The 72,089-nt window shown below is 37.1% G+C and overlaps 5 protein-coding genes across 7 annotated transcripts in view; all 5 read right to left on the reverse strand.

Annotated features, from left to right (window-relative positions):
• Positions 1-441: 441 nt before the first annotated feature.
• Positions 442-1,289, reverse strand: LOC121773935. Its single transcript, XM_042170849.1, has 2 exons — positions 1,015-1,289; positions 442-944 (listed from the first exon to the last, which is right to left on the reverse strand). Exons 1-2 carry the CDS (start codon positions 1,228-1,230, stop codon positions 534-536), a joined length of 627 nt encoding a protein of 208 aa, XP_042026783.1. The 5' UTR covers positions 1,231-1,289; the 3' UTR covers positions 442-533.
• A 16,618-nt stretch (positions 1,290-17,907) lies between these two features.
• LOC121774478 (ethylene-responsive transcription factor ERF071-like) lies at positions 17,908-18,726 on the reverse strand. Its single transcript, XM_042171344.1, has one exon. It carries the CDS (start codon positions 18,724-18,726, stop codon positions 17,908-17,910), a length of 819 nt encoding a protein of 272 aa, XP_042027278.1.
• A 5,527-nt stretch (positions 18,727-24,253) lies between these two features.
• Positions 24,254-27,152, reverse strand: LOC121775395 (ubiquitin-conjugating enzyme E2 28-like). Its single transcript, XM_042172478.1, has 5 exons — positions 27,017-27,152; positions 26,809-26,894; positions 25,699-25,826; positions 24,883-24,987; positions 24,254-24,663 (listed from the first exon to the last, which is right to left on the reverse strand). The coding sequence occupies exons 2-5, from the start codon at positions 26,876-26,878 to the stop codon at positions 24,520-24,522; spliced, it is 447 nt and encodes a 148-aa protein (XP_042028412.1). The 5' UTR covers positions 26,879-26,894; positions 27,017-27,152; the 3' UTR covers positions 24,254-24,519.
• Positions 27,153-50,973: 23,821 nt separating this feature from the next.
• LOC121773677 (putative glucose-6-phosphate 1-epimerase) lies at positions 50,974-54,408 on the reverse strand. Its single transcript, XM_042170582.1, has 8 exons — positions 53,370-54,408; positions 53,218-53,292; positions 52,444-52,500; positions 52,182-52,345; positions 51,946-52,080; positions 51,742-51,844; positions 51,549-51,648; positions 50,974-51,464 (listed from the first exon to the last, which is right to left on the reverse strand). The coding sequence occupies exons 1-8, from the start codon at positions 53,478-53,480 to the stop codon at positions 51,256-51,258; spliced, it is 954 nt and encodes a 317-aa protein (XP_042026516.1). The 5' UTR covers positions 53,481-54,408; the 3' UTR covers positions 50,974-51,255.
• A 14,676-nt stretch (positions 54,409-69,084) lies between these two features.
• The window catches only part of LOC121773607 (common plant regulatory factor 1-like), a 4,384-nt gene continuing 1,379 nt past the window's right edge, over positions 69,085-72,089 (reverse strand). Inside the window, exons 2-12 of one of the 3 annotated variants that reach the window (XM_042170500.1) lie at positions 71,968-72,071; positions 71,719-71,763; positions 71,521-71,616; positions 71,341-71,421; positions 70,980-71,143; positions 70,778-70,826; positions 70,622-70,670; positions 70,253-70,467; positions 70,088-70,165; positions 69,860-69,985; positions 69,085-69,777 (exon numbers count right to left, since the gene is read on the reverse strand). In XM_042170500.1, coding sequence (XP_042026434.1) covers positions 69,535-69,777; positions 69,860-69,985; positions 70,088-70,165; positions 70,253-70,467; positions 70,622-70,670; positions 70,778-70,826; positions 70,980-71,143; positions 71,341-71,421; positions 71,521-71,616; positions 71,719-71,763; positions 71,968-72,036 — 1,215 coding nt within the window. In that variant the 5' untranslated portion in view covers positions 72,037-72,071 and the 3' untranslated portion in view covers positions 69,085-69,534. Of the gene's footprint in view, positions 69,778-69,859; positions 69,986-70,087; positions 70,166-70,252; positions 70,468-70,621; positions 70,671-70,777; positions 70,827-70,979; positions 71,144-71,340; positions 71,422-71,520; positions 71,617-71,718; positions 71,764-71,967 lie in introns of all 3 variants that reach the window. The other 2 variants (XM_042170501.1, XM_042170499.1) reach the window with 2 other exon arrangements.

The following is a 72,089-nucleotide window of genomic DNA, read 5'->3' on the forward strand; positions in this document are numbered from 1 at the left end:
CTAAGAAAAATAATTAAAGAATGACTAATATAAATTATAGATACATATGTTTGTTAATGTTGAACTCAATATCTTTTGGAAAATGGTAGTAATGTTGCCGTAATACTGCTTTTGTTATCTGTTTACTTTTTTAACGAAAACATAAATCAAATAAAATATTATGATTGAAATTTGACTTTATATAGTATAGCAATTTCTTCTGGGAAGAATATTAAATACCCAAAAGCAGTTGGGCCGAAATATGGATCTAATAACACTAATATAAACAACCCAATGCAGGAAAAAACATAATTTCCATGATAAATTTACATATATAAAACATTTAGACGGTCAAGCCCCAACCCAAATTTATATTCCACTATGGAGAAATCAATTGTAACTAAGTAGTAACCATTTATTGTAAAATTTAAATTATCAACTCGAGGCAAAAAATTGGAAAACTATAGAGTAAAGTTTAATTTCTATTTCCCAATAGAATTAAGAACAAGGATCTTATGTTACATTTTTTAAACAAAATTATCACACATAAAAGCTCAACCTCTCCCACACAAAACATCTAAATGAACCTCAGTGTCACCATTGAATTGTGTCTGCATTCTTGAATCATCCATACCTCCATTCTTGTGCTTCCTAGCAAACTCCAAACTCATGTAAATCGTAGCAAAAACAACCGAAAACTCCAATCCGAATCTCGCTGTTCCAACCAGGAATCTATAGATTCCATTCACACTCTTCTTCTGCTGAATCTTGCCATCATCCATTTCCCACAAAAATCCATCACTCTCTTTCCCATCTCCCACAAATTCAATCAACTCCGCAATCACACCCTCATTTTCCCTCTCCTCTTTCGAGCATCGCCTCGCTCTCTCCCTCACCACCTCTCTGCTCTCCTTGATCCGGCCTAATGCTTCATCCCTTTGCTTCTTGTGATTTGATCTCACTTTCTGCATACAAATTTAAACGTTCAAAAACTCGCGGTGTTTGTTTACATAAAGAGGTAGTATAGTTGGTTACCTCTAGAGAAAGAATGAGGGTGTGGAGCTCTTTGAGGGAATCGCTTATGGCGATCAGCCTCGCTCTCTCATCCGGGCTGCTATCCGCTACAATGCAGTAGCGGCCATGGTTCGAGCAGTGGCTGCACAAGTTGAAGCTATGTTCATTGATTATGTTGTTGATTTTATGATGCAAGCCTAATGTTTTGTCAGCGAGAATATGTAACTTCAATTCCATTGTAAGAAAATAAAAAGGGAAAGAAAGGAAAAAGAAACAAGTTTGATGATGGTTTTGTTTCTTTAATTTGTCGTTTATATTTTCGACCAATTACTTCTTTTTCAAGGATTTGATCTGAGCCCAGTGATGTTGTTTTCTTTTTTGAATTATTAATTTGTCATTATTTTTCTGGATGGAGCCAAGCTTTTGCTTTGGTGGTGAGTGAATTGCACCTTTTTCTTTGTCTTTATAATTTGCTAATTTTCTTGTGGTATTTGGTTGGATTCAAAGATAAGTTTTGTTTGGCGGTTTGAGAATGATACAAAATAATCTTAGCTATTTGTTGCCCCACCAACAAGAACATACTATTTATACATTTTTTCTTCAATAATATAATGATTTCTAGATTTCTAATGTCTCTTTAGCTTGGAAAATGAAAGGAAAACTTAGACGATGAATATAGGATTCTTACCTGTATATATAGAGTCGAAATCATGAATGGATTTTAGTGTTGTAGGTGCATATGATGTAGATTAACGATTACTATAGGATTTTTAATCTACTAATAAGGTGTTTTTGTTATGTCTTTGGCTAGCTATAACTATGCAATTTTAAGAATATGTGTAGTACTTTTGAAATGCAAAATGAAAAATATATAGTCCATCAGAATATATTGAAATATGGAGTAAGAATGTTCCATAATTTGATATCTCAAACATGTTAGGAGCAATATGTTTTAATCTTGAAATTACTTATTTTCATCTTTTAATCTTCTTTAATAAGTTTCAACCTTCAACTCTTTTAACTAGTCTATTTTAAAAGAAAAGGTATCCAATGTATTCTATCAACCTTTAATTTTGTAAATGGATCCATACATTCAGCCCAAATTATAAAAAGGCCCAAGTTCTTGGTTATTCGGTTATAGAGATAGCAATGAAAATGATTTTTTTTTCGAAATTTCGCTTCTCTTTTCTAATTTAAACCACTTTTTTTTTTATCTTTTCCAATAGCCCCCTTATTTGGTTTTGCACTTTTTTCAGATTGTATTAGCTTTTAATTCACCTAGGACTGGGAATCATGTACTTTAAAATGTTCAATCATTTTCGAAATTTTAATCAACGAAGATAAATCTAGGATTTTTCCCCTGTTCTTATACTGTAATACACATTATTTTCAATTACAGCCTAAATTTCTTCTTTTGGAAAATTCAATCTTGGAAAATGTTTTCACTAAATATTTTTCCGCGTGGTCCTTATCGAATATAGGGGTGTGTGTTTGGCACAAGACCAAAAATAAACTAGTAGTAGTAATTTTTATACTAGTAAGCATGAAATTTTTCCAACAACCACTTTATGAAAGTTATAAATATATACTTATCCTGTTTTAGTGATTTCACTGTTTCAGCTTAGCCCATATGTTTGTTTAGGCCATCCACAATGGAGCGGACGATAACGCGCCCAATGACACTGCGGACGGCGGACGATGCGTCGTCCGCGCCCGACGCTTAGTATGCTGACGAAGCGCGGACGATAGGGAATCGTCCGCCCACTGTGAGCGACGCGGACGATGCAACGCGTTTTAGTTTTTTTTTTTAATTCAAAAATTTTGTTATATATATACCCCAGCTTCACTTTTCATTTGTAACTTTTCGATTAACTTTTAAACTCTCAAATTACGCTATAAAATGGATTCCGGTGGATACTCAAGTCCTAGTAGCCCGAAGCGGACGATGGCGCGGACGATGTTGGATACGCACAACACCGTTATGAAGTGTACGGATCCGGCCCAAGCCGAGCGCCTCCAGAGGTTGAGCGATGAGTTGAGCCGGAAGTTGGGGCTTTTGTAGGATAGTCATTTTTTTTATTTCTAACTTGTGTAACTTTTTTTTAAAATCAATGAATTTTTTGTTGTTCTTTTAGTTAATCGTTGTGTTTTTTAATAAGCTTGCATTTATATATTTGAAAATATTTAAATTAAATAACAAAACAATAGTAAAATGCTTAGGGCGCGCCTTAAGACGCCCCACTGCAGGTGGAAGGGCAGGAGGATAAAATGCTGACGTTGCGATGTATAAGGCAGGCTTTAGGGCGCGCCTTAGGGCGCCCCACTGTGGATGGCCTTAGATAGCATGATCGATGAACTAGAATAGCACAGTGCAGTAAGAATTAAATGAAATTTCATTGAAAATCCAATTATCTCTAAGTTCATCAATTTCTGACTTGATACTACTATTCATACCACGTTACGTTTGAAATGACGTGAATGAATCCGCCGCAAATAAATAGTGAATACGGACAATTGTCACCTTTTACGTATTACTAGTGTCAATCCCGTGCGATCCACGGATCGATTTAATTTCACTATAATAAATTCATATTTTGAATTAATTAAAATCAGATATAACTATATTATCAAAGGATTAAAAAATCACAAACATGTAAAACAATTTAAATATACTATTTAATACATGTGGGATGCACACATGTTAAATTTACTTAATATTAATCAAAATTTATAAAAATAAAGTAATATCCCATACAAAATAAAAATAAATAATGCGTAGAGCAAATAAATATTATTAATAGATTATTGACAAAAAACAATTCCCCAATCACAAAATAATCGAGAGAATGAATTGAGGATGAAAGCAAACATTATTAATACACAAATAATAGAAAACTAATTTTGTATTAAAAAATAGTGTTAAAACTTAAATAAATAAAAAAAACAACCTTAGCCCACTGCACTTAAATAAATAAATACTACTACTACTTTACCCTAAAGTAATTGTTTTATGCGTCTAATTTTCTTCTTCTCCATTACTTCACTGTTGGTCTTCTTCCTCATGAAGTAGGGAGTACTCCTACTAAGTTTTTTTTCACTTCCTTCTACTATTCACTATACCATTTTTAAAAAATGAATCTATCATACAAAGGGGAAACTCAGTAGAACCATTCACCTTGCTTTCCTTGAATGTGACTTTCGTTTTCTTTTTTTGGTTGGAGGTGAAGTTGTGAATTTTAATCCTGAAATAGAAAAGTGTCTAAAATTTAAAGAACATTGAAATCATAGTAGTGGTGCAATTATTAAGGAAACTGAAGGAAGGAACCATAGACTTTATTAACAGTAATGTATTATAAAATAATCAACAAAAAAAATACATTGCATAGTAATATAAAAATAAATAATGCATAGAATCATGGAAAAATAGAGGTGATATTGTGAATTTAGGATGCAACAAATCATATGAATAGATCACTGGAGAAAAACAATTCTCCAATTAAAAAAATAATTTAGAGAATGAATTGAGGGTTCAAAGCAAACATTATTAATACACAAATGAAAAAAAATCATCATGTTAAAAACTAAATTCATGTTAAAACAACATTGATGCAGAATTCGAACAATACCTAAATCCGGATTAGATTTCTGCATAAAGTTTAGCGAAGAATATATTGGAAAAAAGGTAAGAACATGTGGATTGTAAACTACCAGAAGTCATATATTTATAGTAAATGTAAACTACCATATGTCATATATATATATATATATATATAAATACAGAAACGCAGAACAATATCATACGTATGGCACTTTTAGGTCATAGTTAGTTAATTTTTAGGTCATGCTAACAAAGCATGACCTAAAATGATCTTAGCATGACATTAAACCTAAATATTATAATATGACCTAAAATTGCTTAATTATGACCTTCCGTGTTTTTGGTTAATTATTGATCATTAGATCATCTAATCCTAGGGCCAAGATTTGAGCTGCATTTCTGAATTTAAATGCATTTTTATTTTGATCATCTCCCTAGGTATATATATATATATATATATATATATATATATATATATATATATATATATATATATATATATATATATATAGGGTTTTGATCTATGCAAAACTAGATTTAAATACAGAAACGCAGAACAATATCATAATTAGGTCACTTTTAGGTCATAATTAGGTAATTTTTAGGTCATGCTAACAAAGCATGACCTAAAACGATCTTAGCATGACATTAAACCCAAATATTATAATATGACCTAAAATTGCTTAATTATGACCTTCCGTGTTTTTGATTAATTATTGACCATTAGATCATCTAATCCTAGGGCCAAGATTTGGTCTGCATTTCTGGATTTAAACACATACTTATTTTGATCATCTCCCTCTCTATATATATATATATATATATATATATATATATATATATATATATGAAAATATATAGAGTTAAATATATATACTAATTAACTATGACTGATGACCATTAACTCGATCCACCTTGTAATGTAACGTTAAAAAACGTACAGAAAATTAAATCGCCAATAATTTGATAATCAAAATAGAGTGGAAAATTAATTTGATGTCATATATTTACAGCCCAAGAGAGTGGATAATTATGAAAATTAATTCATAATTTATATTTGAAGATAGAAATTGCCGGATGACTTTAAAATTGTGCTTACCGAAATTTAATGAGTTCAAGTCAAAGATTTAATAGTTTTTCTTAATTGCATTTACCTCCCTTGCACAAAATTTTTATTCAAAAGGTCCCAAAACTCGCCTTTTATATATGTATAGATAGATTTACTGCTTCAATTTTTTATTTTGTTTTTACAAGACATGCATAAAGTTATAATTTTTTTGATTCGTCATTTAAATTTTATAAAATATGAAACGATTGAGAATTTAATCAAATTTTATAGTTGTAGCAATTAACTCAAACGTTTTTATTGCAAATAACTAAGTTGACACAAATATTTATCTGGTTCAATTTGCACAAATTAAATCAATGCGACGCCGTTAGCTGAAATAAATAGAAATCAAGACGTTCCTCTTAAGTCTTAACTTACTACTTAATTAAGCTTTTGATTTCCAACTCCGCCACTTTTAACTTTATTTGCTACTGCTTAATTTCCTTAAAAAATTTCATTTCTTATTTTAATTACAGCACATGAGCAATTAATTTTGGGCAGTTGAAAGGAATACAATGAAATCAAAAGTACAACTGACAGAAACGGAGTAACCGACAAATATACATAAATAAATAATTTTGGGTAAATTTTTATGCTTGGGGCAAAAAGGCCTTTTGATTCTACTATCATTTATTTCAATTTTAACGATTTCTTATTTGATTTTATATCTTATCAGATGTCAATGTAACGTTTATATATAAGCATCCATTGATATAGACTTTAATAAGATAATGCCCTGGTTATTTTATGAATGACTGTATTCGTTGAAACTTGACACGCTGAGTTCAAAAATACGGAGTACTTATCTACTATCATACTTTTGTTTTATTATTCTATTTAGCAAATGTACATTGCATGTAAATCACAATGTTTTTAGTCACATATAACACACATGATTAAAATAGAAACGTAAGTTAAGTTAACATTTCTACCAATTTCAGTTAGAAAGAAGTTTCTATTAGAGATAAAGTATAAATATACTACAATATTAAATTAACAAATAAAATATTAATATAAAAACATTCATACTTTCAAGTTAAATTTGGTTGCCTAAGGGCGTTTAGAGCATCCGCATCGGTGCTTATGGGGAAGGACGGCGTTCGTGCCTTTGGCACGACATGCCCCTGTCCGCCGCTGTGCTCTTGCCGACGGCACGGCTCTGCTAGATGCATCGAGCACGTTCGTACCGCGGAGCAGGGCGACGTGGCGCGTTTCTATTAGACGTTGGCATTTTCTTTCATTTTTAAAAAAAATCAAAAATAATACCAAAAATTAAAAAATAAATATTTTCGGATTCCCAAAAATATAGCCGTTTTATTACCGTTTTTTGAAATTTATTTGAATTTACTTAAAAAAAATTTAATCCGAAAATCATCTATAAATACACACATTCATCATCCATTTTTTCATACAACTCATCTACATCTTCCTCTCTCACTCAAACCCTCTCTAAATTCAAAAATGGATATCAACGATATCATTTCGGCCACAAGTAGTGGGTTTTTTTATTTTATGAATTTAATTATGTAATTTTTAATTTTTAGGATTTTAATTATGTAATTTTTAATTTTTTAGTAATTAGTAATAGTGTTTTGGGTATTTTTAATGCAATTTAATATTGTGGAAATATTTTTATTTAAATTGAATAATAGAATGGTGGGACCCTTGATCATGTCCTTATGGAAGAGCATTGAAGTTTGTGTTGTGCTCTTGACAAAGAGCATGGAGTAAAAAATGAATAAAAGTAGGTCCGGACCCACTTCCATACTCTTTGGTAAGAGCATGAACGGGGATGCTCTTATGGACATACAATTTGGTGGAGGCTTGTTCGGTAATACTTTAAGAAGTAGTAGTAGTAGTAGTAGTCTTACTAGTTTAGTAGTTTCAGCTCTATACGCAATCGGATCGTTACTAGGAAACCCCATCCAACTAGATCAGGCTACGGCAAACAAATCCCGGCTATCTTTTGCTCGAATTTGTGTGGAAATCGATATTACCAAGCCTCCCCCGGAGGAGGTAGTGTTGGATATGATGGGGAAGGAAACGGTGTTGAAGGTTAAGTGGGATAAAATCCCCCTCTACTGCCGAGAATGCAACCATGTGGGGCATGCGAGTAGAAACTGCCACGCCATGGGAAGGGGAGAAAGAGCAGCCAAACCGAGATACTACAACCACCAACGTCAGATGAGTTACCAACCAAAACAACAGCCCGATGCAGCCGACAGAGGAGTGAAAGATCCTTATTTTGAATCAAGAAATTATCAAATGCAGGGGAAAAAGGGAAAGCTACCAATAATAAGGCAACTAATACATAGAGACAAAGAAACCAATCAAGACATGAGCCCAAAGAACCCCGAATCACATGAACGGCCCTAATCCCCCACATTTGCGGACTACATTCCGGAAGAGGGATTCGTGAAACAAGGCCGGAAAGGGAAGAAGGGGAAACATGGGAACATACGGGACACTAACCTCATGAGAGCTAGCTCGGCAGACAAAGTACTTCTGGAATCTTTAGGGGCAAACAAGCAGGTTCTACACCAGGACTTCTCTGCACTAACCGCTGAGCATGGCGAGAAAAGGAGGCAGAAACAGGAAGCTCAACCTCGCCGTATGGATGGAACTCTCAAAAATTTTGAAAAGCCAAAACTATTTTAAGCTACTTGATCAAGAAAAGTTTGTAGAGGAATGGGAAGAAAAAGTAGATGATATGGAAGAAGACCCCGGGCCACAAGAGTATGGAGACGGGAACACGAAGATGCTAGGCACGAACTCGCCTGTAGGAAAGGAGGCAGGGGAAGGGACCAGTCAACAGAAACAGAGGAGTACTACCCTTTCATTGTCTTAATTCCTTATGTCTTGCAACATAATGATCTGGAACGCGAGGGGAATGGCAAATGCAAATACCCAAAGCGTGTTAAACCAGCTAATCACAACATATAAACTGTCTCTAGTTGCAATCATATAACCTCTAACTCTTCCTCAGCCAGAAATTTGCAGGCTAGTAAGATTGGAGTTCAAAAATAGCAACGCCAATAACAAAATTTGGATTTTCGCGGAACGCAGTTGGAAGGTAGAAATTTGTTTCAACTCAGAACATGTACTTCATCTCAGAGTTGAGTCTCTCTCCCTCAAAAGCCACTTCTTCGTTTCTGCAATATATGGAAAATGCATGAGTGGGGTAGGTTCCCGCTATGGGAATCACTTTGAAGCATCGCAGAAAATATGGAAGGAGCCCCGTGGATGATTGGCGGGGATTTTAATATTTTTCTCAATGCACGTGAGAGAAAGGGAGGATCGGAAGATGAAGTCCGAAAGAAGAAGGCTGAGATGCTTGACTTCGCCGAGGCTATTAATGATTGTCAACTCATTGATCCTGGGTTTGATGGCCTCATTTTCACCTGGGCAAGGAGAGAGCTTTTTGAAAGATTGGATAGAATGCTAATCAATGAAGGATGGTCAACCCACTTTGCATTAACAAAGGTCTCGGTGCTGCCGAGAGTGGTGTCCGACCACGGGCCACTGGTAATGAGGTGTCTGTAGTCAGAGACAAGAAGAAGGTCACCTTTTTGGTTCCAAAACATGTGGACTAGACACCATCTTTTCGCCAAGGAAGTGAAGAAATTATGGGCTGTAGAAACAGGGTCAAATGGAATGCGGAAAATACAACTTAAACTGGCGGTGGTCAAGGAAGGTTTGAAGCGATGGAACCAAGAAGTATTTGGAAACCTATTCGAGCGGCTGAGCAATGCGGAAAAAGGAGCAGCGGAGGCACAAATCCGCTTTGAAAACGATCTGTAACCTTCAAACAGAGAACTATTTAATAAACACATCGCTGAGTATCTCCTTTGCTTGCGGATGGAGGAGGATTATTGGCGACAAAAGGCAACCATTCGATGGGTGTCCGAAGGGGAAAGAAACACGAAATATTATCAAGGTTAGGTTCGACAAAAGCGAGTAAGAGCTCGAATACATGAAATTCAGGACGGTAATGACACCATATCAAATGAAGAGGAATTACGGCAGTCTGCAGCAACCTTCTTCCAAAACCTTTTGTCCTCGGACGTCTTAAACCTTGAAGAGCCAAAGCTGGAACTTATACAACCTATTCCGGCTGGACATAATTTGGAGAGCATGTGCAACCTACCAAGCCCAGAGGAAGTTAAGCAAGTCGTCTTCGACATCGCCGCGGAGAGTGCATCGGGATCAAATGGATTCTCATCCCACTTGTTCCAAACTTGTTGGGACACCGTTGGAAACGATGTTTGTGGAAGCGGTAGGAAGTTTATTTTCAGGAGCATACATGCCTAGGAGCTTCACTTCTACCATGATCATCCTTCTTCCCAAAAAGGAAAATCCGAGCACATGGGCAGACTACCGCCCGATTAGCCTATGCAACGTGACAAACAAGATTATTTCAAAAAATCATCTCGGCGAGATTAACTCGCTTCATCCCCTTCCTAACTGCTCCAAATCAGAGTGGTTTCATCAAAGGGAGATTGTTAAGCGACAATGTTCTTCTTGCACATGAACTGATTCGGGATGTGGCTAATTGTTCCCCTACGCCCAATGTTGCAATTAAACTTGATATGGCCAATGCGTATGACCGTGTACAATGGCCTTTCCTGATCAAAATCTTACGCCTCATGGGATTCCCGAAGACATGGCTGGGGTTGGTTAATTGTTGTATTAACTCTTGCTGGTTCTCGGTGCTAGTTAACGGATCACCGGCAGGCTTTTTTAAGTCATCGAGAGGACTTCGACAAGGTGATCCATTATCCCCCTCCTTGTTCATTTTGGCTGCAGATTACCTATCCCGCAGCTTAGATAAATTGATTCTTGGAAGACAGGAGATGAAATTCAACACAGCAAGACGCAACCTTGAAGTGTCCCATTTGGCGTACGCGGATGACGTGATCATGTTCACACAAGCAAAACAAACGTCATTGCAGGAGTTGATAGAGTGCCTCAACCATTATGCCGCGGTCTCGGGCCAAAAAGTCAATATGACAAAAAGCCAATTCTACTTGGATGAGAGGCCTGCGAGTTGGGCTCCCCAAATTGTGGAAACATGCGGCTTTCAACAAGGGAGATTCCCTTTTATCTATTTGGGAGTTCCAATCTTCAAGGGAAGGAAGAAAACAAACATGTTCACTTTCCTTAGGGATAAAATCTCCTCTCGTATCCATTCATGGTCACATAGATCACTCTCCTTTGGTGGACGACTTACCTTAATCAAGAGCACACTGGGAGCAATCCCTCTCCATGTTTTTCAGATTCTTGAGCCCACGAAGGAAGCTATGAAACAGATGGAGAGCCTAATGGCTAAATTTTTTTATCAACTCAAGACAAAAAGGCCAGGCATTGGATTAATTGGGACCAAGCATGTCATCCTTTTGACGAAGGAGGATTGGGAATTCAGAGTCTTGAAGATATGGTGGAAGCGTTTGGAATGAAACTTTGGGTGAGGTTCCGAGAGCAAAACTCGCTTTGGGCAAGGTTTATGCGGTCAAAGTACTGCAGAAAGTCAGCCCCTTCAAGAGCCTTCTTCAACGGGAAACAGAGTACAGCTTGGAAACGAATGGCGCGAGCGGGAACAAAAATACACAAACACATTCACTGGGCGTTAGGAGATGGAGAGATTCACTTCTGGGAGGATATTTGGTGGGGTGACAAACCACTTAGAGACATGTGTAACCCGGGGGCATCTCTACCACGACACCAAGTCAAGGACTTCTGGAGCAATGGGAAATGGAATGCGACCCTTCTGTCGGGTGTTTGTGTACCTTTAGGCGTACCAGAGGGAGTGGTTGAGGAAATTGCGAAGATTCCAATTGAGGAAGAGGGCAAAGACACACTGAGATGGGCGTGTACAACCCATGGAGATTTCTCCAGAAGTTCGGCATGGGAATTGTGTAGGCGGCGGCAGCCCCCGGCTCACATCTTTAAGCTTATTTGGAATGACCTCGTCCTCCCATCCATCTCCATTTTCATCTAGAGGCTGCTGGCAAACCGCATACCGGTTGATGCCAAGCTTCAATGGAGAAAAATTAGTCTCGCCTCAAAGTGTGGTTGCTGTCGTTCCCGGGCTGTAGAAACTAGAGAGCACTTGTTCTTGAGTGGGGAAGTTGCTAATCGAGTATGGGAAATGGTTGCGAGGTGGTTCCCCGGTCTGCCTAGATGGAACGCCGAGGTGACCAGCTTGGAGACTCGCATCAGATTTTGGCATAGACGGCTCTGTCAAACAGATAAACCACATGCGAGCACAATTATTCCATGCCTTGTCTTGTGGTTCCTTTGGTCAGAATGTAACAGCAACATACACGAAAATACATGTTTCAGTGCGGGCACAGTGTTTCATCGAGTTAAGCGATACCTACAACAGCTTATCTCGGCCGAGAAGATGAACAAAAAACAAAGGAAGGGGTGCAGCAATACTGATATGTTTAACACATCTACTTTGAGGGAAAACCCTCGACAACAAATCAGACAAGTGAGATGGATTCCTCCAGACGCGGGCTGGATTAAGATCAACTCGGCTGGAATATGGAAAGATTCAGAGGCGGGGGCAGGAGGCGTCATCAGAAGTGCAGATGGCAGTCTAATAAATGGGTACATGATGAAGATTGCTGCTAACTCGATCATTGATGCTAAGCTTCAAGCTCTCTCAATTGTACTGGACATTGTAAAGGACCAAGGACGACTAGCCTGGATTGAGCTGGGTACAAAGCAGGTAGTCTCCTTGCTAAGTTTGAAAAGGTTTGGGGCAGCCAACCTGCGTCACCGAGTAACTGATATCCGCAACAAGATTAGGCAAATGGAAGTGAAGGACGACTAGCCTGGATTGAGCTGGGTACAAAGCAGGTAGTCTCCTTGCTAAGTTTGAAAAGGTTTGGGGCAGCCAACCTGCGTCACCGAGTAACTGATATCCGCAACAAGATTAGGCAAATGGAAGCGAAATTCTCGCATATCCCGACTCAAGTCAACAAGGTTGCGGTGGTGCTAGCGCAACAAGGCAGTAAAAAGGAGAATGGGAGTACATTCGGACAAACTTCTGCTCCAGCAATAGTGACCGCCCTGATCAGAATGGACCAACTCGGATATCCGAGCTTCTGGGTCCGAGAGCATAATTATGAACAACATGGGTAGCTTGGAGTGCGAATCGCTTGTGTCTAATAGCAAGAGACTCAACACAAATGATTGTTTAGGACTATTTTCCTTTTGTATCGGAGAGTATGATGAGGTCTGGAACATGATATTCGGACCGCCTACTACTCTTGTTATGGTTTGGTTTTGGCGTACCACTTTTCGGTTCGGCCTTGCACTGTACCATTTTTGATTTGATGATATATAGGGATGAGGGACCTGCGAATCCTCCACCGAAAGGTGTTTAAAAAAAAGGGACGAAAATTTAATAAAATATGATAAAATCTATTTTAAGTTATTTTTTATCATATAACAACAAAATATATGGGGTTTTATCCTATCAAACTGCCTTCTTAATAACTTAGAGATCTTGTTTTGTAGCTAACATTAGAATCCGTCTTATTTTGTCTTTTGAATTTCGGGGCATATTTTGTTGGCTACAACTTGCCTAGAACTTGTGATTTCAAAAATTAGAGGTGGAGAATGGTAATTTTGTTAGGAAAGGGTCTATAATCATGGAGTGATATATTGTCTCTATTAATCATCGATTTATAGTACATAAGATTTATGATTTACTCCATGATTTAACTTAGTAGTAGTATTTGATTATGTGCATGGAAAGATAAATTTATAACTGTTATTTTATCGCATTTTACTTATAATTTTCATTAAAAAAAACTTATATTTTAGAGACATGTCCTGAGTCTCAATAGTTGGTTATTCATCAATTAAGTTCTATTATTTCCGTCCCACAATAAGAGTCATATTTAGTATCGGCACGGATTTTAAGAAATGTAAAGAATAGTAGATTGGAAAATTAGTGGAATATTGAGTCCACTTGTTTATATGGGTTTTAAAATAGAATGTAAGTGAAATGAGTTAGTGGAATGTAAGACTTACTTACCATTTATGGTAAAAATGAAATGTGACTCTTATTATGAGACGGATCGAAATGACAAAAATATGACTCTTATTGTGGGACAGAAGGAGTATTACTTTCTTATTTTGGTAAGTAGTCTCTGATTGGCATAACCTTGTCTAATAACAAAAAGAATAAAAATAAATAAATTATACTCTACAAATTACACATTGTAATACTTCCTCCGTCCAATAAATATGAAACGTTTGTTTATTGACACGAGATTTTATGTAGTGTTGTTTTGTGAATTAAAGAAGAGAAAATAAAGTAGGAGAAAGGAAAAAATAGAGATAAAGTTATTTTTATTTTAGAAACATTTCATTTTTAATGGAATAATCTAAAAAGAAAAAATATTTTATTTTTAACAGAACAGACAAGAGAGTATTAATTTGTTGAGTGAACTACGTAAATGGTACCTGATCTTTCACTTTCGCACATAAATGGTACCTGATCTTTATTTTATATCGGTTTTGGTACCTTGTGACAAAAATAACCATATGTACCAAACATGTGATTTTTTTTGTTATGGGGGATATTTTTGGAAAGGGTAAACTACATAAATGGTACCTGATCTTTCACTTTCGCACATAAATGGTACCTGATCTTTATTTTATATCGTTTTTGGTACTTATAAATCACATTTTTGGTACCTGATGCAATTTTCACCCCAAAATACCCTCTAAACAAATTCATTTTTCCATTTGTGTCATAAAGGATATTTTGGGCATTGATATTATAATATATTCTCTCATTCTCCTCACTCTTTATACTATTATTATTAATCAATATTAACATTATTATTTTGATGTTATAAATTAATAATTAATATTTTGTAATATCATTTAAATATACTTAATCATAATTATAGTTATAATTATATTAAATTATTATAATAATATTATTGTTATAATAGTAAAAACTAGTAGTAATTAATAAATAATAATAATTATTTCATATTAAATTAATAACTAATCAATATAGAAATTTAAAATTGTGAATTGTATTTATAATTATAAAGAGTTGAATATTTTTAGTTAGGTGTTTCAACCCTAAAATGAGTATAAATAATTTAATTAAAAATATTTAATTAATTTAATAACTTTAAATAATTAATTTAATTAGGTGTTTTGTTATTGATTTATAGTATGAATGTAATTAGATGTATGAATAAAACACTAAAAAGAAAGAAGAAAAAGAAGAGAAAAGAAAAAAGAGGAAACATAAACTAAGGAGAAAAAAGAAAGAAGAAAATGAAGAAAAAACAAAGAAGAATAAACTAAAGAAGAAAAAAAGAAATAAGAAAGGAAGAAAAAGTAATCACATATTTGGTTCTATTTAATTGATATTTCCAAAAATATCCTCCATAACAAAAAATCACATGTTTGGTACCTAAGGTTATTTTTGTCATGGGGTACCAAAAATCATATAAAATAAAGATCAAGTATCATTTATGTGCGAAAGTTAAAGATCAGGTACCATTTATGTAGTTCACTCTTTTGGAAATTTTTATCAAATAATACCAAACATGTGATTTTTTTTCTTCCTTTCTTATTTCTTTTTTTCTTCTTTATTTTCTTCTTCTTTCTTTTTTCTTCATTTTCTTCTTTCTTTTTTGTAGTTTATACACACATTTAATTGCATTTATAATATAACCCAAGAACAAAGCACCTAATTAAATTAATTATTTAAAGTATTTAAATTAATTGAATATTTTTTATTAAATTATGTTATACTCATTTTAGGGTTGAAACACTTAACTAAAAATATTCAACTCTTTATATCATTATGAATACAATTCAAAATTTTAATTTTTATGACTATATTGATTAGTTATTAATTTAATATAAAATAATAATAATAACAATGATAATAATAATAATTATTATTATATAATATTATATGATTTATAATTTAAATAATTATACTATAATTATTTATTAATTACTATTTATTTTTAGTATTACAACAATAATATTATTTATTGATTAAATATTATTATAACTATAATTATAATTAAGTATATTGAATGATATTAAAAAATAAATTAATTATTAATTTATAACTTCAAAATAATAATATTAATATTGATTAATAATAATAGTATAAAGGGTGAGGAGAATGGGATATAAATTATAATATCACTTTTGGTACTAGTATTGTGTATGCCTAAAATATCCTCTATGACATAAATGACAAAATATATTTATTTAGAGGGCATTTTGGAGTGAAAATCTCATCAGGTACCAAAAAATGTGATTTATAAGTAAAAAAAATGATATAAAATAAAGATCAAATATCATTTAGGTGCGAAAGTGAAAGATTATGCGTAATTTATGCATTTCATTCTAATTTGTTAATATGGCTCTTTTCCTATCTTTACTCCGTCAACATGATAGTACATTCATAGTAATCTAAGAACTCATTGGTCGTCTAAATATCTGTGTGTGGGTCCCATTATTCAGACTCATAATTTGGTCTCTGGTCATTGTCTGCTGCAACTTAAAACAATACTTGTTAAATTCTCTAAATTCTGTCCCACATCGACTTGGTGAAGATCCCATCTAATCTATATAAGTGTGGATAACCCTCCCCCTTATGAGGCCTTTTAAGGGGTGAGTGACCCATTTCTAATATGGTATCAGAGCGGGCTCAAGTCGATGATGGTTTTCTCTTTATCTCTTATCTACCTCACGAGTGGAAGACCGATGTCCTTTCCGGCCCACATCGATGATGGTTTCTCTTGCATTGCCTACCCACGTGATGGAAGACCGATGTCCTTTCCGGCCCACACGTGAGGGGGCGTGTTAAATTCTCTAAATTCTGTCCCACATCGACTTGGTGAAGATCCCATCTAATCTATATAAGTGTGGATAACCCTCCCCCTTATGAGGCCTTTTAAGGGGTGAGTGACCCATTTCTAATAATACTAACATATTGTTCTAGTGATAAACCTGTATTAAGCATAAAAGTGAGTGTACCTTGAATATTTTCTACATATTTAGCGGTTGTGAAATTTTTATTATATTCATCAATTTAATCAGTTTTAGCTTCTCATTTGCCTAAAATTAAGTATTTCAATTTTTCTCTTTATGAATACCTTACACGTAAAATGTAAAATGTAAAATGTAAAATGTAAAATGTAAAATGTAAAATGTAAAATGTAAAATGTAAAATGTAAAATGTAAAAATGAAGGGAAGCTAAGCAGCCGAATGCAGAACAAAATTCAAACCATTGATTGAACTGTTACCAAAGACTCCACATTTCCCGCCTTAATTACTCCATAAATACAAAAATAAATAACGAAAATAATAAATTCACATAAATTCTAACTTTATAATTTGACCTTTAGTATTCCACATTTAAACCCTTTTCATGGATATTGCTTATTTTTTTTAAAGCAATTAATGTAGTACACTACATATATATAGCTACCTTTATAAATAATTTAGGAAGGGATTACATTCAAAATCTTATTGGCAATCGTGCGTGAAGATATAGATAAATCTTCCCGTATTTATATATACTACCACATAAATTAGCATAGTATATTCAAATGATTGTCAAATTAAAATGTACGAAAATATATATACAGTCACAATTTTCATTTCAAAAGACATTATTTAATATTATGGAGTAGTAAACTATTCAAAACGCATATCAAAATAAATTATAACAAATCATTGCTTTGATATTATATTTTTTTCTGTTTAATTTGGTATGTGACATTGAGAGACAGTTTAAAATAAACAACTTACTCTCATTTTAAATTAGAGATGGAACTTGAAAAATTATTTGTGTAACATTTTGTATAAATTTCGCGCGGCAATTTCCAGCGTTCAAATCTTAATTGACTCTAATTATTTCAGATCTTTATTCGTACAAAGGGAAAAATCAATACGTATTTTTCAATACCAAACTAGGAAGGGAATATTATACAACTACTAAAAAAATCTAAAGTTCGATTAAAAATTCAAGCTGCATTTACGATTTATGTAGATTTATTACTACTACAATTCAATTACACTATGGTAAATTACATGAAATTGAAAATAATAAACTAAGGAAAAAAAATATTACTACTCGACTAACTAATAAACATTTATTACTATACTCCATATTTTTTCCCATTCACAAATTTTTTTTTAAATTAAGGAGCCAAAATCCCAAGCTAAGGATCCGAAATCGTCGATTTCTAGTTTAGATACACTAATATCGTCGCATATCAACGGCAAATCATCGAAATCGAAATGCTCCAAGAGTGAATCATAATCATCATCCAACGGCAGAGATTCTTCCCTCGAAACCTCGTACTCATTTTTCACATCATTTCCGTACAATCCCAACACCGAAATTGGCGAGCCGCCGCCGCCGTCGATTATTTCCACATTGTCGGAATATTTCGTGCTCTCCGGAGAAGCCCGCTCCGGCGGCGCTCTCATGAAATTCGTGACGGCGTTGTGGCCGCGTATCTCGATCGCCGCCTTGTCGTACGCCATCGCCGCCTCCTCCGCCGTGCCGAATGTCCCCAGCCAAACCCTCGCCCGCCGCGCCGGATCCCGAATCTCCGCCGACCATTTCCCCCACGGCCGCCGCCTCACGCCTCGGAATTTCCTTCCCTCACCACTCTCCGCCGCTGGCAACGGCGCCGGGGGCCGCTTGTTTTTCTTCTTCGCGCCTGATTTTCCGGCGTTTTCTCTGTCGCCGGCACGGCGGCGGACCGGCGCCTGATGGCCGCAGTGGTGGGCCCTCTCCAGCCGAATCTCGTTGATGTGGCGGCGGACCTGGCGGCCGCAGGTGTAGTCGCTCTCGTCGCCGGAGGAGTCGGTGGCGTCGCCGTCCGTCACGAAGATCCTCACCACGCGCGGCGCGTGGCACGGCGCGGCGCCGCCGCCGCATTGGAGGCGCTTTGTGGTGACATTTTTATGTTCCGAATATTTGATGGGTAAATATTTTGAAGTCATTGTGAAACATAGAAGTGAGAAATAAAAGTGAAAGAAAGAGAAATGAGAAATTATTTGTAACTGATGAAGATTAAGAAGAGATTAAGAGGAATTAAGAAGTTTCGAAATGAATAGTGGAGAGTGAGATTCTGTGTATATTTATAAGGGGGAAAGTGAAGAAGAGAGTATATAATCCTAACTCAGTGGAGTCAATTAATTTTACCTTTTCTTTAGCAGAAAATTAGTATCTTCGCAACTGAATCAATTTGAATTTGAAGGATTCAATTAATTCATTTTTCTCAATTTACACTTTTTATCAGATCCGGACAGTCCACGTTACTGATTTTTTAAGTATTTTTCTCAATATACAGTATTTGCGGTATACCGTGTTATTTGCGGTATATACAGTAAATTTGCGGTATGATGCGGTATAACGCGGTATATACAAAATGCATACCTTTACCGTACCTAAAACTGTCGGTACGGTATGATACCGTACCGAAAAGTACGGTATACCGAAAATTCGGTATTTTCGGTATTTTTTCAATACGGTAAGTGCAGTATTTCGGTATTTCGATATATTTTCCCTGCCCTACTTTAGGCTCGATAATTTAGGTAGTTTCATCTACAACCACAAAATCGGCTTCTTTTCAAGGTTTAATCTTTCCAAAATACAATAAGACATAATCATTATATTTCAACTACATCATAAAGCACATCTTTCCAATGTTCAATTTTCTGTTATTGAAGAATCATTAAGGTTGGTTGAATAGTAAAATTTTCACTAGCGAAATATTTATATAAAGGAATCTGATAATTTGTATTTTGAAATAAATTGAAGAGAGTAAATAAATATGTACTCCTTTTGTCTCATTGTCTCATTAAAAATAAGATATTTTTCTTTTTGGGTTGTCTAATTTAAAATGAAATGTTTTCTAAAATGAAAACAACATCATTTCTACTTTTTATTCTTTCTTATTTTACTTTTTTTCATTAACTTATAACATAATACTATATAAAATCTCTTGTAAAAAAATAAATGTTTATATTTATTGCCCCAGAGAGTATGTAATAAAAAGGAAATCAAAGAGGTGTAGTAATAAGTGTGGGCAGTGGAAAACTTGAGCTTAAAGCAAAAGAAAGAAAGACACATCGCCAGCCTCAATAAATATGTTGATTTTGTACATATTTGATTTTTGGAAACTATTCATTATATACCATATTATTGTCATATCCCGTACGAATAGTACTCCACTGACTGTACCTTTGTAGGGGTAAATATTAGTAATACTATATCTGAAAATGTGTAGCCCTATTTTAATAAAAAATTTACTCCATATTATAGAATATAGATATCTAGAGAACACATTATATTTTAAAGAGTAAAAGCTAAAACTGGTCCTGAACATATGCACATTTTATGATTTTGGTCTTATACTTTATTTTTTGAATTTTTGCATCCTAAACATTTCAACTCATATCACAATTGGTTCTACACTAACAATTCCGTCAAATTTTAAACGGGTTTAGCCTGATTTTGACCGATTTTGATGGTTTTAACAGTCTCATTCGGGTTAAAACCGTTTACAAATCGGTCAAAATCGGGTTAAAACCACTTAAAATTGACGGAATTGTTAGTGTAGGACCAATTGTGATACGAGTTGAAATGTTCAGGATGCAAAAATTTAAAAGATAAAGTATATGACCAAAATCGTAAAATGGACATATGCCCAGGACCAATTTTGGCCTTTACTCTATTTTAAATTTAAAACAATAATCATTCCTTTATCTATTCTTATGGTTTTTTTGCCTACTTTTGTGATGGCTTGAACCCATAACATGTTCGGTGGAGGAAAATCGTCTTACCAACTGAACTATGTTTAATTGTTAAACGAATTTGTTGAATTTATGATTATAGTTTAATTATGGATTAATAGTAATATAATCACTAAATTTAGTAAATTTCTAATCACTTGTTTACTATTTGATGAATGAAATACTAACGAATTTTCAAAACTTCGTAATGTTCTTATAAAACACTATTTTTCGGTCATGTTCAAAAACGACATTTCATTAAAATAAGTACTCCATTTATTTTTATCAATCTTCTTATTTCAATGAAAATACATAATTTTGAATATCACTAAAAAAATGCAATTTGTATATGAATGAGATAATTGAAACCATGCAAAATTAATATCCTGATTTGAAACTTATGTGCCCAGTGCAAAAAACTTATTTTTTCAAAAATTGAGATGCAATTACTTGCGTTAGAAAATTTTTAAGAATAACAACAAGTTACTCCAAGTGATAAATGATACTACTAATAAATAGTTAGAGTATAGATAAAGTAAAGTAAGTAAGATAATAATATATATACGACTCTCTTCTATATTATTCTCCCTCTTACTTTATTTTCTCTCCACTTTAACTATTTATTATCATCTTTGCAAAACAACAGCAAAAAAGAAACGCCTCACTTGTAGTGGGACAGATGGAGTAAGATGCAAAAGAAAAAGTTCCTAAATTAAGGACAAATTAACTTAATCTTTTATTTTTTAGGACGCTTCCATTTGTGTCATCTACTTTTAATTGGAACACCAATAATAATGACGTTTTTAAAGTGTTGGTGGCATATTTAGAAACACAAATTAGCGACCTTAATTGCATTAAAAAGTGTCTGAAACTCTCTCCGGAAACTGTGTGTGCTTTTTTGCTTGGTCAAGCTTCTCAAACCCAGAGAATCCGCTAGATCACAAGGTCTAGGAACTCAGAGGATCCTGGAAGTCTCGGTCGTCGGACACACAAATTCCACGTTCAAAACCCTCAACCCTCTATACTATGAATTAGTACATGGAAGTAGAGATCGATCTCACGAAGACAGATGCGTAAGAATGCATTTAAAAGACTCTGGAAAGGGGGTTGGCTGCTGCCACGCAATTTTGGGGTTGAGAAAATTATAACTAGGCTGGGGAATGAAAATTGGCTGACACTAAACCTAGGAAACAGAGAATATCATGCAAGCATGGAACATCATCTTAACTTCAATATCTCAATAAACTTCCTCGACCTAGCAAACCGCTATCTAATCTAGCTAAACAGGAATCAAACATGCAGTGGGGACCATTTCCCGAAAACAGTAAAGTACGGATGAAAAGCTGCAAATAACTAACTATGAATTTAACCAACAACGTTCTGCATCTCGTCACCTGATTCAAGCTCGAACATGGAGAAAACAGAGTAATAACCCAGATTCAAACAGAACTTAATAATTCGGACGTCGGAAAGAGCCGATTAATTGGAAACCGAACAGATCTACTTCTACTAGACGAAGTAAACAAAAACACAGAAACGAGTCATCAAAATTCATACAAAATCAACCAACTCTGTTTCAGATCCACACGTCGAACGCTTAATCCACTCCGGATCCAAGCAATCCGAACCCAACTACGATAAAAAAACAACTCCATGAATTCCGATTTAACAAATCCACTCCGATCAACAACAATACAACCACGATTCAATTCCAATTCACCAGATCAAGTGTGAAAAGCATCCATTCAAGTAAACAACTCCAAACTCAGAATCAAACATCATCAAAACTCAAAATCAACATCATCATGACAGAAAATAGAAATTCCATAGATAGATAAACAAGGTTCAACAAATAACCAAAGCCGAGCTTCGAACAGCGAAGACTCGGTAGAATTCTGAACAGAAAAATGAAATGAAAGAGGATAAATTGTTTCTTCGCCCTACACGAAGACGGTGGTACACAATAGCCAACTGAAAATGAACCTAACCTCTATAGATTCCCGATCACCCCAAGTGTGTGTAGAAGTGTGTGAAAATGAGCTGAGAGCCAAAAGTATATCCCCCAAAAATCCCCTCCGAAAATTATTCTCATGTATGTTGCGTGCTCTCCCTTTTATAGAAGTGGAGGCGATCTTCTAGAAGCTTTCTCTTGAATTCTCCGTTCTGCCCTCCAGCTAATGATCTCCTCCTTCTGGCAATTTTTCTTCATTCTGCTCACTTTCTCGCCAATTTCCTTCGCCAGGTGATTATCTTCTTTCCTTCCTGGACCTGGCGATTTCTTCCACACATCTGGCTTAAAAGATGTGTTAGACCCCGTAAATTGTTGAATTTAACCCTATAACCGATGCATGAAATTACCCTTATCAGTGTCCTTAATGATTTTTTTATTATTATAGTATCGATCAAAATTTCAATATATATCATGATTTAAATAGCTATTATCTTATTATTAGCGTACAAACCCGTTTAGGTAAGTAGTTGGGTTAGTTCTCATAATGATTGGCCTAAGTTAAATTAGATGATGATGAGACTTCCTCACCAGTTGATTAAAAAAAAGATGAAGACACCAAAAAATTATTTATGCATGAAAATGTCCGAAACAATGTCTGTTTTAACTTAATTTGATTCCATCTAGAGTGATGAAACACGCCATTAAAAGTCGCCGCTTCTTACATTAAAATCATGTTTTATATAACTATCTATTTCAATAATTTAAGACTCTGCTATATTATTCCTTATACATTTTCTAGAATTAAAATTTCAGTGCATGTATATGAAGTGAGTTGACATATATATTTTTAATGAAAACCTCACATAGTATATATTGGTCAACTTAGGAGAATTAAATGGTCATGGTCCTATTTATATATACATTTTTATATCTTAAAATGATTAGTCAAAAATATGGCGTAAACTTTATCATGGTTTATCTATCAGTTCTCATCCACCAAATGTAATTTAGCCAATTTATCTGAATTATACCTAAGATCGAGACATCGTCATATCTGATGTTTTGATGCACGAACTAGTGAATATCAAGAGGCGATGTGGACGGTAATTGGCCCCTTTTTCTGATATCAGTTTCTAATATTTTCTCAACGATTTTCACATAGCTCCATCAATAGCCATCTGTGAAGTTGTCATTGTCCCCGCTGCATTTTGCAATGGCTAGGCCTATGGAGGTGATCGAGAAGGTGGCGCCGCTACAGTGTCCACCCTTGGCTTAGACAAGCGATCTGCAATAGCAAGATCCCAGCAGCACCCATGTACTCGATCGTCCACGTCAAGAAGGGAGAAATTATAAACCTAGCATGGTATTTTGCGCGGACATTGAAAATATTGGATCATCCAAATATTCCTCAATCGAGAGATGCATGATCTCTATCTCTCAACAAACGGTACAACCCAAGAAGAAGAGAGGAATTAGGGCTTCGATGGAGGCAAAAGAGAGTTTTTTTCGATTCCACCGCAGGAGAAAGCTCAGTCAGATTGCAACACTAACCCTTACTCACTGATAGTTTGCTCAGCAATCTTAATTCTTGATTCAGAACAATCATGGGAAAATAGAGATAAATAAAAGCTCATCTTTTCAACATTTTAGTGCTGCTTTTCAAAATATACTCATAAAAAAAGTATTTTGTGGTAAAAAAAAAAGTGGGTACAGATACAGATAAAACTGGAAATGAATGACATTAGAATGAAAAAGTAATGACCATAAACAACAAATAAGAAATGAGGTCCACAAAGATATAGTATTATACTTGTAGATAAATAGTATATTGATCAAACAAGATCAATAAACAAATCCAGTTTCAGCAAAAAAACAAGATCAATTGACAAAATCCAGTCATTCTTGAATAGAGATTCCATACGAACAATTCAAACCATCATTGCTTGTAAGTTCCAAGCTCTTCTTACAAGGGTCCGAACCAAGAACATGGCCAAGAACGATATAATTTGTACATAAATGCAAATCAAGCCATCGGGGGGCACGCCATACTAACCCATGGCGTACTTCTGGGTCCAGCTCCTAGCAGTCTGCTCGTACTTAGACCTGTCTGTCTTGTACATGTGTGCGATTTCAGGCACCAGGGGGTCGTCGGGGTTAGGGTCCGTCAAAAGTGAGCAGATTGAGAGCAGCACCTGAAAGTATACATATAATGAACTCACGTAGAAATAAAGGGAAGTATACTCACCTGAAATTATACATTCAACAAGTTTTTATGAAACATATCTGTTTACTATCACATTCATGACCATGAGAAAACAAATGTTATTGAGATGATGGAAGAATTAACTATTGGAATAGGGAAGAGTGCATATTAGGGTGTTAATTGCCGTTATGGTATGTATCATCTGTACCTTGGAAATTGTCAAGGCGGGGCTCCACTGTTCTTTCAAGATATCAAGGCAAATGCTCCCATTGCTGTTAATATTGGGGTGAAAAACTTTTGTTCTGAATGCTACCTGCAAAACACAACAAAGAAACGTTAAGAGACAAGTTTACTTCAAGATCTCACATACACAAAAAGGAGGAAAATAAGGCATGGGCCACACCCAAAGGTGTTGGGCTGGTTGGTTCATCTTTAACTGATTCAAGTAATACTGCTCAATTTCAATACTCTCATTTTCATAGAGCACTTCCAGCATGTGATTGCATCATTCTAAAACGCGTTCTAGAAACCATGGAGAAGTGAGAAGGTAAAGAATATAAATGCTGAAATTTTAAAGCCTATATAGGAAGGCGTCAAAGGGGGAAAATAACAACTTTCCATTAGACCTCTGTTCAGGTTCCAATAAATAATAACAAGAATCTGTGAACAAGAGACAATATTTCAATAGCTCACTCAATTATTTCTACCAATTACTAGACATGGCATATCACTATTGTTCTGTGATGATTAATTAAGATTGATTTCTGATGAAAACTAGTTGCTTTACACTACAGTCAGATGAAGTTATATGAAATCTTTGTTCAGTTTGCATCACCAAATACCAAGTGGAATTTGTCTTGGTATTAAAAGGAAGCAGAAGATTAGAGTACAATCCATTGGAATTATAAAATGTCAGGGCAACAAGAAAATCACTTGACAAGAACCAAAACAGTTTTAAGACAACAACTAAATCAGATATAAATTAGACTAGTTATTCCTAATTAATTATTCAAAGATGCCATACCTTTGGAGGTTTGAATGGGTAATCAGGGGGAAAATGAATGGTGACTAAAAACACCCCTCCTGCATAAGGACTATCTTGTGGACCCATTATGGTGGCTTGCCAGTGAAACATGTCTTCACCAACAGGTCCTGTCGACAGAAGAAAGGAAGGTTAAGATAGCTATTAACTGAAAGAGTTGACACACAGTTGCAAGTGAAAAGCATAAGCATGGTCTTGCCTGAACAACAATTGTTTAAAAATACAACTGGTATAAAGTCAAAGCTAGAAAACAAGGAATGTCAGAGGAAAATCTGAATACACATCAAAACCAAATGAGTACACTTGAGAGGGTAGTAAAATGGTTGGAACACTGAAGAAGACAATTGCGAAAAAGCAAGAAAATGAATCAGAGAAATGCCCAAGCCATTGACATAGAGGTTATGAAGATTAACATAGCTCTCACTGGCTAGCTTTCCAGTCTAGGTACTAGACAGGTAAAATACGGTATGCACCATAGTTCTTGTACGGCATTTCATATGATTATTGAGATGTGAAAATGCAAAATCTGCAAACACTGTAATTCGTAAAAGTTATGCAACATAATATGATTGAACCTCACAAGTTGCTAGCATATACTACTATACATCAACCGTGCAGAATTACACCCGACAACTAGCAGGATAATATGTCCCCCAAATATCTATCAAAATCTCAATGGCACCAGCTAATGTAGAGAAAGCCCCTGAGAAATTACTTTCTTTTAGCCTTGCCAATGAACAGGAGCATCACCACAAAGTTCGGCAAAAAAAATACCACTAATCATTTTGCACAAAGGAAGAACTAATCACTCAAATCTTTTTACTGATTAAAAAGCTTTTTTCTTGGTAACTTCCAATTCGTGTCAAAACCAATACTAATCGAGATGCTGGCCAACAAATTAGCACGGAGAATATTGAATTTACTACCCAGAAAAATTGATCGAAACAACAAAATTCAACAAACCCACATGAAATATATTCGTCTACCATTTACAAACACGCATATATCCATATTTCGCAGATCAACAAACACACGACAAAAAAGACAAAAGCAAATTGAACAAATTAACAAAGATTAACCCCAAAAAAATACCTGCGCTGCAGGAAGTCGGGGGATCTTTTTGCAAATCCTTAAGCTCCTTCAAGATCCGTTTCGAAGCCATCGCGCAAGAATCAGATCTGCCGAATTGAATTCAAGGGCAAAAATCGAAGCCCACAAATAAAAATGAGATATTTAAGACAGCCCTGCAAATATAACGTTGCGTATATATACGAGAGAAAAAAAAAACTTTATTTTTTACTTTTTCTCCCCCTAATTTCTTCTGGTTCAGCCTCCGCCGCTGCTTCTTGACGCTAGGGAAGAATATAGTGCGACTTTTTATTATGTGCAATTTTTTTTATAAAGTAATAATCAGATATTAAAATAGTGTGAATCACTTTAATTGTAAATTTGGAATTCTAATGATGATAATTTAGTGACCGGATATTTTCATATCTTCCGTCATTCTAAATACTCATGAGTCTATGTTTAAAATATCACATCCAATCATTACTCATTTTCATTTTACAGTTGATCAATCTAGGGGTGAGGTAAAAAAACGAAAATCGAATATTCGAACCGAACCAAATCGAAATTTTGAAATTCGGTTCGATTTTTTTTTGGTTTTTCGGTTCTGTTAGATTTTGAAAATTCAAAAATTTTGGTTTTTCAGTTCGGGCGAAAAAAAAAACCGAAAAACCAAAGAACAGAATTATATTTTAAATATAATATTATATATATACTATTAATTTAATATATTATTTTTATAATATATATAGAGGAGTGTTATATTGTTAACTCAATACTTAATTGTTAACTACAACTAAATAATAGTCATTAGATATTCAAATTAATGGCCTAGATCGTCAGCCCAGAAATGTCAATACGATAAAAAAATGTCAATACGGGTATTAAGGTCAATTTACAACAAATTAGTTGTAACTAACTTTTGAAAAATATCCAATAACTTTAAAACGCATATAACTTTCTCGATTTAAATTATTTTTCCGCACAACATATATAGAATTAAAGATAATTTCATAAGGATTCTACCGAAATCTCACTTGCATATGTTCTGATGTCAAAATTTGAAAAAAAATTCAAAAATTTTCAATTTTTTCGTACAGCAACAAATGTCAACATGGTATATAAAATATGTCAATATATTACATGTAGAATGTCAATATAAGCAATGTGTTAACATTCTCAAAGCATTGTGTTGGCATTCTCAAAGCATTGTGTTGATATTTTTGAAACATTATATTGACATTTTCATCCAAAACCCTAATTTGGTAGTTTTTTTATCTTTTTCGATTTAATTAATAAAAATGAAATTTACACGTGGCAAATTGTAGACCACAAGTTTTCTAAAATCCTATGATCTTAAATTAGTTGTAGTTAGCAATTAAATGATAAATTAGTAATTGATCACTCCCATATATATATATATAGGGATGTATTCATTTCCTTTTCCTATATTTCCTCCTTTTTCCTTCTTAATATCAGTCATTAGATTAGATAAATGGACGGTCAAGATCAACATTGGGTAATTAATCTCGTGTTGCATTATTTGTCCTATTTTGTGCATTATGAGGGTACAATAGTCATCTAATAATGGCTGGAAACCGCTACGAATAATGCACCACATGGTCACGAGTAATGCATATAATTGACTATATAATGCACAATATGTGAACTGTAATGCATACGAATAAGATGTACCATGTTATGATGTTTGGACACACGTTTCTTGTTTCCCCTAAGGGTTTAATAAGCTTAGGTGCTAGGGTATAGTACGTAGACACGTATGTAATCTTCACATGGTAACGAGTAATGGATATAATTGACTATATAATGCACAATTTGTGAACTGCAATGCATACGAACAAGATGTGCTGTGTTATGATGTTTGACACACGTTTCTTATTTCCCCTAAGGGTTTAATAAGCTTAGGGGCTAGGGTATAGTACGTACGCATTAATAACAAATTATAAAACGATACGAATAATTCACCAAATTGTCACGAGTAATGCATATAATTGACTATATAATGCACAATATGTGAACTGCAATGCATACGAATAAGATGTACCATGTTATGATGTTTGGACACACGTTTCTTGTTTCCCCTAAGGGTTTAATAAGCTTAGGGGCTAGGGTATAGTACGTAGACACGTATGTAATCTTCACATGGTAACGAGTAATGGATATAATTGACTATATAATGCACAATTTGTGAACTGCAATGCATACGAACAAGATGTGCTGTGTTATGATGTTTGACACAAGTTTCTTGTTTCCCCTAAGGGTTTAATAAGCTTAGGGGCTAGGGTATAGTACGTACGCATTAATAACAAATTATAAAACGATACGAATAATTCACCAAATTGTCACGAGTAATGGATGTTATTAACTATATAATGCACAATATGTGAACTGCAATGCATACGAATAAGATGTACCATGTTATGATGTTTGACACACGTTTCTTGTTTACCCTAAGGGTTTAATAAGCTTAGTGGCTAGGGTATAGTACGTAGACATTACTAAATGCACGTATGTAATCTTCAATCCGTTGATTAACCCATATACACAATACCTCTAATAATGCAAAATATACTGAGATAATGACAATTAACAGCTACATAATGCACTACCTAAACCAAATAATGCACATACGTATATTCCAATAACAACAATTTGTTAGTAATGTCTACGTACTATACCCTAGCCCCTAAGCTTATTAAACCCTTAGGGGAAACAAGAAACGTGTGTCAAAAATCATAACATGGTACATCTTATTCGTATGCATTGCAGTTCACATATTGTGCATTGTATAGTTAATAACATCCATTACTCGTGACAATTTGGTGAATTATTCGTATCGTTTTATAATTTGTTATTAATGCGTACGTACTATACCCTAGCCCCTAAGCTTATTAAACCCTTAGGGGAAACAAGAAACGTGTGTCAAACATCATAACACAGCATATCTTGTTCGTATGCATTGCAGTTCACAAATTGTGCATTATATAGTCAATTATATCCATTACTCGTTACTATGTGAAGATTACATACGTGTCTACGTACTATACCCTAGCCCCTAAGCTTATTAAACCCTTAGGAGGAACAAGAAACATGTGTCCAAACATCATAACATGGTACATCTTATTCGTATGCATTGCAGTTCACATATTGTGCATTATATAGTCAATTATATGCATTACTCGTGACCATGTGGTGCATTATTCGCAGATACCAAAATGTGGCAGTTACTTTTCCGTCAAATGTCAATAATAACCCTGTAATGCATACAACCACCTTCTATAATGCAACACGGAACCAGTTTTATAGAATCAATCTGATCCGTTGATGCCTTAGATCTAACGCGTAATATTAAGAAGGAAAAAGGATCTAAGATGTGAAAAGGAGAATAACGCTCCCCTATATATATATATATATATGGATGTATTCATTTCCTTTTCCTATATTTCCTCCTTTTTCCTTCTTAATATCAGCCATTAGATTAGAGAAATGGACGGTCAAGATCAACATTGAGTAATTATTCCCGTGTTGCATTATTTGTCCTATTTTGTGCATTATGAGGGTACAATAGTAATCTAATAATGGCTGGAAACCGCTACGAATAATGCACCACATGGTCACGAGTAATGCATATAATTGACTATATAATGCACAATATGTTAACTGCAATGCATACGAATAAGATGTACCATGTTATGATGTTTGGACACACGTTTCTTGTTTCCCCTAAGGGTTTAATAAGCTTAGGGGCTAGGGTATAGTACGTAGACACGTATGTAATCTTCACATGGTAACGAGTAATGGATATAATTGACTATATAATGCACAATTTGTGAACTGCAATGCATACGAACAAGATGTGCTGTGTTATGATGTTTGACACACGTTTCTTGTTTCCCCTAAGGGTTTAATAAGCTTAGGGGCTAGGGTATAGTACGTACGCATTAATAACAAATTATAAAACGATACGAATAATTCACCAAATTGTCACGAGTAATGGATGTTATTAACTATATAATGCACAATATGTGAACTGCAATGCATACGAATAAGATGTACCATGTTATGATGTTTGACACACGTTTCTTGTTTCCCCTAAGGGTTTAATAAGCTTAGAGGCTAGGGTATAGTACGTAGACATTACTAACAAATTGTTGTTATTGGAATATACGTATGTGCATTATTTGGTTTAGGTAGTGCATTATGTAGCTGTTAATTGTCATTATCTCAGTATATTATGCATTATTAGAGGTATTGTGTATATGGGTTAATCAACGGATTGAAGATTACATACGTGCATTTAGTAATGTCTACGTACTATACCCTAGCCCCTAAGCTTATTAAACCCTTAGGGGAAACAAGAAACGTGTGTCAAACATTATAACATGGTACATCTTATTCGTATGCATTGCAGTTCACATATTGTGCATTATATAGTTAATAACATCCATTACTCGTGACAATTTGGTGAATTATTCGTATCGTTTTATAATTTGTTATTAATGCGTACGTACTATACCCTAGCCCCTAAGCTTATTAAACCCTTAGGGGAAACAAGAAACGTGTGTCAAACATCATAACACAGCACATCTTGTTCGTATGCATTGCAGTTCACAAATTGTGCATTATATAGTCAATTATATCCATTACTCGTTACCATGTGAAGATTACATACGTGTCTACGTACTATACCCTAGCCCCTAAGCTTATTAAACCCTTAGGGGAAACAAGAAACGTGTGTCAAAAATCATAACATGGTACATCTTATTCGTATGCATTGCAGTTCACATATTGTGCATTATATAGTTAATAACATCCATTACTCGTGACAATTTGGTGAATTATTCGTATCGTTTTATAATTTGTTATTAATGCGTACGTACTATACCCTAGCCCCTAAGCTTATTAAACCCTTAGGGGAAACAAGAAACGTGTGTCAAACATCATAACACAGCACATCTTGTTCGTATGCATTGCAGTTCATAAATTGTGTATTATATAGTCAATTATATCCATTACTCGTTACCATGTGAAGATTACATACGTGTCTACGTACTATACCCTAGCCCCTAAGCTTATTAAACCCTTAGGGGAAACAAGAAACGTGTGTCCAAACATCATAACATGGTACATCTTATTCGTATGCATTGCAGTTCACATATTGTGCATTATATAGTCAATTATATGCATTACTCGTGACCATGTGGTGCATTATTCGCAGATACCAAAATGTGGCAGTTACTTTTCCGTCAAATGTCAATAATAACCCTGTAATGCATACAACCACCTTCTATAATGCAACACGGAACCAGTTTTATAGAATCAATCTGATCTGTTGATGCCTTAGATCTAACGCGTAATATTAAGAAGGAAAAAGGATCTAAGATGTGAAAAGGAGAATAACGCTCCCCTATATATATATATATATAGTATATATATATATATATATCTATATGAGTCCCATTATTCATAAATCCACTCTTAAAGACCGAACCACCGAACCATACCAAATTAGGGTTTTTAGATCTAGTTTTTTATGGATGAGAGGCACAAATTTATCAATTATTTTCGCCTTCATCACGAGTCTATTTTAATTCATCCGAAGGAAAATAAGTCATACTAACATGTTACGAAGATTTAACTTCATTTCAGTAGGTTTTTACTTCATTCCAGTCGGTTTTTACTTCATTCCAGTAGGATTATTACTTCATTCCAGTACGTAAATGCGGTTTCACCGTCGCGTGCCATTCTTTCTCTCTACAATATCTATCACCACCGCCACAACGCTGATATGGTGTAATAAACACATGGAATGATGTAATAAATTATTGGAATGAAGTATGTGTAGAAGCATTTGAAGTCCTACTGGAATGAAGTAAAAACCTTATCCAATGAAGTAATAACGTTTCTGAATGAAGTAATAAACGCACTTGAATAAATTGTATTTTTTAATGTAAATAAAGTAAAAACTCAGGTCAATGAATTCAAATGAAACATATGTTGAATCATTTCAAAACCTACTGGAAGAAAGTAAAAACATGTTGTAGTTTCAGGTATTACGTACGGAATGAAGTAATAAACCTATACAATGAAGTAAAATGGGCTTGTAATGAAGACCGAAAAATTTACACAGCAGCACATCTCATCAAAAAAACTAGATCTAATGGCCCAGATTTGGTCTCTAGTTCGGTCTTTAAAATTGGTTCGACATTGATCACAACTCTATATATATATATATATATATAGGGGAGCATTAATCTCCTTTTCATCTATTAGATCCTATTTTCTTCTTAATATTATCCGTTAGATCTAATGCATTAACGGATCAGATTGATTCTATAAATCTATATCCGTGTTGCATTATAGATGGTGGTTATATGCATTACAGGGGTAATGTAGACATTTGACGGAAACATGAACCGCCATATTTTGGTATATGCGAATTTTACGGGATTTGAAAACATCTGCCTCTTCTTCTTTCCTCATTCATTACGCACACAACCAAAACCACTCCATCCACTCCCTCCACTACCGCAAACCCTAGTTTTCACTCCCTGCCGCAGCGTTCGAAGAAATAGCAGCAGTGCACCAAAATATCTGCGACAACAAGCTACCGGCGTTAACAGCTGTTCCTAAACACCGACTCCTATCGACAAGGTGTGTTTCAAAAGGGATGTGGGCATGTTTTTTCCGCGATTTAGCATACCCGAATTGTTAAAATTGAAATTTTTAGTATGCGGAGGTGCAGAAATTTCTGAAATAACTTGTTCTTTGTTTATGTTTTTCTCTGAATATGTAGTGTAGATATTGGGTTCGGTTCAATAAACATCAATTCTGGTATCTTATGTTTTTTTGGTGTCTGCAGATCCAAAATGACTAAGAGGGGTCGACCGCTCTCTCAAGCATCAGAGGCCGCAGGTAAAAATTGCATCGGACTTAAACAATTCAGTATCTTATTTGTCGATTGTGTGAAAGGATATTAGCAACTCTATTGAATCCGCATTATCCATGTTGTGTGGTGTGGTGACTACACACACGAAAGAGTTCATAAGTGCATATCTATTGAATGCATTGTGGAACTGTAATCATGCATTTTTTTGTAGTAATGGCTGCATTATTTATACAGTTTAATACATTGTGTGTGTCACACATGTACGCTTTCATTCTGGAGCATAATTTATATAGGCTATGGTTACCAAATTTTGTATTACACAGGGTATTTGGAGTGTTTTAATATATGCTCAGGCAGGATGGTTTTTTTGTATTATGTTGTGTGGGCAATGCATTGTGGAAATGTAATCGTCCATTTTTTTTGTAGTATTGTCTGCATTATATGCGTGTAATTATTTGTATAGTTAAAAACATGTTGTGTATAACACATGTACATTTTCAGTTTGCGACAATGCATTATCAGTACATATGTAAATATTTTTGTAAAGGCTATGCATTATTGAACATAAATTATGCATTATGTTTACTTAAATATGCATTAGCTAGGTTATTGGATGTGTAATACATGGTCAGTCAGTATGATGTTTTTTTATTATGCTGTGTGGGCAATGCATTGTGAAACTGTAATAGTGCATTTTTTGGTAGTATTGTCTGCATTATATGAGTGGTATTATGTGTATACATTAATACATTATGTTTGTACAAAATGTGCATTTCAGAGTTGTAACAATGCATTATCAGTAATATTTACTGCATTATGAGGCTGTGTTATGCATTAATGTACAATGATGTATGCATTATGTTCAGTATATTAAGCATTATTCATGGTATTATTTGTGGTTATTGGAAGATACGTATGTGCATTATTTGGTTTAGGTAGTGCATTATGTAGCTGTTAATTGTCATTATCTGAGTATATTATGCATTATTAGAAGTATTGTGTGTATGGGTTAATCAACGCAGTGAAGATTACATATGTGCATTATTTGGTTTAGACATTGCATTATGTAGTATGTAATTGTCATTATGTGCAGTATATTATGCATTATGAGAGATATTGTGTATATGGGTTAATCAACTCAGTGAAGATTACATATGTGCATTATTTGGTTTAGACAGTGCATTATGTAGTATCTAATTGTCATTATGTGCAGTATATTATGCATTATAAAAGATATTGTGTATATGGGTTAATCAACACAGTGAAGATTACATATGGGCATTATTTGGTTTAGGCAGTGCATTATGTAGTATCTAATTGTCATTATGTGCAGTACATTATGCATTATGAGAGATTTTGTGTATATGGGTTAATCAACTCAGTGAAGGTTACATATGGACATTATTTGGTTTAGACAGTGCATTATGTATTATCTAATTGTCATTATGTGCAGTACATTATGCATTATGAGAGATATTGTGTATATGGGTTAATCAACTCAGTGAAGGTTACATATGTGCATTATTTGGTTTAGGCAGTGCATTATGTATTATCTAATTGTCATTATGTGCAGTACATTAAACATTATGAGAGATATTGTGTATATGGGTTAATCAACTCAGTGAAGGTTACATATATGCATTATTTGGTTTAGGCAGTGCATTATGTAGCAGGTTATTGTCATTATTTGGAGTATATTAGGCATTATGAGATGTATTTTGTATATGGGTTAATCAACTCAGTGAAGATTCAATGTGCGCATATCATGTTGTATTCTGTTTTAATGATAATTTTCTGATGTTTTATGTTGTTTGTTCCATATCAGAGAAGCGGCTAAGACTCGACATCGACGAAGCGATCGACAATGTAATTCCGGTAGCACTTGCGAAAAGATTCAGGGATAGATTGGCCGAGGTGGCCCAAGTACAGCTGGAGATCAGGGTGAGCCGAAGAGCCATAGAGGAAGAAAGGGCCCTTGTCTCTTACATAATATGTACATTATGTAAATCAGTCAAAATGAGTGCATATCCGCGATTATAACTAAACACTAGTTTTATAAATCAAACTAATGGTCTTTGTTAACGTTGTTATTAATGTGTACATACTAGACCCTAGCCCCTGGGCTTGTTAAACCCTTAGGGAAAACAAGAAACGTGCGCCAAACATCTAAACACGGCCCAACTTAAATTAAACGGGGCAGGATAAATGTGAATTACATATCACAAAACATGCATTACAGAAACTAAACTACGCATTATACTCTACAAAAAATGTACATTACGTACATCTGTTTTAAAAATGTCTATGCGCTATGAATATGTAACCCCAGACAATTACTGCAGCTCGTGTATTTGGACAACGTTATGTAGACTTAGAACGTACTACACCATAACCCCTAGGCTTGTTAAACCCTTAGGGAAAACAAGAAACGTGAACCAAACATAGAAACACGACACAACTTAAATTAAACGGATCAGGATAAATGTTCATTACATATCACAAATAATGCATTACAGAAACTTTATACTATATAATATATACATTATGTATATCAGTAAAAAAAAACCTACGCGCTATGAATGTGCGACCCCAGATGAATTACTGCAGCTCGTGTATTTGGACAACGTTATTTAGACTTAGAACGTACTACACCCTAGCCCCTAGGCTTGTTAAACCCTTAGGGAAAACGAGAAACTTGAACCAAACATCGAAATACGGCACAAAATTAAACGGATAAATGTTCATTACATATCACAAATAATGCATTACAGAAACTAAACTGCGCATTATACTATATAATATGTACATTATGTATATCAGTAAATAAAAACCTACACGCTATGAATGTGCGACCCCATATGAAATACTGCAGCTCGTGTATTTGGACAACGTTATTTAGACTTAGAACGTACTACACCCTAGCCCCTAGGCTTGTTAAACCCTTAGGGAAAACAAGAAACGTAAACCAAACATCGAAACACTGCATAAGTTAAATTAAACGGGTCAGGATAAATGTTCATTACATATCACATATAATGCATTACAGAAACTAAACTACGCATTATACTCTACAGATCAGAATTCAACAAAGTATCACATCTCCTTTCACGCAGCGCTCCCTCTCTCTTAGAAAATTCTCCGTCGCCGTCAGCCATTGTCTAGGTCTGCTCTCCCTCTTTCGTCGGCGTTCCGTCGCTGAACTGCTGCGCGGCTGCTGTCCTTCGCGCAGCTACTGCCCCTGTTCCCAACCTCGCTTTCTCTGCCCTCTGATCTGTACTCCATCGTCACCGTCGGCGAGCTCGAAAGCTCTGCTCTCCGCCTATCTTCTTCTCTGATCGCCGATGCGATTCGTCGCAGCCGCGACTCTCCATCATCGCTGTTGATCAGCCACCGCTGCCGCCACTAGGGTCGCCGTTGAACGGATATTGCTGTTTTCCTCCCGCCGTGGCTGTGCGCGATCCAGCCCAGAGCCGACGTCGCATCAACCCCTATTCCCCGTCGCTGCCTCTCATAAAGCACAGATGTAATGGAGAAATTCACGTCAGTGGCGTTTGGCAAGGAATAATAACCGTGAAGATTGAGTTGGAGTAAATTTAGGAAGTTGCCATAACCAACCAAATTATTGATTACCAATTCAGCCCTTTTCGTTTTTTTAATCATTAAATTAAATGATTAAACACACTAATTTAGGCCATTGGATACAGTAAATCAACGGCTAAGATCAAAAAGGAAATAGGAGGGAATATGGGAAAAGGAAATGAATACATCCCTATATATATATATATATATATATATATATATATAGGGGAGCACTATTCTCCTTTTCCACTCTTAGATTCTTTTCTCTTCTTACTAATAACCGTTAGATCTTTTCAATCAACGGACCACGTTAATCCTTAATAATGATTTCCGCGTTGCATTATAGAACCTTTAGTTGTGCATTATGGGGGTAATATAGTAAAGTTAGTAAAATGGAACCGCCATATTTTTGGCAATAGCGAATTTTAAGCGATTTGCAATCTTACGCCTCTTCAGTTTTCTCCAACTTCTCTCCAGCTTACGATTCGACTCTCCCCACTCCTTCCACTCTCTAAAACCCTAGTTACATCTCCCACAAATCGATTTTGACAGCCTCCGTGACATATTTCGGCGATTACACTCCACCGTGGTTACATCTGCCACAAATCGACCGGCCTTGACTCGTTTCGACGAATATTCAACAAATCTTGCAGGTATGTAAATGGAAAGCATTCAACTTTGCAAATGCCTATGAGAGGTCGACCACTCTCTCAAGCATCAGAGGATGCAGGTGAAATTTCCGACGCTATTCAATATCTTATTTGTTGCTTGCGTGAAAGGGTATTTGCAACTCTGTTGATTGCTCATTATCCAGTTTAAAAAGGAATAACTTTACAATGTTCTTTAATCTGTTGGTGTATATGTGCTCAGTCCGGATGGAATAGGTTTATCAATTTGTGTGGGTAATGCATTATGAAACTGTAATTGTACATTTTTTGGAGTATATTGTGCATTATATGTTTGGTATTCTTTATGTGCAGTAAATTATGCAATGTGCATAGTGTCGTGTGTTTTGTGTTGTGTTGATTAAACTCGTGAAGTAGTTTGTATGTGCATATTTTAGTGTAAACTATGCATTATGAAACATACTTTATGCATTATGGTAACTACATTATGCATTATTAAGGGTGTTGGATGTGTTGTCATATTTGCTCAGTCTGGATGTGTTTTTTGTATTATGTTGTGTGGCCAATGCATTGGCAAACAGTAAAATTGGATTTTTTTTTCTACTATTGAATGCATTATATGAGTTGTATAATGTATATAGTTTCAAACATTATGTGTGTAACACATGTGCGTTTTCATGTTGAGACGCTGCACTATCAGTTCGTTTGTGCATTTAATAGTGTAGACTATGCAGTATAGAACATTATTTATGCATTAAGTTAACTAAATTATGCATTATTCAGGGATTTGGATGTGTTGCCATAGATCCTCAGTTTGAATGAGCTTCTTTTATTATGTTGTGTGGGCAATGCATTTTGAAACTATAATATTGCATTTTTTGTAGTATTGACTACATTATATGAATGGTATCATTTATACAGTTTACTATATTTTATGTATAACCCATGCGCATTATCATGTTGAGACAATGCATTATTAGTAATATTATATGCATTATCATGTTGAGACAATGCATTATCAGTATTATTTAATGCAGTATCATGTTGAGACAATGCATTATCAGTAATATTTAATGCATTATCATGTTGAGACAATGCATTATCAGTAATATTTAATGCATTATCATGTGAACATCTATAAGTATTATATAGACTTTATTGAAAATGTTATGATAGTTTTCTTTGTTTGTTCTATTTCAGAGAAGCGGCTACAATCAGAAATAGATGATACAGTAGATGATGTTATACCAGTTGCTTTGGCTAAGAGGTTCAGGGATAGGTTGGCAGAGGGCGCTCCCAGTGCGGTCGCAGGTGATGCTGAAAAGAAACAGCTAAAGGGACGAAAGCCTAATCGGCTGTACTGTAGACGACCACCGCTGGAATTTTTTAACTACTTGAAGCAGTTAAATCCAAGACAGAAAAGGGCGGTTACGGAGATTGGTTTTGGGGCAGTACTCTGTTTTTGAGAATATGTTTTATGACTGTGAAATTTCAAACACGCAGCCGAACAGTTTGTGCATGTCGTTTATTCGGATTGCCTTTATTTTAAATGCAGTCCACGTTATTTTACAATGTAGTTTGTATTATGTTATTTGTCCATATACGTGTACGATTAACTCTCATATTGCTTAACATAAACCACATAATTTACAAATCCTAGTGCATAATGCAATGCCTACACCAAATAATGCGTTCGTACATTACACAATAACTATACTAATCCATATACAGAAAACGGATCAAAATCCTGTGCATCATATCTGCATGTCATTGCATTATTTGTACTGAATTATGCATTATATAACTTTTTGTGTGTATTTGAGAATATGCTCTATGACTGTGAAATTGCGCATTTTAGTTTCTATAATGCATTATTTGTGATATGTAATGAACATTTATCCTGATCCGTTTAACTTAAGTTGTGCCGTGTTTCTATGTTTGGTTCACGTTTCTTGTTTTCCCTAAGGGTTTAACAAGCCTAGGGGCTAGGGTGTAGTACGTTCTAAGTCTACATAACGTTGTCCAAATACACGAGCTGCAGTAATTCGTCTGGGGTTGCACGTTCATAGCGCGTAGACATTTTTAAAACAGATGTACGTAATGTACATTTGTTGTAGAGTATAATGCGTAGTTTAGTTTCTGTAATGCATGTTTTGTGATATGTAATTCATATTTATCCTGCCCCGTTTAATTTAAGTTGGGCCGTGTTTAGATGTTTGGCGCACGTTTCTTGTTTTCCCTAAGAGTTTAACAAGCCCAAGGGCTAGGGTTTAGTAAGTACACATTAATAACAACGTTAACAAAGACCATTAGTTTGATTTATAAATAGACCCTAGACCCTAAGAGTGAGCCGAAGAGCCGTAGAGGAAGAAAGGGCCCTCGTCTCTTACATAATATGTACATTATGTAAATCAGTCAAAATTAGTGCATATCCGCGATTATAACTAAACACTAGTTTTATAAATCAAACTAATGGTCTTTGTTAACGTTGTTATTAATGTGTACTTACTAAACCCTAGCCCTTGGGCTTGTTAAACTCTTAGGGAAAACAAGAAACGTGCGCCAAACATCTAAACACGGCCCAACTTAAATTAAACGGGGCAGGATAAATATGAATTACATATCACAAAACATGCATTACAGAAACTAAACTACGCATTATACTCTACAACAAATGTACATTACGTACATCTGTTTTAAAAATGTCTACGCGCTATGAACGTGCAACCCCAGACGAATTACTGCAGCTCGTGTATTTGGACAACGTTATGTAGACTTAGAACGTACTACACCCTAGCCCCTAGGCTTGTTAAACCCTTAGGGAAAACAGGAAACGTGAGCCAAACATCGAAACACTGCATAAGTTTAATTAAACGGGTCAAGATCAATGTTCATTACATATCACATATGATGCATTACAGAAACTAAATTGCGCATTATACTCTACATATCAGAATTCAACAAAGTATAGCATCTCCTTTCACGCAGCGCTCCCTCTCTCTTAGAAAATTCTCCGTCACCGTCAGCCATTGTTTAGGTCTGCTCTCTCTCCTTCGTCGGCGTTCCGTCGCTGAACTGCTGCACGGCTGCTGTCCTTCGCGCAGCTACTACCCATGTTCCCAACCTCGCTTTCTCTGCCCTCCGATCTGTACTCCGTCGTCACCGTCGGCGAGCTCGAAAGCTCAGCTCTCCGCCTATCTTCTTCTCTCAGCGCCGCTGCGATTCGTCGCAGCCGCGACTCTCCATCATCGCTGTTGATCAGCCACCGCTGCCACCACTAGGGTCGCCATTGAACGGATGTTGATGTTTTCCTCCCGCCATGGCTATGCGCGATCCAGCACAGAGCCGACGTCGCATCAACCTCTGTTCCCCGTCGCTGCCTCTCATAAAGCACAGATGTAATGGAGAAATTCATGTCAATGGCGTTTGGCAAGGAATAATAACCGTGAAGATTGAGTTGGAGTAAATTTAGGAAGTTGCCATAACCAACCAAATTATTGATTACCAATTAAGCCCTTTTCGTTTTTTTAATCATTAAATTAAATGATTAAACACACTAATTTAGGCCATTGGATACATGAAATCAACGGCTAAGATCAAGAAGGAAATAGGAGGAAATATGAGAAAAGGAAATGAATACATCCCTATATATATATATATATATATATTAATATATAGTAATATTTTTTCGGTTTTTTGGTTTTTCAATTTTTTTCATATAATTTCAATTTTTTTGGTTTTTGAAGTTCGGTTTTCGGTTTTTGGGTTTCAGTTTCGGTTTTTCAGGTTTGGTTCGGATTTTGAACTAAATTCAGTTTTTCAGTTTTGGTTCTATTTGAGCAAAAAATCAAACCGAAACTCAAATGCTCACCCCTGTCAATCATCATATCTAATTAAGAACTCCCACAATTATAAGAGCTCCTGCAATTACAATGGTGCTTTTCACCATATCTTAATTATCTCACTTTTTACTTCATCAAGAGACATCACTTGCAAGTTGCAACCATTCTTTTCTTAACTTCATGGAACCAATCTCAGTACTTCATTTCTTTAACTTAAAAATATGATCAATTAAAAAACATTTCATTTAAAATACGTAACTAAAAAAATATAAAAATTACTCCTTCCGTCCCAAGGAAGATGCCCCCTTTCTTGGATGCCGGAAATTTATGCAATTTTATTTTGTGGGAGAAGTGGAGAGAGTAAAGTAAGAGGGAATAAAGTAGAGAGAATAGTTGTTTCCATTTTAAGTAATGAGTCATCTTGGTTGGGACAAACCAAAAAGAAAAGTGTGGCATCTTCAGTGGGACGGAGGGAGTACATTATAAATTCATAAAAATTAAAAATTGTATAATTAGAATTCTAAAAATTAAAAATAAAATAATTAAAATCCTAAAAATTACTATTGGGGCGGCGGCGATGGCGGGTTTGTAGAGAGAGGCCCAATTTAGCCTTGGTAAGCTCAATTGCTTGGTCATGTGCCACTTTTTGTAGGAATTGTAGCATTGAACAACATTCCAATTAAAATACGATTCGGGCAGGTGGGAGACCGGGGGCCGCTTGGCTTGGTCTGCTTCCTCCCCTGCCTCTAGCCCTCGTCGCTTCGTCCCAATCAGTTGATGCCACGAACCGGCTCTGAATCCACCCGAACCAGAGCTCGAGCCCCTCATAAACTGGCTTACGACCTCCTCCTCGCTATGCTCGGGTTGGCTGGATTGGCCACCACTTGACGAGTATTGGCCGCCCAATGTGTGCTTCGTCCATTTAGAGCTCGAGCTCGAGCTCATGTTGGACTGGATGCTATCGGCCCACTTATTGATCCCTCAAACCCTATTCCAAGTAGTGAAATGCTTGAACACCCTCTCTATGGTGTCTTGTTGGTAGATCATCATAGTCCCCATCATAATGTCGACTTCATTCGCTCTGCTGTGGAGTTGAATCACTTCGATCATGTAGATGCCGAAGAAACTTTGGATTTTCGAGCTAACCGCTTGAAATTACTCCGAAGCTCTTCCAAGTGCGATCGGTACCTCTTGCCAGCCGCATATTGATGTAGGTTTCAGTCACTTCTCCCAAAAAACGATCTAGTGTTGTAGGTTTCCCATGATCGGATCCTCCAAAGTGATGATGCATACTTCAAATAATTTCTCCCTCTCGGCCACAATGTAGGAATGACCAGCACCGGCCTTGAATTAGCCGTCGGTTTCCAGTATTCTTTAATTTGAAATTTGATTGTTATCCTCCTGAATTTGGGACAACGATTGCGTTAGGTAGTTTGACATCGACTCGTATAGCGTCGATTTGTACTGCATGTGGGGCATGTTCACCATATAGGGTCGGTAGACATCCTTAGATGGATTCTACGGCCTCTGGTAGTTGGGCATCGCTGAGCCTTGTGTACCCAGAGTCGGATAATCCGATGACAACACATTCTCCTCATTGAGACTGAGGCCCCACAAATTCCAGTTTGATGGTGGTCGGTCGGCATATTTGCACAACTGAGAACTAAGAGCATCCACAATGGGGCGCCCTAAGGCGCGCCACGTTAGCAGTTTTATCCTCCTACCCTCCCACCTGCAATGGGTGCGCCTTAGGGCGCGCCCTATATGTTTTAATATTGTTCTGTTAATTAATTTAAATATTTTCAAATATATAATGCAAACTAATTTAAAAACACAACGAGTAACCAAAAACCGGCGAATATTGCATTAATAATTACACAAAAGTTACACGATTCAAGTTGGCTAATCTATGCAATTCCCAACTTCCAGCGCAACTCATCGATCAACCCCCCGGAGAATTTCGGCTTCGGCGGGGTCTGTACAATTCTTGATGGCCTTGTGCGTCTGCAACAACGTCTTCGCCAACGACTTATACGCGGCGACCGTCTCGCTCGGGGCCAGGATCGGGATCGGCGATGGCGCGGCGGCGGTCGAGGATGATGTCGCCGCCGCCTTCCCCTTGGCCTTCGCAGCATTGACGCCTATGGGACGCAGGGAGGACATCAGTGTGCCTGAAATCTCAATGTCCTCGTACGTCCGGTAGAGGTCCACCGGACGAGTTTCGCTGCTCGTGTAACCACCAGCTTCGGTGGTCTTCGTCCTCTTTGTCGCCCCGATGTGCAGAATCCCGCCTTGGAACTTCTGCTTGTCCCTCAAGAGCGCACAGATGGCCTCGTGCTTGAATTCGCCGTACAGGGACTGGTACGACAACAGCTCTTTAGCGCCCACGTCGCACAAGCTCTCGCCGCTCCCCTGCGCCCTCGCGCACTTCTCGTACTCAGACGAGAACAGGTTGATATGCCTCTTCACCTGGTCCCAGTGCTTGCGGAGTTGCTCCCGTTGGCGCTTGTACGTGCTCGGCGGCTTCACCGCATTGTGGTGAATATGGTGCAGTCGTTTGATGGATTATACCACTTGCGTTGCATAACTCCTCAAACGGGCCTACATATTCGCCTCCAATATCGCTTCGAATCGTTTTGATTTTACAACCAAGTTGATTCTCAACTTCGTTCTTATAATTTTTGAACGCTTCTATTGCTTCATCTTTACTTCTTAAAAGATAAATGTAGCAATACCTTGTGCAATCATCTATGAAAGTGATAAAGTACTTTTTACCACCTCTAGTTTGCACCATCTTTAAATCACATACGTCCGTGTGAATTAATTCAAGGGGTTTTGTACTTCTTTCAACTGAGTGAAACGATAACTTAGTCATTTTTGCTTCAAGACAAATTTCACATTTATCTTGGTTATCCACTTCATTAGCCTTTAGTAAATCTAAATTCACTAATCTTTTAATGACTTTTGAATTTACATGTCCCAATCTACAATGCCACAAGTTTGAATACTCAATCAAGTAAGAGGAAGTAGACGCATTGTTATTGATAGCCAAAGGCTTGGGACCATGGCGCGTAGCCACGCTAAGCTTGAAAAGCCCATCGGTTACATAACCTTTTCCGAGGGATTTTCCAAACTTATACAAAACAAACCTATCGGATTCAAATACAAGTTTAAAACTCTTATTAACTAGTATAGATCCAGACACTAGGTTCTTGCGGATGTCCGGCATATGCAGCACATCCTTCAGCGTGACAGAGACGCCAGACATCATTTTGAGGATCACATCTCCAGTTCCTTTGACTTCGGATGATGTTTGATTCCCCATGTTGATCTCCCTCCCATCAACAGGATTGTAAGTTGAAAACTTACTCCTATCGACACAAACATGAGCAGTTGGTCCAGTGTCGATGTACCAGTCTCCCATGTTTTCAATCAAGTTGGCCACTTCAGTGACCACAGAGATGAGGTCATTTTCGTCCCAGTCTTTGAACTATTTTTCAACGACGTGGGCTGCCGCCTTCTTCTTCTTGCTGCGGCAGTCTTTGGCAAAGTGGTCAGTTTTGCCACACTTGAAGCATTCGCCTTCAAATTTCTTTGCAGGCTGCTTTCCTTTCCCTTTATCCTTTTGACTTGGACGAGGGCGTTTGTTGGAGGGACCGCCCCGCTTCAACAAGTTGGCCTTGGCTTCAAAGGGGCCATGGCCTCTAGCCTTTTGTTCGTTTTTGAGCACGTCAGATTCAATGCGCAATTTCACGATCATTTCTTCAAGGGGTCATCTCCTTTCGTTTGTGCTTAAGGTAGCTCTTGAAGTCCTTCCAACTAGGTGGAAGCTTCTCAATTATCGTGCCAGAAGTAAAAGCTTCCGGCAAGTTCATCCCCTCAGCGGCGAGTTCGTGGATGATAATTTGAAACTCTTGTACTGGGTCCATCACTGGTCTTGAATCGACCATTTTGTAGTCCAAGTACTTAGCTATTACAAATTTCTTAGTACCGGCATCATTGCTACGGTACTTCTTCTCTAGGTTCTCCCACATTTGTTTAGATATGGTTACATTAGAGTATACATTGTAGAGGCTATCATCTAGTGCACTTAAAATAAAGTTTTTACATAGATAATCCCCTTTATGCCATGCGTCGTAGTCGGAGAAGACCTCCAGTCTTTTCTCTTAATCGCTTGGCCTGGGTGGCTCGTCTTCCTTGAGGAAGTGCACGACCCCCAATGTTGTCAAGTAGAACAACATTTTCTGTTACCACCTCTTGAAGTCAGATCCTCCAAACTTGGAGGGCTTCTCAGCGGGCGGCATCATTCTCAGCATCAAAGGCACCGAGCTTGGTCCATGATATGAACCATTCAAGTTGACTCCACTTGAGCCAGCAACGTGGTTGGGCATAAAGCCCCCACCATTCATGTTGGGCATAGAGCCCGTCATGGTCGTACCAGCCCCGAAGGAACTAGCACCCGCATGAGACCCGAAGGCCCCAGCATTCGTGTGAGACCCGAAGGCCCCATCACTTAATCCATTAAAGGATCCGAAGGAACCACTAAAAGTGGAACCAACCGATCCACTGGAGGTGGATCCACCAGTGGGCCCAAGGGGGTTAACAAACTCCCAAGGGGTTGTTGATGAAGATGGATAGCGCCCGGGAGTGGGCATCATCGTCGGAATTGACGATGTGTTGACCGGTGCAGTGGTCGACAAGGTGGATGGAGTTGTTGCAGCAGCGGTGGTGGCAGCAACGGTGTTGGATTCAGTCGACATCTCCAGCAAAGGTATTAAGTTTCGATAGTTTTTAAGTTCAGCTTAGGTCCGAAACCTTCAACGGCAAGTATATCTCGTCTTGCGATTATTGGGGATACTGGAATTACAAGAGATAAACAATACCGGGCGTAATACAACCCAAGAAGGAAGAACTAAAACTGAAAATTACAATGAAATCTAAACTGTTAACTAGAAATAAACTTAGCCGAGTCGATGAGGCCTCTTTCCGCAAGACGAGATACGCCCCGGTAGTGCTCTCGGTTTGGCGTGTCGTCCCCAAAGATAAAACGGCTACGTCTCTGATGAAGCAGCACCGCAATCAACAGAGCTCCGGCGAACTGGATGGAGGAGAGGGCAGAGCTTTCGGGAAGAAAAGAATATGCAAAGAGTATGATGCTTGTATGTATGTTCTGATTGTATTTGATGCAAGGAATGACTAGCCTATTTATAGGCCTAGTCCACTGGAGGGGTCAACTCAGCCTTGATGGCTGTCATCATGGCTCATTATGGCGGGGCTGTAACCGCCGGCCGTTACGAGTTTGAAAGCTGGAGTGGTCGACGTTGAATCTAGACGTTGTACACGCCCTAGTTCAACCGTCACATGTGGACTTCGTGAAGCGACTTGATCAAGACACTGATCAAGCCATCACTCAAGGCGCAACAGGCCGAGTTGATCAGGCTGTTGATCAAGGCGCAGCATGTCAAGTTGATCAGGCTGCTGCCCAAAACTGAGATGGTCCAAAACATTAAGTCTGGATCCAGGGCAAAGCCCAAAGACCACCCAAAGACCAATTGGGAAGATCCAAGTCCAAGTCCAAGACCAAGACCAAGGGCAAGGGTGCGGGCACGGGCACGACTTGGCTCGGCGCGCGTGTGCGCGCGTGTGGGCTCTTTCACCCATCTTAGTCCATGATAATTACTAAGTGTAATTAGTCACTTAATAAATACACATTTAAAGATGTGTCTCATCTCCTATGTGGGATAATTAACACTAGTTAATTACTCCCTACACTTTCAACTCATAGCTTTATCAAAAGCTACAATGTGACCAACTTTTATCCACTATTTCTCACTCACCGGGAATCGGATTTGAGAAAGTGAATATATTGCGGTCATCTACGCGGAACGTAGATCGACGCTATATCATTTAAAAATTAAATGTCTTGTCACATTTATTATTGGTCAAACTTCATTGGTTGGACATCTTAAAATCAAGATTCCAACAAGGGGAATGCCCCACATGGAATCGGTGCCGTGGGAGGCCGTGAGCTTGTCCTTGAGCTCTTTGAGGGCTTTGCGCTCGGAGTTTTTGAGGTGGGAGATGAAGTAGGTGTCTTCTTTGAAGGAGGGGGAGCGGAGAGAGGCGACGAAGCTCTTCTTGGCGGGTTTTGGGGAGGAATTGGGAGTGTGGGTTTGTTTGAGGGAGGTAGGAGATGCGGCGGTTTCCATTTTTTCTTTTTTCTTTTGGGAGGAGAAATGGAGATGGATTTTTGGGAGAGTGTGTGTGTTTTGTGACGGATTAGTGACAGATCAGTTTCTCCAAGTTAGTGACGGATTAGTGACGAATTTGTGACTCGGTTATTAAAACCGTCAAAAATTTGACGGAACCATCCAAAATGGACCAAATGTGATCCGAATTCAAATGTGAGAGACCGAATAATTCAAAAGATAATGTTTTGGACCAAAATTAAAAAAAAACGCAATATGTTAAGGATCAAATTAGGACTTTAGTCTAAATTATATGATCCTTTGTTACTTGTTGAAGAGCGATAATGCTTATACTAAGAATGCGGCGGAAACTTGATAATGATGGAAGGATGACGCCACAGGATAAATAAACCCTGTCGTAGGGATGTCAATGTAACCGGCCCGAATAACCCGATAAAAATACAGGGTTAGGGTTGTAATTTTGCAGCCCAAATTTAAAATCGGGCCATTCGGGCTGACCCGTTCGGGTTGTCGGGTTATGCGGGCTGACCCGATCGGGTTATGGGTCGGCCCGTCGGGTTGAAGGCTTCTGCACCGTGAGCAGTTTTTGTAACGGTCATAACTTTCTCTACAAAGCTCCGATTGAGGTGTGCAATATATCCACGCGAAGCTCTTTCGAAGACGAAGAGAATGATATGTATTAGAGGTTTATCAGACTTCAAAATTGCGAGAAACATTGACTCAAACAAGGCTGCTGCACATCCACATATTTTGTGTACATTTTCTAATCCATTTTCTATCATTTCTCAACAAACATGTAAACATACCAAAATATAGAAATATAATCAAAATCATCCAAGACAACCCTTTAAAACCATGCAAAATCCAAATACGTCAACCGACTATAAAAGATCACGAAAAAAATCACTATGTGGTTCATGGATTCATAAATACTCGTATATAAAAGCTTTATTTTAGTATATTTCCAATATAATAGTGCAAAGTGTTTTGACGCCGCTTCGTCATTTAATTATGCGTACTTTGATGATTCTTAAAACAAAGATAAATTATTATTTGACTTATTTACAGATGGAATAAATTAAATTTGACCAATCATAATTCAAGAAAATTTAGAGTTACTCCAATTAGCTAGCATCTTGATAATTCACTTTTTAACAATTCAAAATATTTTTGTTACATCTACGATGCACCTATCACGTTATTTAATTTTCTACGAATTGATTTATGTTTGAATTTTGAAACAAAGTGTTGATTTATATTTTAAATACATAAACATAAACATACTATTGATAGATATTTTGTAAATAATTATGTAATGAATAAGTTATTTAAATTTAAATAACTTAATATTTTTTAAAAATATTAAAGAAAATAAAAAATACATATTTCATTGTTGAATGATTAATTAAAAATATGTATATAATTAAAGAAAATTTAAAATACGTATTATTTTTTTGAAAATATTAAAAGAATTAAAAATACGCATTGACCCGAATAACCCGGTGGGTTAGCCCGAAACCCGAAGGGTTAGGGTCGAACTTTTATAACCCGAAAAAATCATAACCCGAATAGCCCGTACTCGAATGGCCCGACAACCCGAACGGGTTGGCCCGATTGACATCCCTACTGATCATCATGTATGGAATTATTGAAGCCACAAACAAATGTGAAAATTTATTTAATAAGTCTAATAAATTTCTCAATCAACTAAAAAATTTGAAAAAGAACTCGAAAAAGACCAAACTCGCAAAATATGATTTAATGAAGGTGTAACTTTCATTGTCATAATGAAGCCTTTATCTATGCACTGCTTCTAACATACAAAGGAAATATTACTTAAAAGAAATAAATTAGAAAGGAAATAGTTTAAAATAAAATAAATTAAATTAAAATGAAACTCTAATTGGTAGAAGGGATAAATGTAAAAGTATATTAATATTGGTTGATAACTTTCCATACTTATTAATTGACTAGGAAAGCAAAGTAAATAACAAAGCAAGATAATGAAGTTTCCAATAGATGAATATTCTGTTGACTAAAGTTTAAATTTCGTCATTTATATTTGCTCAAAAAAAAACTTTTTGATCATTTATATTAAGTTTGTTACCTTTTAGTCCAAATAATATGTTATGGTCCAAAGTTAAGATTGTCCGTTAAATTTAACGGTCAAACGTGATTCGACCAAACTAGTGACTTAGTTATAAATCTAAACCGATTAACCTCACTAATTCAATATTAAAATTTATAAAATAAATTTTTTACCTATATCAAAATATATTAAATTCATAAACTATTTTAATACATATAATAAAAAAATTAAATTAAAATTTAATAAAGTATTCAAATTTTAATATTATTAAAATTTATAAAATATTTTTTACCTATAATAAAAATAAAATTAAATAAAATTTATAAATATTCACAAATTTAATTTTTATTATAGGTAAAATATTTTATATATTTTAGTTTAATTTTTATATAAATTGTACTCCGTCCGTTTTTAAAAAATAGCAACTATTTCCATTTTTTGTCGTTCCTTAAAAATAGAAACTTTAGAATCTTTCTATTTTAGGACATGGACCCCACAATCCACTAACTCTACTTTCACTACTTTTTTTCTTCATTTCTCTTACTTTACTCAATTTTCTTTTCCTCTCTCTTACTTTACCAATTTTTCTCACTTACTTTACCAATTGTACATTAAAATCCGTGTCATTACAAATGTTTCTATTTTTTGAATACGGAGAGAGTAAGTTAATTTTTTTATAGGTCAAAAAATATTTATAAATATTTATATTAAATTAATTATAGGTTAATCGACTAATTAGATTCATAATTAAGTCACTAGTTTGGTCAAATTTGGACCAAAACATATTGTTTGGAACCAAAAAGTAACAAACTTAATGTAAATGACCAAAAATTTTTTAGAGCAAATGTAAAGGACCAAATTTGGACTTTAGTCTATTTCGTCTATAATAAAGCAATTTCCGTCCATATTTACTATTGTAATCACCTTTTAAAATAAATTCTCAAGTAAAAGATTTTCCTCCAGATTTCTTAAAATTTTGATAGTAATTGTCCATGTGATACTGAAAAGAATTGATGTCACAATTTGTGTCTGAAGATCATCACTTCACAAATCACAAACTAGATATGTTCAGATTCAGAGTGCATAAAGGCACTGTGATTAGGGCAAATTGTATGCCTCAAATCCCTACACAACCAAACTTTTTCTCAGCCATTTCTAAAAAAACCACAGGCTTTGATAAAATTGAGTAACGAAGGAACAAACGATCACAAGTCGAACATCAAAAGTAGTCGAGATGAGGTTCAAGTTCGTCGCAGCAGAAGCTTGAAGGCACAGCTGCGAGCTCGACTCTCCCCGTCCACTCCTCTCCTGGTTTCAGGGTGATGTTCTTCTCTATTGCTGCTGCATTCACACATAGCATCTGCTTATATTCTTCATCTCCAAAATCTGTCATTGCTTTCGACTTCTTCTCCCATGGATTCCACACGACTACATGAAAAAACCATTTGTGTGTATTAGGCCACAAACCGGAGGTTGTTGGCATTCGAGGAAAAAGATAATGGTGATACATACCCATATCAGGCAGCCCCTCCTTTCTGATAACATATGTCCGTTTCTTCTCGTGATCAAGAACAGCGACACACTTGGGTGAGCTTAGGTAAACTCGGTCTATCTGAAAACCGGGGAACATAAAAGAGCAATGGTTTAGAATATCACTACTTAAAACAGTCAAACTGCAACATTTTGGAAGTGGAAGAACATTTACCTCTGATTCGAATGTTAGGGCATCACCTTGCTCCGTGAATCGTTCCCTTTGGGAGAGGTTGTCGAGGTAGTCCAGCGTCTCTAAACCTTCTATCCTCACTTCGCTGTTGGAAGTGTGAAAATGGGCAAACGGGTAAAAAGAAAATTAAGTTTCAATGATGATTTATAAAAAGATTGAACTAATCTAAAAAAATATGCTATTTACCTAATGTCAGAAACAGAGAAATGTGTTTGATAGGCCAAAGTGAAACTGAAAGGTTTCCCATTTATATTCCTAATGCGTGATATCAGTATCAAGTTTCCATCCGATGCGAGAGAAACTCGTAGACGAAACTCAAAGCTGAGAGAAGGCCAGAGACAGAGAGAGAGTTCAAAGACTGCTAAGAAGAGTGAGGAACATAACATTTCCTAATAAAATGCTCGAATACATGAAATTTTTACCCGTGAGGCCAGAACTTCATATCTTCTTCAATGGGTTTTAGCAGCAAATCAACAAAGGATTTACCATGAGAGTCATTTGGATGAAGTGAAGGAGGATCATCCTCGATTGTCCAAATCTTGTTCCTGGCAAATCCATGCTGCTCGAGCGAATGAGAGTTCCCAAACTGAAGCATGGATGAAATATGAAGTGAGATACAAACATGTTTTAAGCTTCACAAAGTCTTGAAATAACAGCAAAATAGAAGAACAAATGATTGTGTACCTGCGGAAAGCAAATAGAGATGCCTCCTCGCATTGCTTTTGGAGATTTAAAGATGGCCTACAAAGGTTTTGAAGGTCAATATACAGCATTTTAGTAGCTAAAATGAAATAAATGTTTCTAAGCTTCATCTAGTTACATTAACAGAGACGAAAATTTGAATCAAGTAAATTAATCGAACAAAATTCAACTAAACTGAACCATCTAAACTTTGCAGCTTCTGCTTGATGTTTCCTCTAGTCAAGCAATAAAGAGTCGGGACACTTTTTCTTGAAAAATTTCCAATATGCAGAACTTGACAAAAAAAAATCTGCATTACTGGATGATTTCTACCCTCACAGGATTAGTGAACCGATTAGGCATTGCAAATAAATATTCCTCAACAGAATTACATCACCAGTTCTACCTATCATGACGACAACTCATCCAATCCCTAGAGTGGGTGATCTCAGAGTATTTAACATAAGCCCAAATATAGTGTAAACTTTATATAAACTAACCTCAAGATATGCACATTTGACAGCTTCATTTTATGTTCATTGAATCATGTTTTAATTCTAATAGCACAGTATTTAAGATGATACAACATGAAAGTATTTCTCTAGTGTACATCACACTGCACCTTCTCTTTCGACAGCGAAGGTACTAAAATTGGTATGCGGCCAAAACCACAATTGGTACAGTATTTACTTATTGGAATTTAATGAAAATGCAAAACCACAATTGAGAAAGATGAAGATACACATCATATCTTATAAATTAGGATAAAAACCTCACCTTACTAGTGGTGAAAAGAAGCTCTTCGCCCCTATCGTTCCTCCATGAGATAACTTGTGCTCCATGCAGGCTCACCTCCATTTTTTTCACAAATAATGAATAACACAGATATACTCATAGACCCGATTTCTGCACCAATAATAGAAACTTACTCGTGCAGACGCCCCACGAGGGTTCCGAAGCACAACCTGATCGATTCCATTCCAGTCCTTGGTCAATTCAAGAGAAGCTCTATGGTCCCAAACTGCTGCAGAATGCCCCATTCTTTACACCCAAAAGCAGAAAAAAATAAACTTGTTTCCTCCCAAGTCACCAAACAATATCTAAAATCCTTATAAACTCCTCCCTTTCCAGAAACAAAAGGAAACAAATGTTGCTACGACAGCTAATTAACGACTTCTCCTCTCAACACCACCGTTGTGATAGTTTTGTCAGCTACTGAACCAAATTTAAATGCTGCATCCTCACACACCCTGGGATTCAGGAAATCCCATTGACTCAAAATAAACTCTTATCCCTTTACCACCGCAGCAATCTCACCAATATGTTCAACATTGGGCATAATTCCTCCAACCAAAATCCTAAGGCAATCCCATACGACACTCCCCCAACTCAAAGTATGAGGTAATCCAATAAAAGGTGCCTAACTTCAAAATCAGCAATCCAAACAAACCACAACAATTGACGAAGTAACTCTCCTCCCCACGAATGCTACAATCTCTTAAATTGACAGGTAAAATCTCCTCCCCAAATATGTTACAAAATCTTGGGAAATTGAAATCCCAATTCAAATTTAACCCAAAAACAACAACAATTCCTAGAAATAGAATAAATCTCAATGGGAAAGTTTGTCGAATATCAATCAAAAAAAGAAAAAACCCAATTTGAGCACAATAATAATAACGGGAGTAACTGAGCAATAAAGTTATAATCTTTCACATGAAGCATTGAGAATCAAGAAAGCCCATTTCTTGAAAACAAACGGACAATCTAAGAAAACACTGAGACACAATTATGGAAACGTTGAACAATATATAGTAGTGCAGAGTCCATTAAAATGAAGTGTGATGCAATCTTGAACCTAATCAAGCATTAATTTAAGTCTAGTCTAGATTCAAAAACAAACAATTGCAGGAAGTAACGTAAACCTGAGGTAGCAAGCAGGAATGTGGAAACATGGGATGTTTTGAAATAAATTAATGGTCATTCATGTGATGCAAATGTAAATTTTAAAAAAAATAATTTACGTACATTGAGTGAGTTGTATTCGTACTCTACTGTTATATTGTTAACTCAATACTTAATTACTAACTATAATTAAATAATAATTATTAAATGTTTAAATCAATAGTCTAGATCATCAGTACCGAAATGTCAATACGATCACCAAAAACAGTCAATAAGGGTATTAAGGTCAATTTACAACAAATTAGTTGTAACTAACTTTTGAAAAATATCCCATAACTTTAAAACGCATATAACTTTCTCGATTTAAACTATTTTTTCGCACAAACATATATCAAATTAAAGATAATTTCATAAGGATTCTAACGAGATCTCACTTGCATTTGTTCCGATGTCAAAATTTGAAAAAAAAATCAAAAATTTTCATAAATTTCGTTAACAACTTTATTACACACCACATAATATGTCAATACAATGTTTGTACAATGTCAATATGAAATTGTACTGACATTGTCATGTCTTTGTGTTGATGTATTTCATACACTGTATTGACATTGTGTTTCTAAACCCTAAATTTGATAGTTGCTATTATCTTTTTAATATTAAAAAATAAAAAAACTAAATTATATATGGCAAATTGTAGATCACAAAATTTCTAAAATCTTATGGTCTTAAATTAGTTGTAGTTAGCAAATTAAATGATGAGTTAGCAATTGATCACTCCCTCATACAAATATATCTAAATTTTATACATCCCCGTACAAATATCACTAAATTTTAGATTTAATTGAATTATATGACAAATTAATTTTATTATAGTATATTATTAGCAATATAAAAGAAGTGATATGGAAATTTTTAACAAATTTTCACATGATTTCAAGTTCAAAATTTGTTGGTATTTAATTTAAAATTTTAAAAAATTTCTAAATTTTTATGGAATAATTAGCATGTAATTTATAGTTCGATTATGTATATATAGAGTGCAATTTATTTATACTACTCCACAATTCATCAAGAAATAGGTTGCAGGTACAGCACCCCAAAAATAGGCACATCTAATACAATTAACTGCAATAATTATTGGTTTGTACGAATATATGATAGGTCAAAAGTTGTTAAACATCTTGATTTCAAATTTTGAACTTTTATTGGTGTAATCAAGATTTCGCAAATTAAATTAGCATCGACCTAATATTCACAAAAAGTTTAAATAATTGAGGGTAAAAGTACTGCACTATATAATTTGATTCAAAATCTTGGACATCTTGTTTTATTAGCCCCACCACACTTAGTTACAAATATGACAAAATCTTTTTGATAATTTGTAACACTGGAATTTCAGACATTTGATACTTGTGTAATGAAATGGGGTACCAATTTTGAATGCTACATGGAGGGAAATATATATTGCATATAATACTTTCTCCTTCCACCAATAAATTTATCATTTTACCATTTATATCCGGCTACCAATAAACTTTACATTTGTTTTTTACTATTTTTGGTAATGAATCTCACGTTACACTAATTTTATCTCACTCATATTTCATTATAAAACTTGTGCCCGGTTAAATGTGTCTTTGTATTGGTGGACGGAGAAAGTAACATTTCTGGCAGTGACATTTTCATAAACAATTAGAAGTATAAAAAAAGTAAGAGAAAATATTTTTTTGTCTGTGAATTATGCCAAAGAATCTATTTTGGTTCCTAACATTTGGAAATATCTTCTGAGGTCCACTAACTTGGATGTAATATCGTATGAGCTACTTTTTCACCAGTTCAAACTTTTTTCGACGAAAATACTATCAGTCCCATGAAAGGCGTTTCAGGCATCTTAAAAGGTCGTTTTAAATTAGTTACACATTCATTCATATCTATTTATATTGATACTTTAGATGAAGAGAAAAGAAGACAACGAAGAAGACGAGAAAATGAAAAAAAATGGAAGAGAGAGTAAATATACTAATTATGTCTTTCATGGGCTTGAGGGTATTTTCGTCTAAAAAAGTATTCACAAAATAGTGAAAAAGTAGCTCAAACAATATTACATCGAAGTTCACGGATCTCAGAAGATATTTTCAAATGTTACAAACTAAAATTGATAACTTGGCAAAGTTCGCGGACAAAAAAAATGTTCCTCTAACAATAATATGATAATTAAATTAATAGTTAAATATTGCTAGAACGATTTTACATAAGAGTTATTTACTTGTAAATACATAAACTTTCAACCTTTTATGATTTTTCTCCTAAATTCAAATTAAGAATGTATATCCAATTGCTAATAGCCTAATATTCATATCTTGTACGCATTATGGAGTATAATGCAATGTGTTTATGATATAGTATAATAAATTAGTGCTAATGAGTTGTATGTTGTGGCAAAAATATTATTTTTGCAGTGGTCAAATTTTTGAGATGAGACAATCTATTAATATCATTAAATGTGTGCAATATTGGATTTTGATTGGGGGACATGCTGTAATAATTTAAACTATGGTTTGGGAAACTAGAGACAACTAGACCATGCTGATTTATGGGCTATACTTCTTATTCTAATACATGTACTAGTATTATCTTTTATGAAAATGCACAGTGTATCTCAATTATATGAGAGTAATTTGAAACAGTGGCGGAGCCAGGAATTTTGCGGTATGGGGCCCAAGAAGGAAAATTTTAGCTCTGCCACTGTTAATAGTTGTAGGTATCTCTCGGTGGTTTTGTCATTGAAATTAGTCATAGTAAGACCCTTATATGTTTTTCCTTTTTTCATCATTTAGAATTAAAAGATCTTAAAATTAAAGGTATGTTTTCAGATATGTAATACTCAAGAAATAAATGCATATCAAGCAAATTTAATCTAATCAAGAATAATTGATATAAGCATTTTGTGATTACCTTTAAAAGAATTTTACCTACTAATAAAATTAAATTTTTCATAAGTAAAGCAAATTGCTTAATTGTACATATTAGAAAATTTTGATGAAACTATTAATTATATTACAATACCAATTACAAAGCAGTTTAAAATATAATATATATTACAATGTTTACAAATCATTGAACAAATAACATCCTTTCAAACTATAATCATTAAAAATCATTGATTAAAATTAAATAGTATAATACTCCTCTTAAAAATGATTTGACAGTAAAATTATTGGGTAAAAATAGCACATCTGTAAAATATAATTTGACAAAAAGTAAATTAGAATATAGCATTGGGTAAAAGTTTTAAAATAATCTTTAAAAGTCATTTGGTAAGTATAGCACGTCTAGGATGATTTGACAAGAAATGAATTACTAAGGCCATCCACAACGCTGTCTCTATACCGTCTCTTAAACCGTCTCTTAACTACTATTTGAGCACTATTTGAGGGCCCCACTGTCCTTTTTTCCTCCATCTCTTAACTAAGAGACGGAACCTGCAACGCTCCGTCTCTTAACCGTCTCTATACCGTCTCTTAATTACTATTCATTCAATTTAATTTATAATTTTTTTTTAAAACCCAATTCAATTTAAACAAACACACTTTATTAAAATTAAAACAAAAAAAAACACACAAAATAAAAAAACACACACAAAAAAAAAATTTAAAAAAAACACAAAATAAAAAAACACACAAAATAAAAAAAAAACTAATCGGAAGGGCTAATCATCCTCCGGAGGCGGTCGAGATTGAGGGGGAGTCGGAAGGCCAAGTTGTGCTGCCATATGCACAATTCCGTTCCACCAGGCCGCGAATTGGGAGTGCGAGAAGCGGGAAGTGTCCTCCATTGTGGCGGTCATGTACGCCACCATAAGAGTGTCCGAGCCTCCTCGCGAGCCCGATCCTGAGGCCGACTGGCTTGATTCGCCTCGGCCCTTCCTTGCTCTAGCCGCTTTCGCCGCCTTCGTCCCTTGCGGCCGACGGCGCCCACTCGCGGATCCTCCTGCAGCGCCGACTGTACCCGCAAACTCCTGGGATTCAACATCATGTTGGCTGATGCCTTCAGCAGTGTCACCACTAGACGCACCAGCACTAGACGAGTATAGGCCACTCGTCGTATGCTTCGTGCGCTTCGAGGTTGAGCCCGAGCTGGAGCGGAAACCGCCGGCCCATCGTTCCTCGTCCTTGACGGCGCGCCAAACATCAACAAATCTGAATTGATGTCCCTCGTCCTGGTAGTAGGCGCGCAAAGCGGACGTCAAAATGTCGGTGGTCGTGGCGCCGCTTTGGTAGCGCGCCTCTTCCGCCGAGTAGATGCCGCAGAATTTTTTGACCTGTCGGTCGACTCGGTCAAAGTGACAGCGGATCATTTTAACTGTGCGCTTGCGGGAGCGGTTCGGCTTTATTTGGTGGTAGACCTCGACAACCTTTTCCCAGAAACACTTCCGGGTTTGTTGATTCCCGACGATGGGATCGTACGAGACCGTGATCCAGGCGTTGTACACCGCCATCGTTTCGAGGTTGTTGTACGGATGTCGGCCAAGATCCTCTTCCTCTTCTTCCTCCTCGTCCTCGCCCGTCTGGGGTTGTACACTGCCTCGGCCACCTCCACCGCCTCGCCCACTTCCACCGCCTCGGCCTACTCCCGGCGTGGGATCAACTGGAAAATCCTTCCGGATCTGGGATAATCCCTGCGAAAACCGCGGGACGTTGGGACGAACATATGCATCAAGGTCAAAATTGGGTGGTTGGTACCCCCCCGGCGTCGCCGAACCCTGGGTCCCCGGCGTTGACGAACCTCCACCGCCCAATGTGTTGATCATGTTCTCCCAATCGCCGAATGAGTTGAGATCCCACCCGCCGGAGCCGGAGCCGCCATAGTTGCCCTCGCCGTCGCCGGACATCTTGAGTTGGGTTATGAAAATTTCAGCGAAAATTTGAGAGAAAATTTAGATGATAGGAAGAATAGATGTGTAGTTGTGTGTAAATGAGGATGGGTTTAGGAGTATTTATAGAGTAAAAAATTTAATAAAAAACAAAAAAAATAAAAAAAAAATAAAAAAAGGTAATAATACCGTTACAAATTTTTTTTTTATTTAAATTCAATTTTTTTTTTAAAAAATATTTATTGCGTCAGCACGTGACGACGCCCACTCGCGGGCCGGCGAGTGGGCGTCACGCACGACGCCGGGCTGCGCCACGTCGCCTAGGCGCGTGGCGAGACAGCTCGTCTCGTGGCTCGCCGAGGCGAGACGCGCGACGAGACGCGCGACGAGATGGAGGCTGCAACGCGTCTCGCCGGGGTCTCGACGCCGGCGAGACCCGTTGTGGATGGTCTAACATTGGGCAAATAGTTAAATTTATGGCGTGGGTGAGGATCGAACTCAGCACCTCACCACAAGCATGATCCAAAGGAGACCACTTGCCAACTGCACTATCAAAGTCTATAGCAATGGTTTCTGAATATATATTATACTAAAAACGCAAATGGCTGGGGGGCCCAAGGGCCCCCAATGCCCCACCGTAGCTCCGCCCCTGATTTGAAATATTCAATTGCAGATTTGCAGTGTGTGCACGTTTTAGTGATTGGAGATGGTGGAATAATGGTGTTGGTTTCTGGGATTACAAAGATAACTACCGGGCGTAATACAACCCAAAAGAAAGGAAAGGAAGAACTGAACTTAAAAATACAACGTATAATCGAAACTACTAAACCAGTGTGATTAGCCGAGTCGAGGAGGCCTCTTCCCGCAAGACGAGATACGCCCCGGTAGTGCTCTTCGGTTTGGCGTGTCGTCCCCAAAGGTAAAACGGCTACGTCTCTATTGATGCAGCACCGCAATCAACAGAGCTCCGGCGAACTGGATGGAGGAGAGGGCAGAGCTTCGACAGAAAAAACTATGCAGGGAGAGGGAGAGAGCTTATGATGCAGAATGCTTTTTGAATTGTGTAGTGATGCATGGAATGGCTGGCCTATTTATAGGCTCAGTCCACTGCAGGGGGTCAACAGCCATGATGGCTGTCATCATGGCAATTCGTAACCGACGTCGGTTACAGACGTGTGGCAGGAGTGTGCCATCCGTGTGTGGAGCGTGTGGATTTCTCACGTGGCAACCGTGACTGTGCCTCGCTTGACGACGTGTCAAGCCACTTGGATTGCTGACTCGGCGGTGGTCCAAAAAGAATAGTTTGGGCCAAGCACCAAGCCCAAAGACCACCCAAAGACCAATTGCCAAGATCCAAGTCCAAGTCCAAGTCCAAGTCCAAGATCGAGATCGAGATCGAGATCGAGATCGGGATCGGGATCGGGATCGGGCTCGGGATCGGGCTCGGGCCCGGGCCCGAGGCCCGAGGCCCGCGGCCCGCGCCCGCGACCACGAGCACGAGCACGTGCACGGGCACGGGCTCGGGCTCGGGCGGGCGGGCGGCGGCGGCGCGCGCGTGTGCGCGCGTGTGGGCTCTTTCACCCATCTTGGTCCACTATAATTATTAAGTAACATAAAGTCACTTAATTTATACACATTAAAGATGTGTTAATCCTCCAATGTGGGATAATTAACACTAGTTAATTATTCCCTAAGCTCCATCTCCAAGCTTTAATTAAAAGCTAATTATGCCCAACTTTAATCCACTATTTCTCACTCACCGGAAATCGGATTTGAGAAAGTGAATATACTACATTTACCTACGTAAAATGTAGATCGACGCTATGTCATTTAATTTCACAAAATTAAATGTCTCGTCACATTTATTATTTGGTCAAAATCCATTGACCGGGCATATTTAATCCATAATTTTTTACAATCCCCCACATGAGTGGAAATAGCCGAATGCATATGCATGCAGACACAAGCTCAACCCTCGCGAGGTATATAAGCATAAGGATAGGTAGTTGTTGACTTTGAACCCTCCATAGTCGACACCATCGGATACACAGGCGGCTTAGTAGCGCGATGCTTTGAACTAATCCCCCACGGCGTGCACCGAGACAATGGTGTTAACACTTAAACACCTCAACCTCATCCGTTCTCACGTTTTGTGTCCATTGCGGTCTTGGACACCACTTTGGATTCATAAGTGCGTTTTTTATGAAGCGACCACACTTCGCACTTACGTAGGTGATTCTTAGTCAAGTACCTTGCCATACTTGGTCTCTTTGAGAATTCCATCTCTTTGAGATCCTTAAGAACCATTAAAAGTCATAGACTTAGCCTTTACCACGAGGCAAGTTCTCCAACACTCTATTGCTCTCTAGGGAATAGATATAGTTTGAGTGTTTTTCCATGAACTCTCATAGCTTAGTTGTCCCTTTGAACCAAGTTCTTGGGATCTCCAGTCATCATGGTTGGGTTACCACTATGACAATTCTTTAGTTTGTGGATTTCAAACCCATTCCCTCTAGCAACTTATTCATTTGATCACGGTTTAACCCTTTGGTTAGCGGATCCGCTAGATTATCTATTGACTTCACATAGTCAATTGTAATCACCCCTGTTGTGATCAAATGTCTCACGGTGTTATGTCGTCGACGTATATGTCGAGACTTACCGTTATAGAAACCATTGTTTGCCCTTCCAATAGCCGCTTGGCTATCGCAGTGAATCAGCACTGGTGGCACTGGCTTAGACCAACATGGAATGTCTTCAAGGAAGTTCTTAAGCCACTCGGCTTCCTCACCAGCCTTATCCAAGGCAATGAACTCCGATTCCATTGTTGATCGGGCTATACAGGTCTGTTTTGTGGATTTCCACGATACAGCACCACCCCCAATAGTAAAGACATATCCACTTGTTGAAAGTGAGTCTCTATTATCGGATATCCAATTGGCATCACAGTACCCTTCAAGCACCGGGGGGTATCTCGAGAAGTGTAGCCCAAGATTTTGAGTGTGTTTTAAATATCTCAAAACCCTCACAAGAGCTCTCCAATGCTCTTTGCTTGGATTGCTCGTGTAACGACTTAACTTGTTCACGGCACAAGCAATGTCAGGTCGAGTGCAATTAGTCAAGTACATAATGCACCCGATGACCCGTGCATACTCTTCTTGTGCAACGGGCTCGCCTTTGTTTTTGCTCAAGTGAACGTCGAGTTCAATTGGAGTCTTAACCGGCGCGCCATCATAGGCTTTGAATTTATTCAATATCTTCTCAACATAATGTGATTGTGTTAAGATGATTCCATCATTCGTTCTTAAAATCTTCATTCCAAGAATTACATCGGCTAGACCCATGTCTTTCATGTCAAAGTTTCTCTTTAACATGGCCTTTGTATCGTTAATTACTTGAGTGTTGCTACCCAAGATTAACATATCATCAACGTAGAGACACACTATAACATGACCGTTATTAGTGCTCTTGATGTAGACACATTTGTCGCACTCGTTGATTTTAAACCCATTTGATAACATCACATTATCAAACTTCAAGTGCCATTGCAATGGCGCTTGTTTCAATCCATATAGGGATTTCACGAGCTTGCATACCTTTTTCTCTTGTCCAGGTACTACAAACCCTTCGGGTTGTTCCATGTAGATTTCGTCTTCTAGTTCACCATTCAGAAACGCGGTCTTTACATCCATTTGATGAATCTCGAGATTGTGCAATGCAGCAATAGCGAGAAGCACCCGGATAGATGTAATCCTTGTTACAGGTGAATAGGTATCGAAGAAGTCATGTCCTTCTTTTTGTTTAAAACCCTTTACTACTAATCGGGCTTTATACTTATCAACTGTTCCATCGGCCTTAAACTTTCTTTTAAGAACCCATTTGCATCCTAAAGGTTTAGCACCTTCGGGCAAATCAACCAACACCCATGTGTGGTTTAGCAAAATTGAATCAATTTCGCTTTGAACAGCTTCTCTCCAATGCAGCCCGTCTGGGCCAGCAAAGGCTACTTTTATCGATGTTGGTTCTTCATCCAACATGAAAGCAATGTAGTCAGGACCAAAAGTTTTTGGTGTTCTGACTCTATTACCACGTCTTAGTACTGTATCTTTTGGATCGGGCCTTGCACGCTTGCGCGATTCAGGTTCCGCATCTGTTGATTTAGAACTAGTGGCTTCTTCTTCCACTTGTTTAGAACTAGTGGCTTCTTCAATTCTTGTCTCAGAATTGGTTGATACTTTTTCCTTATCTTTGCAAGGAAAGGTATTTTCGAGAAATACAACATTCCTCGACTCAATTGTTGTTCCTACTGTGATAGTCGATATTTCAGACTTGTGAACAACAAATCGATATGCACTACTGTTAAGTGCATATCCAATGAAGATGCAATCAACCGTCTTAGGTCCGATTGTAACTTCTTTGGGCGGAGGAACCATCACCTTTGCCAAACACCCCCACACTTTGAGGTATTTGTAGGATGGCTTCCTTCCCTTCCACAACTCATAAGGAGTAACATCTTTTCCTTTGAGAGGGATTTTATTCAAGATATAGTTTGCTGTCAAAACAGCTTCCCCCCACATGTTATGTGGTAATCCTGAACTGAGTAGCAGTGCATTCATCATCTCTTTTAGAGTTCGATTCTTGCGTTCTGCAACACCATTAGATTGTGGTGAATATGGAGCAGTTGTTTGATGAATTATACCACTTGCGTTGCATAACTCCTCAAACGGGGCTACATATTCGCCTCCTCTATCGCTTCGAATCATTTTGATTTTACAACCAAGTTGATTCTCAACTTCGTTCTTATAATTTTTGAACGCCTCTATTGCTTCATCTTTGCTTCTTAAAAGATAAATGTAGCAATATCTTGTGCAATCATCTATGAAAGTGATAAAGTACTTTTTACCACCTCTAGTTTGCAACATCTTTAAATCACATACATCCGTGTGAATTAATTCAAGGGGTTTTGTGCTTCGTTCAACCGAGTGAAACGGCAACTTAGTCATTTTTGCTTCAAGACAAATTTCACATTTATCTTGGATATCCAATTCATTAGCCTTTAGTAAATCTAAATTTACTAATCTTTTAATGGCTTTTGAATTTACATGTCCCAATCTACAATGCCACAAATTTGAAGACTCAATCAAATAAGAGGAAGTAGATGCTTTATTCTTATTGGCCAATGGCTTCGCAACACTTCGAGTTGCTACACTAAGCTTGAAAAGCCCATCGGTTACATAACCTTTTCCGATGGATTTTCCAAACTTATACAAGACAAACCTATCGGACTCAAATACAAGTTTAAACCCTTTATTAACTAGTATTGATCCTGACACTAGGTTCTTGCGGATGTCCGGGACATGCAGCACATCCTTCAAAGTGATAGTTAGGCCAGACGTCATCATGAGAATCACGTTGCCAACGCCGAGGACTTCTGACGATGCTTGATTCCCCATGTTGATCTTCCTCCCTTCAACAGCAGTGTAGGAGGCAAACTTGCTCCTGTCGGAGCAAACATGAGCAGTAGCGCCGGTGTCGATGTACCAGCCTCCCTTGTTATCAACAAGGTTAACCTCTTCAGTGACCACTGCAATGAGGTCGTTCTCATCCCAGTCCTTGAACTCCTTCTCAACGACGTGGGCTGCCGGCTTCTTCTTCTTGCTGCGGCAGTCTTTGGCAAAGTGGCCCGGTTTGCCACATTTGTAGCAGTCGCCTTCAAACTTCTTTGAAGGCTGCTTTCCCTTCCCTTTGTCGTTTGGACGGTTTGGGCGAGGGCGTTTGTTGGAGGGACCGCCCCGCTCCAACAGGTTGGCTTTGGCTTCATTTGGGGTGAAGCCCTTAGCCTTTTGATCACTTTTGCGCACGTCGGCCTCAATGCGCAACTTCACGATCAAGTCTTCAAGGGTCATCTGCTTTCGCTTGTGCTTGAGATAACTCTTGAAGTCCTTCCAACTTGGAGGGAGCTTGTCAATGATCGTGCACCTTAGGAACTTATCGGGCAAGGTCATCCCTTCAGCCACTAAGGAGTGGATGATCATTTGGAGCTCTTGGACTTGCTCCATGATGGGTCGAGAGTCGACCATCTTGTAGTCCATAAATTTGGATGCTACAACCTGTTCAGTCCCTGCAGCATTGTCTATGCTATATTTCTTCTCTAGGCTTTCCCACATTTGTTTAGATGTGGTTACATTGGAGTATACATTATAGAGGCTATCATCTAATGCACTTAAAATAAAGTTTTTACATAGATAATCCCCTTTTCTCCAAGCTTCATAGTCCGCCATGACTTCGAGCCTAGTCTCTTGGTCGCTTGGCGCGGGCGGCTCGTTCTCCGTGAGGAAGTTGGCGACGCCCAATGTTGTCAAGTAGAACAACATCTTCTGGTACCACCGCTTGAAGTCAGATCCTCCAAACTTTGGTGGCTTCTCGGCAGGTGGCATCATTCTTGGTGCCAAAGGTGCCGCAGTTGGTCCTTGGAAGGAACCAATTCCGTTGCCCCCGAAGGAGCCAACAACTTGGTTGGGCATAGAGCCCCCACCATTCATGTTGGGCATAGAGCCCGCCATGGTCGTACCAGCCCCGAAGGGACTAGCACCCGCATGAGACCCGAAGGCCCCAGCATTCGTGTTGATCCCGAAAGATCCAACACTAGTATTGAGCCCGAAGGCACCAACACTCGATCCATTAAAGGATCCGAAGGAACCACTAAAAGTGGAACCAACCGAACCACCAAAGGTGGAACCAGTGGACGCCCCGAAGGGGTTGTCCCAAACCCAAGGGACGGTGGATGAAGCGGCTGGGAAGCCAGGAGTTGGCATCATCGAGGGAATCGATGAAGTGTTGACCGGTCCAGTGGTCGCCATGGTGGAGGGAATGGCGGCGGCGGTGGTGGCAGCGGCGGTGTTGGAGTCGGTAGACATCTCCAGCAAAGGTGTTTAATATTTCGAAAGTTTTAGTTCAGTTTAGAAGTCCAAATTCCTTCAAAGGCAAGTTATCTCGTCTTGCGATTGTTGGTTTCTGGGATTACAAAGATAACTACCGGGCGTAATACAACCCAAAAGAAAGGAAAGGAAGAACTGAACTTAAAAATACAACGTATAATCGAAACTACTAAACCAGTGTGATTAGCCGAGTCGAGGAGGCCTCTTCCCGCAAGACGAGATACGCCCCGGTAGTGCTCTTCGGTTTGGCGTGTCGTCCCCAAAGGTAAAACGGCTACGTCTCTATTGATGCAGCACCGCAATCAACAGAGCTCCGGCGAACTGGATGGAGGAGAGGGCAGAGCTTCGACAGAAAAAACTATGCAGGGAGAGGGAGAGAGCTTATGATGCAGAATGCTTTTTGAATTGTGTAGTGATGCATGGAATGCCTCGCTTGACGACGTGTCAAGCCACTTGGATTGCTGACTCGGCGGTGGTCCAAAAAGAATAGTTTGGGCCAAGCACCAAGCCCAAAGACCACCCAAAGACCAATTGCCAAGTCCAAGTCCAAGTCCAAGTCCAAGTCCAAGTCCAAGATCGAGATCGAGATCGAGATCGGGATCGGGATCGGGATCGGGATCGGGATCGGGCTCGGGCCCGGGCCCGCGACCACGGGCTCGGGCTCGGGCGGGCGGGCGGCGGCGGCGCGCGCGTGTGCGCGCGTGTGGGCTCTTTCACCCATCTTGGTCCACTATAATTATTAAGTAACATAAAGTCACTTAATTTATACACATTAAAGATGTGTTAATCCTCCAATGTGGGATAATTAACACTAGTTAATTATTCCCTAAGCTCCATCTCCAAGCTTTAATTAAAAGCTAATTATGCCCAACTTTAATCCACTATTTCTCACTCACCGGAAATCGGATTTGAGAAAGTGAATATACTACATTTACCTACGTAAAATGTAGATCGACGCTATGTCATTTAATTTCACAAAATTAAATGTCTCGTCACATTTATTATTTGGTCAAAATCCATTGACCGGGCATATTTAATCCATAATTTTTTACAAATGGAAATATTGTGCATTTAACATCAGCATTTCAACAACTGAGGAAGGAAAAAAATACAATTACTCCACTAGTATCCTATGGTGAGAAATTTGTCACGTGAGGAGGAGTGGCCAAGTTGATGAAGGTCACGTGATGGGAGGGGACAGATGGCGCGCCATGTTTTGGGCTTTGGCATCATCTTCAACGATATGATTATTTTTTATGGATGGAGAGGTAGTAAAATTCAAATATAAATTTACACTGTTTAAAAAATTATTTATTACTAAAATTAATAGTTGCGAAAATGCGAATCTAGATTGGAATCTTCATGAAGACGATATTCTATTATAGAATTTCCAGAGATGAAGAACATGACAAGAAACAAGAAAAAAAACTCGCAGAGAGAAAATTGCATATAAAATCATGATTTTTATTAAATTTTAGGTCGGTCTCGTTGTACCTTTTAAATTTTGAATGGCAAATCACAAAATTTATTAAATTCCCAGTCGTCCCAAAATGATTAATTCTTGTGCAAATGCAAAAATGACTTGACACATGCTCCCTCCGTCCCCAAAAAATATGCAATTTAGATTCGACACAAGTTTTAATGCAAAATTGATAAAGTAAGAGAAAGGTAGAGAGAAAAAAATAATTAAAACATTATTAGTGGGGAATGAGTCTCATCTCATTAGAGAGAAAAGAGTTTTTAAAATTGAAAAGTACATATTCTTGTGGGACGGACTAAAAATGAGAGTGCATGTTCTTGTGGGGTGGAAAGAGTATTAAATGATGCGGACGAAAAGTGGGCATGAAGTGTATTAATACTAGAAATTAAAAAGAATAAAATATATAGATAGAGAGAGAAAAAATTACATGTCCATCATCTTATACAACAACAAAAACAATCAAAATCCACGTCATCTCCAAAATATAGAAAAATCTACAAATAAATTACAAAACCATTATGTCAACAACTTTAACAAAATAACAATGTCGCGTGATCTGAAAATGTCGACTACAACACTGACACGGACACCCCTATCCAGAACCATCTTTCGGAGAATCATTCTAGTCTGATTGTGTAGTGAGACGACATATTGGAAGTTGACGTAATGCCTCATACTATCAAGCAATTCTTGTAAGAAACTCTCAAAGTCTTCCTCCACCGCTGTCTTTGTGGCTTCAAGGTTCTGCCGATGTTGAAGGAATAGTATATATATATATATATATATATATATATATATAGCAAAATGCGAAATGGGTGGGGGTTCCAAGGGTCTCCCATGTCCCTTGCTTGGTCCGCCTCTGGTTGCAATCAATCATTCTCGCCTATTTCATGGTTGTTGATTCGCTGCTAGCACTCCTTTCCCATGTGTCGTCGATGGACGATGGCCATCGAGACCAGCTATTTTACTCATGTCGGCAAGAGAGTAAACGGAGATAGTGGATAAAAAAAGAAATGAGAAAAAAAATACTTCTTCTTTCCCAAAAATAAAAATTTTACGGAAGATACAAATTTTAATAGTATTAAATTGGTTAGGTTTGAAAGAGATGAAACGAAAGCTTGATTGGAATATTAATGTGAGGAATAATAAGTCCAACTCATATGAGAGAAAAGCTAGCTACATATAGAAGTTGATCAATTTTATAGAAAACTGAATTAAAAAAGGAAACTTTTTCTTATAAATGAGATTGACTATGAAATGTTAATTGAAATGAAAAATATTAAAATAATGTCGTTTCACTTTACTAGTGGCAGGTTAGCTTTAGTATCCCTACAATTTAGATGGATGTACAATTGCAAATTTTTTATACTTTGATTATAACATGCAAATTTTGAAAGATACGGGTAAACCAGAATTAACAAGCAATTAATCCTTAAAAAATGAAGTAGTTAAATGTATGTTGTATTTCTTGGCAACAACAATATACATCGTCTCCTTGACTCAGTCGAAGAACCTCAAATTATCACAATCATCTCTAAAAAACCAAATCCATTATCCACTATTAACTATCAGAGTCTCATCTAAAGTTTGAAAACTCATAGTACATGCTAACACACCCTTTTAAAATACACTTTGTTTTCCTTCTAGAATTTCGAAGACGTTGCGAAGCAAAGCCGCATCGACTAATATTATGTAGTACTATCTCACCAATCTGAACATTTAAAACATATTCCAGCTTTGCTGAGATAATCAGTTGCAATGAAATTAGACTTGCAGAATTCTGACCATTACTTACCACACTCTATTACTGTTGTTAGAGGTAACTCTCGACGTATTTATGCGAATAGTTGCCGGATCAAATAAAGTCAAGGAGGGATGAAAGCTCAGTTGGAGTGTCAACCGGCAGCAACAGCGTCAGTCCTGGGACTACTGTCAAGAAGCTGATGGAGTTTAGCTCCAGGACGACTACTGTTTTCGTACGAGTCGCTACTGTCCTCGTTTCTAACGTCGGATGAATCCGAGTTGTTGACTCTGGCAAGTAGGTTTGCTGTGCCTACAGGTTTCAGCCTCCTCAGATCATCAATCTTGTGAATATTTACCTCTTCTCTGTGTCCTAATTGAGCCTCTTTTAGTTTCTCCTACAAATTCCCATCATTTATGAGACGAAAAAATAATAAAATTAGCGACAAGCTACTAGACAAATCAGGCGTGGCAACGTACCATTAGTGCAGCGTTTTCAAGCTTTAGTTTTCCAGAGCTTTCCATCAGTGCATTTATTTCAGATTTGAGGCTCATGTTCTCAGAAGTTAGTGCTTGAACTTTGACGGCTAGTTCTTCAGTCTCAGCCTGTTTGAAAGGAAGATGAACACGTAACAAGAAAGGCTATAAGAAACTCAATAGCTTACGAGGACTCCTCCATTAGGTTGTAATCTTTGTGGTGAGTCATACCTGTTTCCTCAGTCTTGATCGCCTTGCTGATTCCCGGTTTGACTGTTTCCTCCTCTCTCTTTTCAGTTCTCGTTCATTCTGCAATCAAATAGTATCACATTGAGAAACAAACACAAATGTAAGAATTCCCAATCCAATTAAAGATGCCTTGATGAGCACACACACCTGCATCCAGCTTTCATTAGGAATAGAGTGGAGTGGAACATTAGTCGGGCTGGAAATTCCACTCAGGGAAGGTTCCTTCACTTCCAATGCAACGTTCATGTTGTCCATAGCTTTCACCGGCTTATTAGTAGGAGGAATCACGTCCACCGTCTTCTCAGAAGCTTGGCCAACTTCAACAGGAGTTGAACTGCTTTTTTTAAGAGCTTTCCCATCTTCTAATTAAAAGCATCAAACACAACAGATCAGATCAGATCAAAATAAATTGAGAACACATGCTTAAGCATTTTGTGATAGAAAGTTGCCCAGGCTCAAAAGATACGTATGCACGACTAGGTCTGCACATTACCACTCTGAAGAAAAAAGCTTTACCTCTCTCAGGAGATCCTTCTCCATTTCTCTTCTTGACATTCTGATTAGCCTATAAACGAATCAGAATATAATTATAAGCAATACTTTCAGACAACACACAACTAGTATCTAACAAAAGAACAGGAAAACTCTCGTCTAGTAAGATAGATCCGTTACCCCTGGGGCAACTCCATTACTTCCATCGCTGGAACCATCAGTCTCGTCGCTGTTCATATAACCAAATAAGAGCGTTTAGCCAATACGTTAACCCACATAAGAAGAAAACCATAACAATTCATTTCTACAGAATTATGGCATACGTTATAAGTAGTACTAAGCAATTTAAGGTACATTGCTATGTCTCTGAATCTACACAAACCTGTCTGTTGACCGTCTTAGGTCAGTTTCATTTTCAGTACCATCACCATTTCCATTGCCTATAGATATTGCAAGCCCATCAAATTCTTTCAACTTCTTCACAAAGCCTCCATCTGTGTTCCATGATGACTTGGCTGGTGTTTCCCCGCTCGCAGGAGTACCAGTCTACATGTAAAAGCACAAATAGTAATTAAATCTGGCTTTCAGACACTCCAAGGTCATCTGTTAATTATATCTTAATGCTGACAAATTCCATTTCCAGAAGAAGCTTGAAAAGAACTCAAAAATTGACCATTCTTGGCTTTTGCTCATAGCAAAGGGAGTAGACCTCTTGTTTGCTCAAAGCTTCACTATAAACTTACCATAGGAACTCCCGGGTGTGCGTAAACACCTCCGTGAGCATAGAAGGCCGCATACGGAGCTCCATAAGGAGGAATCATCGACTGAGAAAATTAATGTTTGGTGTTATGAGCTTTCTATATATTCTAATCCCACTAATATATGAAACCAGGCAACTTCAATGCTTAGAAAAACTGCAATACCTGTGGTGGACCCCACATATAGGGGGGCGGTGCATGCGGAGAAGCAACAGCCGAATTCATATATGGTGGTACAGCAAATCGGGGACCATAGTAAGCCTGATAGAGAACCATCCAATAACCATGAAAAAGATCTTGAATATTCTTTCTACCGCACAAGTAATCTTTAGGTAGACGAAAATTTGTGACGACGTAACTAACCTGCATTGCTGCCCAGTCAGGATACATCTGCATGTTATTCTGATCCTGCCAATTGTAAGGAAATTTAAACATCCACAGGCACGAAGATCTAATGATGATTGAGGAAAAATGGAACAACAAATAAAGCTAGCTAGCTCGAGAATATTTATATAGAATGCATTGATCCTTCGTTATACAAGCACTACACAAGGTGCTACAGCTACAAATAAACATTAGAAAATTACAAAAAATGCAGTTCTATGTACTAACCACTGCTGGCACTGCAGGTGGAGGTGATTTTTCCAACTTGGTACACTTTCCTTCTTCATTGTTTCCCATGATGTGTTCGGGAACGACTCTTGATACTCCGACTACTGATGGTTGAGCAATAT

This window comes from Salvia splendens, chromosome 17 (genome assembly GCF_004379255.2).
Source record: "Salvia splendens isolate huo1 chromosome 17, SspV2, whole genome shotgun sequence".
NCBI lineage: Eukaryota > Viridiplantae > Streptophyta > Magnoliopsida > Lamiales > Lamiaceae > Salvia > Salvia splendens.

Coding starts and splice junctions, on each gene's coding strand:
- LOC121774478 (XM_042171344.1), bottom strand. CDS start 18,726: ATGACTTCAAAATATTTACCCATCAAATATTCGGAACATAAAAATGTC.
- LOC121773677 (XM_042170582.1), bottom strand. CDS start 53,480: ATGGGGCATTCTGCAGCAGTTTGGGACCATAGAGCTTCTCTTGAATTG. Junction 52,081..52,181: donor ATGAAGTTCTGGCCTCACGG/GTAAAAATTTCA, acceptor GCCTTCTCTCAG/CTTTGAGTTTCGTCTACGAG. Junction 51,845..51,945: donor TTCTCTGTTTCTGACATTAG/GTAAATAGCATA, acceptor CACTTCCAACAG/CGAAGTGAGGATAGAAGGTT.
- LOC121773935 (XM_042170849.1), bottom strand. CDS start 1,230: ATGGAATTGAAGTTACATATTCTCGCTGACAAAACATTAGGCTTGCAT. Junction 945..1,014: donor CCCTCATTCTTTCTCTAGAG/GTAACCAACTAT, acceptor ATTTGTATGCAG/AAAGTGAGATCAAATCACAA.
- LOC121775395 (XM_042172478.1), bottom strand. CDS start 26,878: ATGGCTTCGAAACGGATCTTGAAGGAGCTTAAGGATTTGCAAAAAGAT. Junction 25,827..26,808: donor CCCGACTTCCTGCAGCGCAG/GTATTTTTTTGG, acceptor TTCTGTCGACAG/GACCTGTTGGTGAAGACATG. Junction 24,988..25,698: donor ACCCATTCAAACCTCCAAAG/GTATGGCATCTT, acceptor TGTGTTTTGCAG/GTAGCATTCAGAACAAAAGT.